General features: G+C 39.6%; 1 protein-coding gene across 1 annotated transcript; it reads right to left on the reverse strand.

Annotated features, from left to right (window-relative positions):
• Positions 1-10,352: 10,352 nt before the first annotated feature.
• Positions 10,353-40,923, reverse strand: VEGFD (vascular endothelial growth factor D). Its single transcript, XM_021532353.4, has 7 exons — positions 40,209-40,923; positions 23,049-23,259; positions 18,916-19,106; positions 16,376-16,524; positions 15,057-15,154; positions 12,502-12,697; positions 10,353-11,024 (listed from the first exon to the last, which is right to left on the reverse strand). The coding sequence occupies exons 1-7, from the start codon at positions 40,296-40,298 to the stop codon at positions 10,898-10,900; spliced, it is 1,062 nt and encodes a 353-aa protein (XP_021388028.1). The 5' UTR covers positions 40,299-40,923; the 3' UTR covers positions 10,353-10,897.
• Between the last annotated feature and the right edge of the window lie 31,166 nt (positions 40,924-72,089).

A 72,089-nucleotide genomic window follows, 5' to 3' on the forward strand; every position in this document is an offset into this window, starting at 1 on the left:
AGATTTCTGATATGAATTTTGTCAGATTTGAGTCTGTCGTGACTCCTATGCAAATGTGCTTGTTGTGAGTGACAGTACAAGCTGACCTAGGCTGGAGTGCTGGCTGGATTCCTGTTAGATTGAAGCTTGGACAGATGTGGTTTGGAGGCACTGATCCCAGGAAGGACTACGGAGGAAATCAGGCATGTCATTCTTGGGACTGAATGATGTGAAAACCTCTACTGTGTTGACTAAGAAAGGCATTGCTCATTAATTGAATTTTCCTCATGTGTTCAGAAAGATGGGACCAGCACTGGCAAATCTGATTTCATCATCAGGTGGTTCTCTGGAGTGTAAAGAACCTGAATTTCAGGATGAGAAGCTGAGTGTGAGGCCAGAAGAGGGGAAACTTCTCACCAGCAGCTGCAGGGTGTGAAAGAAGAGTTGGAGAAGCAGGAGTTTGTAGGCATCCTAGTTCTCAGAAGAAGCTATAGCCTCAGTGTAAAGCTGTGGCCTTCAATTACATCTAGGAAAAAGGCACCAAAGTAGTGCCAGGAGAAGGAGGAATTCACCTGGGGGCTCTCCAGTGCAGCACCCCATGGTAGTGGTGATCTCCCTTGCTGTCACACTGCCCTGAAGAATCAAGCTGTCAAGTCACTCCAATTTTAGCTGTCAGGAAAACAATGCTAATGGTTTTAACTATTTTAAAATAATTTTGTTTAGATTAGTTCTTCATGTGTATTCTCTAGAGAAGTTGTAATTCTTGCTATGCAAACTTTAAAAATCTGAAGAGAAATTGTAATTGGTACATGACATAGCAGCTTCTTCCTTTACTTTCCCAGCAGTTGGTCATTGGCTCTGGATGTCTTTCTGAAGGAAATCAGGGATTGGGGCCAACCTTCATGCCTTTGGCCTGGCATGTTGGCTTTGGTGGTCTGACATGTGTGTTCTTCATTAAATGTGTCTGGTTGAGCTTAATGTCATTCCTGTCAGAGGTCCAGTAAATCCCCCTGTATCAGCAACCTTCTCCTGTTGACATATTCAAAAGAACTTGAATAATTTGTCTTCCAAGTAGCCTAGGACAAACCTTAATAGAAAGGAATCTTTGCCACTGCCAAGTTGAAAAAGGTGCTGCTAAATTTTGTCTCCACAGCTGGTTCACAAGGATGGGATAATATTCATTTTACACTGACTGTGGTGTGGTGTTGTGTATTCATAAAAGGGTCACAGATCCTGATCATATCCAGACTCTCTCCTGGCCTGATATGAGGTGAAGCCCATAATGAAGAGACCAACACCTGAAGAAAGAGTCAAATTTTCTTACTTTCTAAATCCTGCACTCAATGTATTCAGTCCCTCAGAGCACATACAAGGTCAGAGTGAGGCTGTAGGATAAAGTGTAGTGAGTAAAGATGTAAAACCTGTCACAGCAGAGTAATTGCCACTTCCAATCCTGGTCCTTGAATGCTCTCTAAAACATCTCATAAATTGAGTTAATGGAGAGAGAAGATGGAGGACACTCCAAAACTCCTGTGTCTTTGTTCAGGTAGCAGATGTCATCATGCCTCAAGGAGACCTCTTCAGTGTACTTGAAAATACAGGAAAACTCTGCCAAGTACTCTGCACTTGCAACTCCCACTCAGTCTCCTCTCAGGCTGAATTTGCCACTCTATCCCCCAGCCTGTTGCATGACATTGCTCTTATTCCCTGTCTTTATGGGGCAAAGACTATCACTATTTGGTGAAGTGGCTAAGCTGGTGTATTAAATTAATGCATTTATTTAAACTCAATAAGCCTAAAGCTTATTTATTATTAATACATTTATTATTAAAAACAGTAATAATTGACAAAAACAAGCTATCAGTTCTTCACAGAGTACTTCACAAAAGAGCTGTGAAGCAGTGCTGCTCTAGAGCCTGATGCCATGACAAGGGAGCCACAGTTCTCCTGGAAAAGAAATCTTATGACATGGAACAGTGGTGTGAGACAGCACAACTAGCTTGAAGTGAAGAACATTTCCTTTTCATGGTCCAGGAAAGCAGAAACTGTTGGAAACCACAAATTAAGTGCATGAGTGAAAAATAGTAGTACTGCTGAATGGAGAACTGTGGGCTGTAGATGTATCATAAACAGAGACTGGTTAGTGAAACCAAGCATGACAGCCAGAGACAGCCCAACACCTTGCTCAAGAAATGACAGTGTTTGCAGTTTTTGGTCCTGCTGGAATTAAATAGAGCCCAGAACAGAGAAGAAAGCAGTATTTGGAATTATTTCTCTGAAGAAAGAGGACTAATTGTCCTTCCATTTAGTTTACTTGTACAGGGTAAGGCTGAAGAGCCTGTCACTTCTAAGATTCCTGCATAGAGGGAGTGAGTGTCTCCCTCAGCAGTTGTTTTTTGCTGCTAGGAAATAGCAACAGGATCTAATAGATTCCATAATACCATAGAAAAGTTGGTTTTGCCTGGTTTCTACCACATACAGCCAATCTTATTACCTGGCTGGAATACCTCCCATAAAGCAGCCAGGAAAAATCATGGTTTTCTCATTCAAGCACCTGGGTTTTCCTATTCATGGAATCCCACAGAAGCTTGCTGAAATTACATGTTAATGTACTTCTAAAATACAGGTTTCAAGTTGAAAGCTTAACAAACCACAGTGCTGTCTGCGAAGGAAATTACCACTAAACTCAAACTGAAGAAAGGGCTTCTTTTCTGAAGCCAGATTTCTCTCTTAGATGCCAGAAAATAAGTTGATTTTCCATTTTACAGACACTTCTCCCTTCCAAGCAGTTTGGAATTGATCTGTGGGACATGAATTTGCTAGCAGAAGGGAGAAGTTGATTGGCAAGGCTGAAGGCTGTGTGTGTTAGCTCTCAGGTGTGTGATCTGTGTGCCTCTCATGCGTGCCCTGAGGTCTCAATCTCTTGGTCATACTCTGCATGTTACAGTGCTCTTCCACCCCAGTGCCCAAAGCATTCCCTTCCCTGTCAAATCAGGTCAGTGAAAGTGAAGAAGAGCATGAGGGCTCAGGAGCAAAGATGTACACCAGGAGCAGCTTCCAGTCCTCTGGGCTAATAAACAACTTACATCTCCTAGCAGGACACAGGACAGGACAGCTGTTGGCAGTGCATTTGCAGTGTTCTCAGTAATCCTGAGAATACTGAGAATGTCTGAGAAGAATTCTCTTTTACACCACCTGCCAGTGAGTCATTCACCACTGCCATGCAGGATCCATTCCAGCTCCTGGACCCTTGGTCTCTGCTCCTTCCTGGTCCCTAGCAGAGCAGTCATGGCAAACAAACCTGGATGGTGCCTGTCTTCTGCCTTCCCAGAAGTTCCAGCTTAAGTACTCATCAAATAGGGCACAAAAAGATTCCTGAGCCCACAATGCAAAGTTGTGTCTGTGCTTATCCTGACATTTTAAGTCTGTCAGAAGTTGGTTTTTTGCTGGCAGACCCAGGGGATTTCTGTCCTTCAGCCAGCATACCACTACTATCAACTCTCTAACAAGCCATCTGATTAATTTGACAGAAATACAGTTCTGCCTGTGTCTGATTTAGATCAAGTGATTTACAGCAGCACGTAGGCCTGGTGTCAGTTATGAAGCCACAGCATATTGACCACACTAGACTTGGTTCTTTTTTTTTTTTCTTTTTTTTGTCAGTTTTACAAGATTTTACTGTCTATTTAGTTGCAGATCTGTTTCTGCTTTTGCAGCCTTGGGGCCACCACATCAGAGTACTTTAATACTGAAGTATCATCTGTGGTAGAAGAGAAAGCCTGTCCTAGAGGTCTTTTGTTTGTATCTTTAAAATTGTACTTGACAGAGTCTTAAAATCTCATGCCAATTTATGTAGAGTTCTATGAGTTGGCAGAAACTGGAGTGGCATAGCTGTTGGGTGGGTTTCAGCTTTAAAATGGGTTTAACTGAAAGTTGAGTGTGTTGGTGGAGGAGAAAAAAAGGTGCAGTGACAACACTAGATGGAGCCATTGGAAACTTAAAATGTGTTCGTCCTTGTGGTGCTGCAGAATATCTCTGTGCAAAGCTAAAGAACCTTAACCTGGTATGTTTTATTTCCTACTACTAGTGCCCCTACCCACAAATGCTCCGGAACATTTTTAGCGTTGTTCTCTGTAGTCATTATACCAAATCGAGTAGTACCTGCCTGCATTCTACAGTTTGAATTTAAAGGAAACTGAGTTTCTTATAAAAAAGAAGCATGAACTATCTGTAGTTTATATATTGATACTATAATTAATTCTATATTGATAGTTTGAATCCAGATTTAAACTGTAAGGCAAGAATAATTAACTTCAATTTTACTTTAAAATCCATTAAATGAGATAAGGGTTTCTTTAAATTGATACTATTACTGTAGCCTTGAATATCTAGAGATAAAAACAAGGTAAGGTCTATGGAGGAAGAAGTAATTTTTATTTGATTGTTAGAATTGAGAAGACTCAGAGAAGAATGCAAACCATTCTCAAGGTGTGAAACAGAAGCCACAGAGTTCAAGCTTTATGGGGCTGGAAGGTGCTGCTCTGAGTTAAATTTAATTGATGTGGAGCAGGGCAAGGTGAAAGTTGACTGTACTCCAGGGGACAGGTAGAGAAGTGTAGGCATCCTTAGCTCTGAAAACTTTTAGGAGTGAGCTGTGGGTAGATTTAAAATGGGATGCATAGAGAAATGGAGGAACAGAGAGATTGGATGGCTTTCAAGGGATTTTCATGATACACCTTCATAACTCAGCTACATGAAAATATTGATGTTTATTGCAAAGACAATATTGATAAGCATTGCACAGCTCTTGTGGATGTGTTAAGCTCTTCCTTGTGTTTCATCACTTGTGTTGGTGATTTCATTCAGAGGACTGAATCAAAATAACCACTGTGTGACTGTATTTGAATGTTTAAGCACAATTCTGAAAAGTTAGTCCATTAATAGGAATTAAGATATACTTTCCCAAGAAAAAGATCAAAGGACACACATGAGTGTGCATAAACAGTGGGATCTGGGGTCAGGGGAAAGTTTTGGATAAATGCCAATGAGTCACCTAACAGACACTGATGGGTTAGTCTGGGTATCTTGCATTCCCTTTTCAGATGGACCTGTGATCCTAAGCCACACATAAGAGATAGTCTTCACCAATTGAAAATACCACATAACATAAGAAAGTGGGGCAAAAAGGCTAAGTGAAATGCTTCCTACTTTGTCACCTTATTTTTTTGGCACTTAATTTGTAATCACACTCCATAGCTAGATATTTTTTGTAATACAACTACTGTTGTATTTTTAAATCTATAACATATACCAATGCAGACTAGAATTAAATAGTTGATTATTCAACCATAAACATTTTAAAAGAACCTTTAAATATTTAAAAGAGTAAACAGTTCACGTTAAATTATGGATTCTCCACTGACTGCTCTCAGCCTGGAATGACCTTTCACATTGAGTAGTGTAAAGTATGATAAAAGTGGAAACAAAGAGGAGTGTTAATGGCCTTGAAGTCAAAATGCAGACCAAGTCCTGACACATCATTTTGTGTACCCATTTTTTTTTATTAGCCTAAGGAGCACTTTCCTTTTATGTTAATTTAAAACAGATTTTTTTTATCCCTGAGTTAAAAGTCTTTTGTGAGGTTTTTAAGTAACTGCTGATGTAGGAGTTTGATAAGTAAAATGAATGGCAGTACATCACTTATAACCCCTGCTTGTTTGTTTCTTTTAATGTAGACATTAATAAATGAGAACATAGATTTACTTGGCCTGGTATCCACCTTGTAATTCCTTGCAGAAAGAACAATTCACTCCACAAGTCCAGAATTAGAAGATGACAACCTCTTTGGTATTTGAAAATTGAAATGCATTTACCAGTTATTTAGAAAATATAAAGGAAACAGGAAGCTGAAGGAGCTTTCTCAGATTCAGTTCTGGGTTCTCAAGATTTTTCTTTCCTTTTTTTTGCACTACTATAAAGCAAAATAACTTTGATCGCATAAATCCTTACTTGCAGTGGTACAAGAAAACAAAAAATAAACCTAAGCAGATTCACATTTGTTTTCACTGGAATACAGGAAGGGACCTTATGAGTCAGCTGGAGTTGATGCCCAAAGGATTCATACAGATTTATATGTTTGCAGTGCATATGAGTATGACAGGATTTATATGTGCTCTCTCAACCCTCCGATGAATAATTCTTGCTATGAGCAATGTCACCGCATGTGACCTGTGGTAGCTTTTGAAGTAAATGAGAGCAGTGCTTTCAGGATGTGCTTGAATTTCTTCCATGTCACCAGCATTTGGTAAGATCACATGTACCTCTGTTCTTCTGGAAGTATGGTTTTTGCAAGTAGGTAAATAATTCCTGACTCTTTCAAGCGGTGTGCATATTTAGCTATTTTTCTGATTCATATTATTCCTGTCCCCTTCCTGAAGAAAGCACATATAACTAATAAAAATTGATGGCTTGAGAAACATCATGTATGTTTATTTTGAATTAAAAATTATTATTTAAGTACTGTCATTCCTATTACATACATAGCACAAATATCACATTAAAGACATCTTTCACTATATAAAAATTAATACACATTGCAACAGGAATTTTTACACTATTATTCTGCCTATGAAACCTGTAAATCATATCCATATGCCTAAATAACAAGTCATGCTGAACACAGTAATAAAAGGCCTTTCAAACTTCAAAGAGAACATTCCACTGCTCAATAACCTTCTCTCTCTGAGGGTCATTTAGTCATAGGTTAAGAGTTAATGACAGCAGTCAAAAAACAGATCTGCCATGAATTTTACATACCTCATTTAATTCTTCTGAATTGTTATATTAACTATCCTAATTATAAGTCAATCTGATGTATCAATATGAAAAATAACATAAAGCATTTCTATTTTAAAGTTTGTTGAATATTCTTCAATGAAAAATCCAGAATTTCACCAACAAAATAGCATTGAACTTTTATAGATACTCACCAAAGTCTAATTATCTGCATTTTCACCCAGAGCCTCCTTTTAGTCCTGGTCTTCCACATAGAGGATTTATGGCTGCACCATAAGAGTTAGTGACATCCAAATATTCTTGGGGCTGTGACAGTGAAGACCATCACACAGGGCTGTCATTTCACAGCACTGTGCTTTAATTCTTGAGCTTTTCCACACAGTGTTTCAATGAATGTTACAGATATGCACTACATGCTCTAGGGTTTGTAATTTGCTAATTAGGAGAACAGGGTAGCAAAGAGCAGTGTTCCACACAGTGTTTCAATGAATGTTACAGATATGCACTACATGCTCTAGGGTTTGTAATTTGCTAATTAGGAGAACAGGGTAGCAAAGAGCAGCACAATACAGTCTGGCACAGGGCCCTAGGAGCAGATGATCCTCAGGGGTAGGAATTTATTGTAAAAGAAATAGGATGCAAGATGCCTGTAGGTTGCACCAGAGATGACAATCCTGCGTGAAGCATGCAGAAGTGCATTCATAAGGCTTCTAGAAACTAGGGCTGAGAACCCCTAAGGAGAATCTAAGTTATAAACTAGATAAAAGCTTCTGTGTTGGCTGCTTAGGTCATGCTTTCTAGTGAACACAAGCAGTTTCCTTTTCTGTCTTCACAGTAAGCCTAAGAGCCACTCTTAACCCACAAGCTTTCAGGCACATTGCTTCTGCAAAACAGAAACCCCTCACAGGTAGAAGAATCTGTACGGGGGTAAATTCAGAGAAAATAACACTGAATTTTACATTGACCAGGTGTGGGTTTTTTTGATGATCACACATTCTCTGTTTTTTGAGCATGTCTGTATCTATCCTGGTTTGGGCTGGGATAGAGTTAACTTTCTTCTGAGTAGCTGGTACAGTGCTGTGTCTTTAGTATGAGAATATTGATAGCACACTGATGTTTTGGCTATTGCTAAGTAGTGCTTTTCAATTTCCCATGCTCTGACAGAGAGCAGATGCACGGGAAGCTGTAAGGAAGCACAGTCAGGATGGCTGACCTCAACAGGACAAAGTGATATCCCATTCCATAGAACATCATGCCCAGTACATAACCTGGGGGAGTTAGGGAAGGGGAGTCCCATCACCACTGGGATGGACTGGGCATTGTTCAGTGGGTTCTGAGCAATTCTGTTGTACATCATTTGTGTTTCTTGGGGTTTATTCCTCTCTCTCCCCTTTCCATTACAACTACTACTAGTAGTAACATTATTATTGTTGTAGCTGCTATATTTAATTTTGTTTCAATTATCAAATTGTTCTTACTTCAACCCATTAGGTTTACCTTTTCTTTCCAAATGTCCCCACTAGGGTGGTGGTAGGGCAAGTGAGTTGTGGGGTACTAAACCACAACACTATAAAAAAATATTTGCCTAAGTGTTTAACAAAGTGATCCACAAGATCTAAAAGCAAAATTTTGAAGTTAAAGGTTAAACTTACCCAGAGGCTTAGACTGAAAGAAGCCTATGGATATAGCAAGATCTCATCTCACTCCATCCCACTGGGATCTTCAGTCCTGCATTGGACATCCAGGCACTGGTCCCTTTTTCAGTGGAATGGGGAAATGTGAAAAGCTCAGAGCAGGGTTCACAGTGGTGGTCAGTGATGGTACCTTTCCAGCCTAGGTATTCTAATGTCCATTGTAATCTCCTGGAGGTTAGGTGTTCATGTTGAAATCCCTCTCTATCTCTGTAAGAAAATCTTTGGAACATGGTTTTTATCCCCTCAGTGACTGCTTTATCTAAGAGCCTTCTGGGGTTGAAGCAGACTTACTTGTCTCTCTGGCAAGAGCGTTCCATTCTGGAAAATGAAGTTGATATATTCACTGGTCTGGACAGGAAACCAAAAAAGCCTCTACAGATCAACACTGACATGACACAGATGTAATTAATATAGCAGTCCAGTTGCTAAACTCCAGGATAAGCTAGGAAATTTAAAAGCTTGTTTTCTTTTCACAGAATTTAGCTTTACAAACACTTTTGTGTGGTTTCACATAAAGGTGTATTTTTACTCCATATACCTCTGGTGCTACCAGTTAAGTGTCAGGTTTGCCACTGCAGCTCCCTGGCTTTCTGAAGAGTGTGCTACAGGTGCAACTTATTGGCAACACAGCCATTTGGTCAGGGTGCCCCCAGATGAGATAGAAGTGATGGGGAAGTTCACTCACTCCTTTCACTCCCCTGTGGAGCTCAGGGACCTCACCATCACACAGATGTTTGAATTTAGAGCCTCTTGGAGGAGCAGGAGAGATGTAAGGCTGTGCTTGTGCTGCCAGGCTGCTTCACCTGGTGTTGCACTGGGATCACCTTCCCCTTCTTGTCCATGCAGAGTTCATGCTGGTGGGATGTGTCCTTCTCTCTGGAGGAGCACCCACAGGCAGGAGCCCAGTGCAGCCCAGGGTAGCCCTGCTGCAGGGGCTCCACCAGGGTGCTCACAGGTCAGACTGTGCTCACAGGTCAGAGGATCTCAGGCCAGCTCACTGAATAGATAGCACAAATAGCCTGCAGGTATGTTTGCCAGACCTAGGTCCCAGCTGGTTTAGGAAACACTCCCAACACTCAGGATCAAATCCTAAATGCCTTACTGAGACTAAAGGCATGGTTAATTGTTTGGTGCTTTTTCCAGCCATTCAATCAATCTTACAGGATTTGGCTCTATTTTTATTATAAAGCAATCTATTTTTCTTATAGTAATAAAAAAATAAATCTTAGTTGCACATCAGAAATCCATTTCCTGTTCCCTGTGTTGTGTCAAATGTTCCATCTCTGTAGCATTTGTTTCATATACTCTATTCCCTTTGTTCACAGTGCAGTGTAGAATTGGAGAATTCAGCAACTGGGAAAAAAATCATACAGATGTCAAGACTATCACTTCCAGTTCAGGATTATTGCTCATAATATTTTCTCTGGACTAACTCACAACAGACTTCAGTGGCTTAGAAAATAAAACTGCCCTACTCTGATCTGGTTAAAGCACTGTTACTCAGGCCTCACACTGGGGAGAGGAATTTCAGTGCAAAGGAGATATTTTCATTGTGTGGTAGACTAAGAGGAAAACCATCTTCTAGTGCTTTTCAAAAAAGTCACTGAATAGTTAGTACTAGTGTGCTGTTATCCCCTTAAAAAGATTAACACACTACACCAGGAGCAAATAAATAAATCACACAAGCTGTCAGGCAGACACGGGGGAAAAAAAGCTTCTTTTTTACTGAAACTATTGGGTCAAGTGACCTTGTTTTGACCTGGGTTTGGACAGGAGCCAGTCCCTGTGGAACAAATGTAAGAAAACTGTACTTGAAATGGCTTTGGGGTTTTTCTTACTTTCTTTTTGTTGGGCAGAGTTTTAAAATAACAGAGAAAAATCAAATCCATTTGAATAACTGATGTATTTATTTTCTTATATACACTTAAATATGGCACATCTGACAGTAGTTGTACAATAAACACAAAATTATAATCAAAGCTGAACAGTAGATCAAATAACTCAGTGCTGAACCTATTAGAAGCCAAATCCTGTACACTGAATTTCTGAAGAAAGTTTTACCCAGGAGCTGCATTAGCTAAGGATTCAGAGGCTAAGATTATCAAGTCTCAATTTCTGAATGACTGGCTGGAGACTGTGACTCTATTTCCATTACACAGTTTCATCTTCCATAATGTAACATTGAACTGGTACTTTCCAATCTTTCTTCCATGCAGCCAGAAATTCATCAGCTGTTGTTACCTCTTAGAGAACAATTACCAATGTCCCAGAGGATTCACTTGCAATTAGTGATTACTCTAATAAATAAATGCAGACTGTATTAATTCTTCTGCTATTAATGTGGAAGATGTTCATGTTTACTATTGTTTGAAAGTCAGTGGCAGCTACTTTGCAAAGCAGTGGATTTTCAAAGAAAAGGGGAAGTTCAGTCAAGGAGTTTCTCTGCTTTGGGACCCATGAGAACCTCTCTTCTCTTTTGGACAACGACAATGCCTGGAACACACTGGTTTGGCAGTTGGGCATGTTCTGGGTTGGGATGGACATCTGTCTTCACAACTGTTTGATAAAGGAGAAAGAACACAAAAGAGAAAAGCATTTTTATATGAAAATTCTTCGCTGTCACATTTCTCAACTTTTTCATCATTGAACACTGCAATGCTCCCTACACACTGTTTGGGAAAGTGTTGACATTCTACAGCACAGGGAGACAAGAATTTACTGCCTCACAGTTTCTGACTACAGCAGCATGTCTGGCAGTGGTCCGTTTGTCCAGATTCACAACTTCAGTGATATTTTCCTTTCCTGAGACCAGTGAAGTCCTGAGGGTTAGCACTGGATACTGCTGCCCTTGGACTCTGCAAAGTAGCTGATCTCACTTCATGATTAAGCTTTGATCCTCCAGAAATACTGCATGGAAATCTGGCACTGAGGTCCTGCATCCAGATTACAGGAATTTCTAGATGCCAAATTCATGTAAACCAATTATTACATTGCTCCCCTCCCACCTGTCTGAAACATATAAATAACCAATTCCTTCATGCTCATTTTTAGCTCTGCTCTTTTAGCTATTTTTATACTTGCCAACTATTATGTGTTTGTTTTTCTTTTCAAAGCTGAACCTCATGATGCAAATGTTAATTCTTCCACAGCATCTTCTCTGTGAATGAATCTATGAAGCCACTGGGAGTGGACCCTGTGGGTGACCACTCAGAGAGCTACAGCTCTGCCAAGTTGCCCAGGGGAACTGGATGCTGACTATCCTTTCATAAACTTCAAGACTAAACTACTGCATGCTCCTGGGTCTCTACACAGAATCAAAGCTTTCTGAAAAATTTAAAAAATTAACTTATCCATGAGGGCATTTTCTATCTGAGATTTGACACTGAAATCTCAAAACTAATAATACAAACAGATTAGGAAAATTCATGGAGTATAGTAGCCCCAGAACAATTTTCCTGCTTCTCAGTGGGGTCAGAGCTGGTTGAGTAGATTTATATGTGTACAAAATTGCATTAGGTTTAGAAAATTACTTGTTCTGAGGACAAACTGGATAAGGAATGCGTTGTGTGGTCTGTGTGCAAATTTAGGGAGCCTTTGTCCCTAACCATCCATGACATTGCCTTCAGCTGGCACAGAGAACAGCTGGCACAGGATGGGTTCTGCCTACCTACAAGACTCAGTATCTCATTGCAAAACTAACACCAGTTGTACAATTTTAATCACCATTCCCTAAAGATCAGCAAAAAAAAAAGGTGGTAAGTATTGACACTTGAATAGTGGCCTTGTCCCGATTTCTTAAAAATACAAACAAACCTTAGGTTCCTTTTATATGGTAAGTGCTGTTGTTGTTGTTGTTGTTGTTGTTGTTGCTATTATTATTATTATTATTATTATTATTATTATTATTATTATTATTATTATATCCCTAGCTTCAGCAAGGTATTTTATCCCAAGTGGACTCCCAGCCAATTAAGCACTTGCACCTCTAATTCAGCTCTTGCAATGGAGACACTGAATGGCAAGGATCACTTACCTGCAGGTTTCAGCATGAAATATCTTGTGCTTTAGAGCACAGCTCTCCTGGCTCTCCCTACACAAATAGCAGCTGCAGTTCTCTTTACTTTGAAAGAAATCTGTGGGACACTTATGTCTACAGATGCATTCACAGTTTTCTTCATCAAATTCCATATGTTGTCCACACATAGCCAGCTCAGCAAGAGGAGGGAGTCCTGCAATAGCACATTTATATTTTTGCAGTAAGCTTTACATGACTAAATTCTGCTTTTGAAGAGACTTTATATGTTCTATATTCATTAGGACTCACACATGTACTTTCTGATACATTCTAGACTTCACAATTTCTGTTGCAACTTCCTGTGCAGAAAAGGACTCGAGGGGATTGTGCTGATCATTTCACTTTATTCTAATACTGCTATTTCTTGTGGGTTGAACTTAGCACAAAAAAAATAGGGGGATGTATATTGCAAGAGCCTACTTTTATGCTTTGGAATGCACAAATATTTACTGGACAGCAAGTTTTAAAAAGATAATCTCAAAAAGGATTTAGTCTGCACCCGTGACAAAAAGGCACATCCATGCAAAGTACCACACCCACCACATGTGTACTTCACTACACAGTCACTGCAGAAATTTTTAAGCAGTAATACTATGTCTATTAGGGGCAAACTGGCCTAGCACTTGAACAAGGAGCACATTCATATTTGTCAAAGATGAAAGAAAATACTTTGTTTCAGAAAAAAAGCCACAACAGCCAAGGGAACTCACTGTCTAGTATCTTCCCTGAAAATGCACATCTGGAGTACAATATGAAGCTAATCCTAGCAAAAAGGGAACACATTTTGTGAAAGCTTTATTAAAATGCAAGCAGCACATCCCTGGTTAAAGGTCATGGCATATAAGGTGTCATTGGGAAGGTAATTTCCTGTGGCTTTACAATTAGCTCTTGTATGTAACCTATGGAATGTGAAATGTAACTTCACCTCTGCCATCTGATCCCTGATCTCAGTGGGCAGAAAAGGCTTGCACCTTACTTGAAAGAAACTTTCATTATTATTTACTCAATGATGAAAAACTAGTATCTCAACGGAATAAAACCTGAGGCCTATTGAAAGTAAGGAAGGAGTCAGCCCAAAATTCTTGGAAGACAAACCCTTTCCTTGGGGTGATACAGCTTGGCATGTGTGAAGTGGTGTTGAGTGTTTCAATCTCACTTTGTTTCAACATCAAAGACAGATTTTAAGTTATTTTGTCCCAGCCACTTGCCAAACACAATGTACTTCAGAGAATGATATTTCTTCTGAGGAAGTATTGAGTCTATGTCAACAAAGGCCATAATTACACAAGCCACAGATTTTAATGCTCCAAGCTGACTTTTCAAAAGCCTCGGAGGTAGAAGGGCTCTGGCTATTCTCAGTCCTTCAGGCTCAGTCTAAAACAGAGTACTAATCTTTTCTGGACGGAAAAGTCTAACTTGTTTGACTGCCTAACCTGATAGAGTGAAACCACTATGCAAATTATTTCTTGCTTATTAACATTAGGAGATTGCAATCAGTAGACCAGCTTATGAGGTTATTTAGCTTTATTTTAGTTTGCTAGTCTAGGAATTGCTTGCCAAATTGATGTACTGTTGCTTTGAATGGTTTATTCTTTCTCTCGCTGAATGCAGCTTAAAGCACAAAGGCATGGTTTCCTTCTCTGTTTCCTCTAGTGCTATGATCATGTTATTTTGACCAATACAATTTCCTGAGAAAAACAATTTTTAAAAACCTTACACAGGACTTGGAGAAAATTGTATTTCTCTTAGTGTTTATTGCTAGTAAGTATATTTAGACTTGCACAATCACTACCCAGAATAATTCCTGCAATTTTCCTTGAGAAATTAAAATTTTACAGGAGAAGCAGGGGAAGAAAGGCAGTTGCTATTCTTCTGCAATTTTTATCCTTTTCCATTTCCTTCTACAATCCTGAAGAAGTATGCATACATGCTCCTGCATATGTAGAGAATATCAGTTTGAAAGATTCCTAAATAACTTAAGATTACCATTAACGGTACTGAAATATTTTGAAAGATCATATAATTTTTTGCACTGACTACAGCTAACATGCAGGCCTGGTTTTGCCTATCTTATTGCTTATTAATTATTTTCTTAAGAACTAAAAATAAAATTAAGAATTAAATTAGTACCTGCCCCATGCAATGTATTCTAGGGCATTTTTTTCTACAGTTAAGTTTCCCTAATGCAAATCATACAATTTAAGGTGCATGTGAAATAAAAATTTGTACAGGGTACCTACTTCACAAAGTCTTATAAATACTTTCCTATGTCCTGCTCAGATTGCTGATACAGAGAGACTAAAACATCCAAGCAAAAAAACATGAGATGGGGCTAAGAACATATGTGTGTTTATTTTCAGGTAAGTTTCCAAACCATAATCCAAGTCTACCTAGGGATATGGAATAAAAACTTTAACTCTCTTAATGTAAAAAAAGTGAGAAGAAGACCAGAATGAGAGACAGAGAGCTTGGAGATAATATGCAAAAGTGTCTCTTTGTCATTCCATCTTTACCTTCTCGTCTGTTGGAGTGCTGTGTGTCTATAACACATTCACATTTGTCACTATCCCAGATCCATCCATTATGACAAAATTTGTTGGTAAAGGGGCATCTAGAAGAAAAAGAGATTGAGATAGGAATTTAAAAAAATATATTTAGGAGTATCAGAGTAGGCATTTGGCAAAATGAGCTGCTGGTGTGCTGGGTCTGCCACCTGTCCCACGTGAAGGCCTGGCACCTGTGTGCATTACTGCTGCAAAAAGAAGAAAGGCTGGTTCTGATGACAGTGGGGAACACTCTGGCTTAGGAAAAAGCTACAGTTTTTCAGCTCCACTTTTCTCTATAAAACAGCTTTACCCCAGGCAGGGTGGTCTTTGTCCTGCAGTATTCATGTTGTGTAAGTTTACTGAATTTTGCCTTGCTGCCAGAAGGGTCAGTTCCAGTTTAATTTGCCCATGTTCGTGGATGCACAGGGGACTATTTCAGTGTTAGAAGAACAGATTGACTTTCAAGCCCTTTGCTCTGGGAAGAAAACTCACAAACTGAAAAAAGACTGAGGTTCTTATGTATTTGTTAAGAAAGAGGATTCAGAGTGACCAGCAGGCTGAGGGAGGGCTGGAGTGAAATTTGCTGAAATGACACCTCTCACCACCCCATGTCCAACTGAAGGGCAGTGATGGGGATAAGCCAAATGTAGGGCTTGACAGAGATTTTTGAGCTGACTTCCAGTGAGTCATGCAAGCTATTTCATTTTCTAGAGCCTTTGTTTAATTTATGTAGCCTTTCCTTACCAGGAGTACTAGTATTTTATGCCACATTTTGGAGTGAGATGTGAAGTGACTTTTCTCCCATCCATGAGCCTGACAGATGTAAACCAAGACTGGATCAAAAAGTGAAAAGCCAAGATTCACATTGATTCTGACCCAAGGTGCCATAAAGTGTGACAGAGGGCTTTAGCCTGAGCACAGAACTCAGTGTGCACTGGCTAAATAATGCACAAGCAGAGTAACTGTGTCAGGCTGAAAACATCTATGCACACATTCTCAAATAGCTGCAGTGGAACATAGTGCCAATAGGAGCATTTTGAGTCCCTGCTAAAGAACCTAAATATCCTAGTGACTCCATATGCTGCTAAACTAGCCTACAGTTTGTTGGATTCTGATGACCATTCACTTAAAATTCACATGGTTTGGGTGAACTTTCTAATGCTGAGTGATAACCAAGTTATTCAGAAAAACTGTTGGGCTAACAGAAAGAGAATAGGCCATTATAACATGCATATCAGGACAAAAAAATTTCAACATGTCTAGAAGTTTGCAAATGAGGGACTTACCCATCTTCTTCTGGGTACTGGACAGATCTTCGTATGATGGTGTACTGGTGGCGCTGGGTGTTTGATGTACACTTACAGGCTGTGTGATTGGCAATTTTGATGGGCACAGGCTCAGGAACACTTGTCAAGGGAACCGAGATTTCAAACAGCTAGATGGCACAAATAGCATTTATTTTTCAGTTTCCATTCTACAGTTAATAGTTATTAATAATTACAATTTTAAAGAAAAATCTTGTATTCTTTTCCACCATTTCCCCCACCCTTGTTCTTATCTAGAGATAGTTACCATAAATATAAATGAGCAGAAGTGCACTGAGGTTTTTGAAGAGTAAGCAATGCCCATCAAGGTAGGGACTTGCCAAAATGGGCATTCTAGTGTTGTATTACAGCTATTAAACACCCAAGACTACTCAGAATTATTTGCAAGCAAACACAAAAACCTATTTTGGATTCTAGGGACAAATGGGAAAGAGGTAGGTGTAGAGAACTTTGTTTTTGGTTGTACCATCAGATGAGTCTCTACTACTTACAGAGACAGCTACTTAACTGTCCTTGGGTATAATCACAGTATGCATCTTTAGGGACCTAACTTAACCCCCACAGCCTCCTCAGAGAAGGAAGATACAGGAGTAAATAGAGGAAAGTTCATTCTGCTTCAGCTGGGTTTCTGCAGGGAATTATCCTGGAAATGTCTCTCTGTTGACTACAGCAGGAGCTTGAGTCAACAGAGAGTCAAAGCAGCCCAATTTCAGTGCATCCGGATTGTTGAGTGAGCTCTGAATAGGCCTGAGGAGGCTCTGGTTCCTTGGGCAGCTCCTGTAGGAACTGTTGAAGGGATCCACACCCCCTCTGCCTCTCAAACCAGCTTCTTTCCCATGGAAATCAAAGCATTGAGCACGTCTTGGTGTCCCAGCATGTCTCGGCTTAAAGCTGCATCCACCTGCAGGGGCTGAGTATTCCTAAGCAGACTGCTTAGGCATTAAAACTTGCATGTTGCAGTCTAACTTCAGGTGGCATCAATATCCTCCACTCAATATTTTATACCAAGGGAAAAGAATCCTCTCACTAATATGGGAATATGAAAATAATTCCATTAGGTGAATAAATCTGAATTAATGGTGGTATATCCAGAAATTGAACTTATCTGGGGATTTTGAGAGAATGATTATTTTGAAGGATGCTAAAGGAATATTACACGCTGCAAAAGTGCAGTTTTTCAACAAACTTATGAACTGCTGCTCAAAAAACACAAAAATAAATAAATACTTCTTAGCCTGACCTAGCTCCCTGAGCTGATCAGATGTGTTCTGTGTGTGGCCATCAGCTCATAACAGCTTTCTCCTTCTGGTGTGGAATGAAAGCAACTAATGAGCATTGACGCAAGAAGGACAGGCCCTGATTTATTTTACTCCAGCTATATTCCAGTACAACCAGACACAGTGGAATTACATTCCAACAAACACAAAATAAATACAGAAGTGAATTGGACCTGTTCCCCATAAGGGCTTCAGTTTTCTTTTTGAAACAATTGCCCTTGATCTTTATTATGATTTAAAGAAAAGGTTTTTTTCACAAGTAGAGTTTCATTTATTATGCCAAGTGAAATAGGAATGCACAAGATGAAGGTTTATCAAAGAGTGTCCCGTGCTTCATCTGTGGGTATGAACCATAGAATCATAGAAAGGCTTGTTGGAAGGGACCTTAAAGATCAGTTCCAACCCCTTACCCCCTCCCATGGGCAGGGGTGCACTAGACCAGACTGCTGATGAACAATGGATGGTTTCATCCACAGAGTGGACTGAAAATACTAAACCTGGAGCTCTGCTCAGTCACCCACTGGAGCAAGATATCTCTGTACATAGCCTCTAGCGGAAGTCTACAGAAAAAAGCTGTCTGACTACTCTATGCTCAGTTTTTGGGACTGGTCATTAAAACCTGGGTATTGCCTGTTGCACCTATTTAGTAATTGACAACTGGTTTATGCCTTTCTTTCCCTAAGAAGTGTGTGATTTGGGACATTCAGATACTGGGGCATGCTAATTAAGAGCATCTGGTCTCTCCTGATGAATATGTCTCTTTTTTTGGCTTGCAAAATTACGCATCCAAAATTATTAGCCAGGCCTCTTGGCACAGATGATAATGTTGAAATACAGCAGCCCAACACAACAAAATTTCCTGGGGTTAAACCTTGGATACAGAGGATTCCTAGGAGACAATGCTCTCAAGGAGTCCCCAGTCCAAGTAACAATAATTTAAAGAAGGATCTAACTTCTGATCATCATGAGCCTGCAGTCACTTTCTCAGGACCTAATTTTCCATCTTTGCACATATATAAACAACTTCTAATAATGCAACATGAACGTAAAATGCTATTGCACACTCCTGCATTCACTCCACATGGATAAAAAATTAATTCTTCTGTTTGTTATGATAGTGGAGACAGATCTTTCATAACAGGATCTCAGAAACCAAACATCCTCCTTCCCCTCCCTTTTTGGTGAGCCAGGGTAAAAAGAAAACAGATGAATAGCCTCATTTACCGTTTTCGACACGTAAGTTGTACTTGTATTCATGCAGCTGAGACTCTCCTCGTTGCAGCAGCCTCCACATCTGAACACATTCACACAGGGAGGCTTGAAAAATTTGTTGGTTGTTGTACCCAGCTCTTTGGCAACTTCCACACAGGTTTCCCTCGGCACACACTGAGTCTTTTGCCATTCTTCATCTATGACTGGAGAAAAGAGCATTTTTATGAACAATCATGGCAAAGTTAAACCTCTTGATTAGTGAAGCAAAAGCATTATATAAATAAAAATGAAGTGCTGGCAGGCCATTTGCACTTACTTGGATCAATTTGCACTTATTTGGATCAATCTAAGGACCAGAGGGAGTCTAAGTGCAAAATTATCCCAGTAACTTACACCAGCTGCACTGCAGAGTTGTTGCATTTATCTGCCTTTAGCTTTTAATGCAAATGACCAAAATCTCTGTTCATTCCAGAAGATCAGGTGGAGCTGCATTGATTTCCCTTAGCTGAGACTCCCTCAGTGTCTATCTGACCTCGCTGCCCCACGCTCTGCTCCCCTTTGCTGCAGGGTAGCCTTCCTTACTGTCACTTTATCCTCTCTCTGAGTGCACCCCAGCACAGACCCAGCAGGGCCTGGGCCTTGGTGCAAAAGCACATTAATGATTACCAGATTCTGGTCAGAGGGTTTGAGTACTCCTGGTGGATGTCAGCCAGAGAGCACAGCTTCCAAAATGCCCAGTGACTCCAAGACAAACAGTCTCACACCTCAGTACCACCAGGGGGTTCAAGGCTGAATAACAGGAATATGAATTCAAGCGTGAGTCGTCTATTCAAAACACCAGGGCATCTCTCAAATTCTGAATTGCTGTAGACTAGTAGACCAGGCTTGACTGATTTGTCAAATTCTGACTGTGAAAAGGAATAATGCATTAACTGCCTGAACCAGACAGAGAAAAAAGTGACATTTACCTAATAACCATAATACAGTATGGAGTTCTGTCAAGAGGTGGCTCTCCTTTTTTTGCCTTTTGCTTACTTGATTCAAGTTATAGAATTTCTCATGAGTCATCAATGCTTATGCTTTATGTTATTCTTAAAATTATGAAAAACATTTTTCTTCTTTACCCCCTACATCAGGTTTGTGAAAGACGAAAAGCAACTTTTATACTATTAAAAAAATTCTCTATCTTCCAGTGCAGCCCAGCTCCCTACTATTGTAAAAGCAGTGCCTACATTTACAGTGAAGATCTGAGAAAAAAGAAATCTTGGAATACTTTTAACCTACATGCTATACCTTGGCTTGAGGTGAAGATCTATTTTTATCATTCCTGATTTTCCCTTTGTTATCTTTAACTTTTTTTCAATTGACAAATAATTTTGTTTACTCCTGCCAAGTCCTTCAATATGGTTAATTTGCTCCATTTTTCAGTCATGCAAAGAGTACAAGAAATAAGTTTGATGTCTGAATTGTGAAGAACAGGCATAAATTAAGAGAAGAATAATCATTACAATTAATATAATTTTCTAGAGTAATGCTAGTTCTATCAAAACACCAATCTTATCCTAACATTAAAATAGAAAATAAAGTGTTTGCCAGACTCACTAATGTATGTGCAAGTAATCACTTCAGATGTCACTTGAATGAGCATAAGCAGCTATGACCTTTCCAGCTGCACACGTCCTCACTTTATTAACCACTTCTTTAGTAGAAGGGCTGTTACAGGAACTGGCTGCCAAGCAACTGAGTGTCACATTTTGTTCAGAAGCCCTGTTGTCACCCTGGTCATTTCTGAGACCAAGCACAGAGCAGTTTCTGAGAAATTTGTTTGCGATGCAGTCTCCAGCTTGACAGTGCGGCAGTCCTTAGTGATTGAGCAGCTCAGGGGAAACTGTGGTTAGATGAAGTGACACAAAATTTCAGTGAATTCATCGTTAATGCTTTAGAAAGGAGGAACAAAGTCCTGAATTTTCCCTGATGGAGTTTGGAGTGCCATGGAAGATACTCTAGTGAAACAATGATAAGTCTTGACCCAGCCTTCTCATCAAAACATTTTATTAAAACAAAACAGATGCACTTGGCAGAAAGGTCACTGTTTAATGACTGGAAGGGGTGTGGGAAAGAAGTACATGTTTATGGGCTTTTGTTTTTTCAAAAGGAGCTTTAGTAGTTTGAACATATTAATATATTAGAACAAAAGTATTTTCTGTCCTGAGATAACTCCACTTTGAATGGAAGAATGGCCAGCCCAATGGGCTTTTTTAAACTTGAATTTCAGCACCTTGACTTTTAATGAGAAAGCTGACATCTCTGTGTCTAAATTTAGATTTCATAGGGAAAATAGGAAGCAAGCTAATAGCTGTTCCAAGCAGAAAACTCTATCAATATGACCACAGTAAAATAGAACCACAAAACAGTTTAGCTGGGAAGGGACCTTATAGATCATCTAATTCCAACCCCTCTGCTGTGGGCAGGAACACCTTCCTCTAGACTAGGATGCTTAGTATTCAATCCAGCCAGGTCCTGAACACCTCCAGGAATGTGTCATCCACAGCTTCTCTGGGCAACCTGTTCCAGTGTCTTCCTAATATCTAATCTAAACTTTTAGCTTCACTACATGCCCTTGGGAAAAGTCCCTCTCCAGCTGTCTTGCAGCTCCCTCTTAGGTACTGGAAGGCTGCAATTAGATCTCTGTGGAGCCTTCTCTTCTCCAAGCTGGACAGCCCCAACTCTCTTAGCCTGACTTCATAGGAGAGGTGCTCCAGCCTTGTGACCATCTCAAATAATTCACAGCACACTAAATGTCATAGTGACCTTATTATCTGAACATTATTTATGTTATAAATATTGAGTTACATTATTCTGCCATTGAAAAATGGCCATTTCAATGTTCTCTGCCTCAGTAACATTTAATAACATCCCCTTTTGTCATGCTGTTTTGACAAAAGAGATGTTTTAGTTTTGCAGAAATGTTGGTGTTCACTAAACAAGCAACAGTGAGTAGAGGATTACACCACTTGCCTCTGGGTACTCCTAATAAATCTATGGATTTTTAATGTTTTTGAATTACAGAGCTATATAAGCAAAATGTTTATCACTATTAAAATCTTTCTCAATTGTTCTTCATGTGTGTATTTGTTTTAACTTTTTTTCTGTATAAAATTTCTGTGGAAAGCATAAAGCTATGCCTGTGATATGAAAATCCTCTTCAGACAGGCACTTGTATACACATTTCTGTGTTGTGGCTCAGGGAAGCAATTTAAGACCTTTGTTCAGACATCATTTAGCTGAGTAATAGTGTGTGAATGAGGCTGGAGTTGTTGTAAAAGTGGTATTGGAACAGGATCAGTAATATCTGATTTCCCAAAAGGAAAGTGATATGATAATATCACAGCAGGATAAAAACAAAGATTATCTCAGCCTGTCCTTCATTAGGCTACAGTTTAGCTTTGCTGTAGGATGCCCATTTGCTGGACCAAAATGTAGTAACTGATCCTTTGTTTTACATCCATGAATATATAATGTCTCTTGAGCATCACAGCTACAAGGAACACTATTCATACTTGCTCCAGATGGAAGGAGTAGGTTGTGATTCTCCACTTTTAGTTGTTGGTTGGTTGCCTCGAGGTCTTCTTTTCTCTGGAGAAACTTCCTCAAACAGATCGAGGTTAGGGCAACACCTTTTTCCTCTCAATTCCCACACAGACACTGCTGCTGGTGCAGTGCCTTGTATCAGAGCACACCTAATAAAAAGGGGATTTCTATGCCTGCAGTAAAGTTTATTCATTTCTGCCTGCAAGCAAGTTCTGAGATGTAGCACAAAGCTGCCCTTCAGCCCATCATCCAGTCATTCTGACCTGGTTTTTGTACATTGACTTCTCTTTCTTTTGTGCACTGACAAATCCCTGAACAGTACATCTTCCCTTTGGAGAGTATGCAGAGAAAATAAGCCTGATTTGGCCACAAAACAGGGAGGTATACTCAGGCTGTTGTCTGACATGATTTCATACAAAGTCATTTTTCAGAAACACCCTGTTGTTTCTAGTATGGGTATATTCTAGGAAACCCCTTACTTCACAGTTTACTGCACAAGAATCAAGGAGGGGCCTTGAAGCTGAGATCAGATTTGGCCACAAACCTGCACCTACCTTTCAGTGTGTCAATATCATAGAAAGCAGCAGCAAATCTGGTAGAGCGATGTGAAGCAGAGCGAGAGTCTAAGTTGGCCAGGCTCTTGAGTTTTAGCCTGCATTTCCACAGCTTCCAGTCCTCAGAGTGGGTGATGTGAAGCAGCTCCTCCAGGCTGGATGCTCTCCTAATCTGCTGCTCTGACCGCTCCAATGCTGACAGAGATGTCCTCTGGAAGGGAAGGGGGAAGTCAGAGAGGCAGTGCTTTGCAGTCAGGGCAGCACATGGAGCACTTGTACCAAAGGGCTGCACGTTGCTGAGGATACCTGGGTGTGCCTGGGGCAACAGCAGCACACAGAGCTGTCCCAGGCTATGAGAGTACCCTGCACCAGACTTATCTGCAGGATTTGTGCCCACATAGATTGGGAAGGGGAGATGCCCACTTCTTCACCCTCTTCTTCACAGACCTCAGAACTCCTTGATAAGTGCAGACTTTACTGTGTCCCTGGTAGAACTGGTCACATCACTGCTGTGCCTGAGCTGGCTAGTTGTGCCAAAGTGAATCCCAGGTCACCCTACAGGTAACTTGAATCAGTTCAGCTGGTGAGCCCAGCCACCAGCCACCTCGGGTGCCAACACTCTGGTTTGAGCCAAGAGACAGCACCTGGGGTCAGGTGATACAGCTGGGAGCTGCACTAAATACAAGGACCCATCCATACAGCCCCCAAGCACATCACTCGACATGCTGCAAAGTGCAGGATGCATCTGCCATCTCCCATTGTGGCTACACTGGGGTCCTGCCCATGTCCAGCCTCAGAGCTGTGGCTGTGCAGCAGCATTAGCACAGTCATTGCATTTTCCACCTGTGTGATGCTCATGACCACTCTGCTTCCATTGGAGAAAGCTTCCTATAAAGACCTCTACCATCACTTTGAAGTTAATATTCACTTTAAAAATAGCTGTTTAACACTTAATATTGCACAGCATCCCGTAACAATACTGCTTTCTTTGGCTGCTGCTTTCTGACATCTGTGTTGGTGCCCTTATCAAAGCACTGAGTATTTACTTCCACTGACTCACCAGATCTGCTGAAAACATTGTCTCCAGCACAAGTAAGAGGTTATCTTTGTAAATGTCTCTGTTGCACTGAGCTGGTGCTCTCTCAGTTGTACTCTGGTTGTACAGTGAACTGGTTTTTTTGACTTGCAAACAAAAGGTTGCAGTGCCAGCTGTCATAAATAAAATTACAGCTCTTTCATGCAAAGCTGTAGTACAAGAGGCTGCCAATGAGCTGTGTAGCAGACAGCAGTCTAAACCAGTAACAAGTGAGTGCTCTGTGTAGGGCTGGGGAAGATGTGAGGGGAAGGACCACCTATAACAGAAAGATTTTTAGGTGGCATCTGAAATCCAAGCACTGAGTGCATCTGTTACTTTTTATATAGACATCTGTGGCATTTACTTTGCAACTTTGCAATACAGATGTTAGCCTGTACACATGGGCCAAGTTAATTTTTGGGTAATTACCTTCCATTGACCTAAAATTCCTTAAGTAGTTAACTCAGAAAAAGTTGTTTGGTCTCCTTTTATGCCTTCAGAATATTATATTGTGCTCTAGAAAGTTGCCATATTTCATTATAGAGATGGCTGCTTCATAGGTGAATGATTTCTCATGTATTTCACATGTGGTAAAAACTAGAAACCCCATCTCAATACTTATGAACAAATAGTTCAAAAGGAATGTGAATACTTAGCACCAGTAACTGAATTTCTAGACAGTTTTACAAACAAGATACCCAGAATTTTGCTGATCCAGGAAAGCTGAAATTCAGCTTGAGGTCAATGTGTCAAGACTTATTTGTTCTGATAACCACAGCTTATGTTCACTCCCATTCACAAACTGTCTCCTTGGTCTTGCAAAATATGTGAGTGTAGGACCAGAACTGGCATGGTAATGGGACCAAAGACATCAAAACTGAACTCTATTAAGCATCAACTTTTTTCCTCTTTCTTTGTGGTACAAAAGAATGTTCTAGCTGAATCAACATCCAAGACTTCTAAACTAGACTTAATTTACAGAGAACCCGTAAAATGAGATTATAGCATTCTGGAACTTGGAAGATATATCCCTGCACTTCTTGTAAGAGTCAGCAGTTTGGGATGAGTAGCTTCTCAATTTCTCTTACTCCTATATCAAGAGCTTTTCTTAATCATAGAATCATAGAATTGTTAAGGTTGGAAAAGACCTCTAAGATCATCAAGTCCAACCATCAATCAAACACCACCGTTGTGTTCATCACTAAACCAAACCCCGATTATTATATGAGCAAAATAATCTTTAAACCTTAGATGAAAGAATACAGAAAAAGTAGCAATGCCTCCTCATGGTAAGCAAAGATCACTGATTTTATCTAAAGCAAGATTTTTTACTGTTTTAAGGACTTTTTAATTTTTAAAGATATACAAATTCCATAATGTGAACACAATACCCTGAAATTAACAAACTATGCCATCACAAGTGTATAAGGGTCATTAGTAGAGGTCATTTCTACACCAAAAATGCATCTCCAATAGGATTTGAATTCTGGCAATTAAAAAAAAATCACCTCTGATATTGATGCATAATAGTGGTACTAACAAAATCTGCCTATGTATTCAGGTTGTTTCTTCTCTTACTGTTCTTCATATTTTGCAAATTGGAGTCTATGGTCAAAGGAAATGGAAGGAGCAGTGCTCATTTTAGAATTGTCATCAGAAATGTATCCTAATTAACCTAACCACGATCATCCAAAACTCACACAAGGTTAGCACTTCTCTGACTTCTCTGTCAGATCCAACTCTGCTCAAGCCATCCAATTGCCCAAGCTATTCAACCCTGAAGTGAAACCCCCTTCTCTCATCATGTGTCCTAACAGCTATCCAAGCTCTGCAGCTTGATGGGATTGCCTGTTGCCTTCCATGATAACACAAGGATAATTGTATTCCTGCTTCTTATATTTGACTTCTTCCCAGAGGGAACACATTTCACAGCTGACTTTTTAACTTCTTCACAGGATTCTCTATCCAGTACAGAATTTCCTGGTGCCCTTTCCAACAGCACTGAGATAAATATGGTCTTTGCCTCTGAACATTGCTGACTCTAGGCAAGATGGTGAGCTGAAGGCACTGCTGGCATCCAAGGGAGAACTAAATCTCAAGTAGTTATAGGATTTTACAGTGGGGACATTTATTTTTTTTGTGAGCTGGTTGCCCTGAGCTCCTTCTGTAGCAAAGACAGAGAAATATAGACGCTTTTAGAGCATGATTCATTTGAAATCACACTGAAAGTCTTTTTTCTGAGTGACCAGGAGGGCCGAGCTCACCAGATCACAAGAGGTATCAGTATGGTAGATCTTTGGTCAAACATATCTCCACACCGCTATCTGGGGTATAAAACATCTGAAGAGAAACACTGAACTTTGTTCCAATCTTGCAAAGTGTCAAAACAGGAACAGTGAAAAGCCCCTTATGTGTTTCTTTTGATTCATTTGAGACTACTACAATGGTCTTATCTAAAACCTTGTTATAAATGCTTGCTAGAGCACACAGCAGACAGTTAAGCCATCAGAAGGACATCCTCATCCTCACTTTGACCACAGAGGTGGCCTCCCACAACTTAAAAGCATTCAAAAGTAAAAGCTTAAAAAATGAAAAGTGTAGAAGGTGCATAAGCTCCATCAACATCACAAAACCCTACAGCCTGAACTGCTTCTGCCATCCTCTTCCTACAGCACAGCTGCACCAAATAGGTAATTGCCATGAAATATTTCAAAAGCATTCCTTTCTGGTCATACTATTTTGAAAAGGACAGCACCACATACAAACACAAGAACCTCTTACAGTCTCAGATAATACCATGGATGAAGTGCCATAGGGCACCACACAGGTCTGGAGACTTCTTTCAAATGCTGCTGTTTAAATTCAAGCTCTGTTGACATATAGACATACTCTGGCTGACTGAAAAGACTTACTTAAAAGAATGCAGCTTTGGACAGAAATGTGAATAAATCTTTCAACATGTGAAAATGGAGGAGGGTGTTAGATTAAATAGTCCCAAACTTTCCTGTTATTTGATTTAGGACTTTATGCCCTCTCACCTTGATAGCAGGTGGAAAGCTCATAAAACTAGCATTTGAACAGGAGAGGAGCTCTTCACTCAGCCACAGAGCAGAGGAAAGATACACAGATGTCACACTGACATTTCACTGACTTTCCTGGGAGATCCAGCTCCTCACAAAAAGCGAAAGAGGAACAGCACCACTGACTGCTTCCCCTGACTGTAGCCATCTGCACATGCTGTTTCTCATTTTGCAGATATCCCTACCTCCTTTTTTTCAGTCTTTCTCTGATGACTACATTTCTTCTTTCCAGGTTCCCTACCCATTCTCCACTCTGCTCTCAACATCTTGAACTGCTTGGATCCCACTGTGCTTTTATGTTGTTTATTTTCACTGCTTTCCCCATATTCTTCTAGGTGGGAGTCTGGTGAAACCTATCTCAGGCTGAGCTGCTCCTACTCCAGAAGAACATCCATTCTTTTCCATTCCATGCCCTCATCCAATTTTCCTTCACACTGACACAGATTTTAGTAATCATCTGAGGTGAGCTGTCACCATTGTGGAAGTTGTTGGATGTGGAGCAGATGTGGAGCAGAACTTCACTGGACTTGGCAGGGTACACTTGGGGAGCAAAAACATTAACTCTGGCCCTAGAAACCTTAGAATATGCATTAAGAGTTAAGAGAAAAAGAAATTAGACAAGGAGTCTTTGGGAAAGGACCATGGCAATGTCATTTCCATGCTCCCAAAATTAAAAAATTACCTGTCAAGCCATATTATTGGAAAGCTCCAAATGTCCTAAATTTTCAGTACCCATCAATGTACATCCCATAGTCAACCAAAGACATAATGCTATTCCCTGTGAGAAATATTTGAGTAGAATTTATCGATAACAAATATCAAAGTAGCAGGTTTAAGTAGTTCATTCTTATCTCCTCAGCTTGCTGCTGCTATTAATGTAATTTTTCTAAGGACCTTGTCTAAAAACAGATCCCATACCCCAAGATAAAAACCAGATTCAGAATTAACTGAACTCACATATTTTTCAAAACACTTACCTCTCATATGTTCCAAAATTTTTCTTCAATTCAAAGAGGAATATCTGTTTTCCTCTATTTTGGCTATGAACAATCATCAGGAAATGATAACACAAGTTAGCATTGTGATTTTTGGATAATTACAACTCTTGTCCTTCCAAAAGAAACCATAATGGGCTATCTATCTTCTTCCTAGTAATCTCAGATGCCAGGAAAACCCTAAAAGTAGTCAGCATTGGAAAGGAACAAGAGAAAAAGCAGTGATACATTCAGTGGCCTTTCCCACCTTGGACACTGACTAAAATCAGCCACTGAGTTCATTTCCCCACTGATTTATGCTAGTCCAATATTTGCTTATGTCATACGGATGCACAATCCCACAGCCAGCCTGCACTGTTCAAACTGTGCTCTTTCTTGAGCACTGACCATATCCTATCAGGGGCTGCAGCTCTGCACTTTGCACCTCTTCTCCACCCTTGACAAGCTCCTCGATTTCCTGCTTAGGAAAATAAAGAAAGCCAGCAGAACCCACCTTTGCAGAACTCCTTTTTTTTCCCTTGGCATGTGCTGCTCTTTTCAGCAGCATTAATGATGTGTTTCAAGACCTCCTGGAGGTATTTTGAATAACAGAGGAAAGATGTGGAGTACAACAGTAAAAAAAAAAGGCCTGCTAAGGTCTTAAATTTATTGAGGATCTATAGCATAAAAACATATGAGGTTGTATTTAAGCAAACAGATGCATGAATGATCTGCACTGATACAGATGATTAATACTTTGTGTGCATGGGAAAGCAAAACTAAAAATTTATAGAAATCTATATTTTGCTCAATCTGCCTGCATTTCACTCTGTACTCAAGCATGCTCATAGACCCAGGAAATATATCCTGAAAGCTGTACACATTATTATTTTCCTTAAGCCTCAGCCTCACAGTCTTTTTCCACAGTAGGGCATAAACCTCTGCTTAAAACTAAACATGTGTAAGAATTCTTCTGATAAGGAAAGTTTTTCTGCGTTAGAGTCACAGACACTGTCATGGCAAGTGCTGCATAAATACCAATGGAAGTTTTCATCATTACCACTGTGTCTAGGGCCAGGACAAATGATAAGGAAACTCTCAATAACCTTGCACTATTTTATGATCCATCCTCTCAGCAGCTAAGCAATCGAAAGAAGGTAACAGATTTATCTTGCCAGAAAAAGCAGATTGTAGCTGCATAGCACAGTGATGATTCTCTTAATGCCATTGTATCACAAACTTGGACAAACAGGCTTTAGATAAGGTCAGACTAAAGCTTTCAAAATTAACCAATCTGTGGGGTGGAAGTTTTGTCTCTAAATGAGGGCACCTTAACACAAAGGGTACTGGCAGCACGTGAGGACAATTTGAACCTTTATGCCAGCATTGTGTGCTTAATGCAGCTGCTGCAACTGCATTCAGTTCAAGAGAAGTTATGTAGAAGACAAAGACTTGATGCAACCAGAAGGTGAATTCCCTGTTCTAGTGCTGCCTGAAGGCTAATCTCAGAACTAGATTCAAACCAGCTTAAATACTAGGTAGGTAATTCACACCACAAGAAAATACCAAGGATTTTGGCTTCTGTGTACGCTACATCTGTATGCTACAACCTCCTTTTCTCTTCCACGATGCATTCCCCAAGGTGATTTTACCACAGTGTATAAACTGATTATAGTTGCAGGCTCATCTTGTGGACATAGAGTGCTTACAGCTCCCTGCACCTCACAATTATAAAAAATAAAAATTAATTTGATTCTGTGATTCTATTCATCTGAATGAATATGAACTATTTACCTGAGACTCCTTTCACAGATGGAGAAAAATAGGGCCACTGGGTGAACATTCATCCCATTCTAAGGCCTGTTTAATTAACTCTGCCTCCAAAATGCCTCTTCCTCTCCACTGATGCTGAAGGATGAATTGGCAGATCATCAGTTTAGCTGTGGTGAGGAGACCTGAGTCCCACTCTGCTGAGAGTATTCAAATGAGATTAAATAACCTCTCCTAATCTAAAGCACAAATAATTTATGAGGTACACAAATACAGCCATCCAGGAAGAGCAACTGCACCAGGGTCAGAAGGACTTGGGACTGCCTGAAGGCCAGCACTGGCAGAAAAAAGCTCTCCATTCCCTGCCCCAAAGCCATGGTGCATGCTGTGCCAAAGCCATGGAGCCATGCTGTGGCTCCCAGAACACAGATTGTGAGTTGATGTGGCCAAGGAACTGCAAGGGAGTTCCTGTGGAAAAGTTCGGCTCTCTCTCAGCAGGAGAATGAAGCAGCTCCTGCCTTTATGACAGCAACAAAAAAAAAAAGCATTTTCCTGGTAAGAATAACAAGCTTGTATGGAGTTTTTGCAGTAAGAAAAACTATTTTGAGGGCATTAATCATGATTTTTAGCATTATTGTGTCTCCTATCATTTTGGAGTCAGGTAAAAACATGAAATGAAGAGATGATACCTAACCTGGTGTCTATAGCCAAAGCAAAATATATGAGAAAAGAGAAGAAGGCATTCATCTGAAGAGAGTACCAAGGAAACACAGAAGATATTTCTCAGAGTGATGGGCCATGATTTTTAGGTAGCAGGGGCTCAACCATTGCCAAATTTTATCATAACAAATATTGTCTGTAATACAACATCTTGTATCCTTGGGATGTTGCATAACAGGTAATAAAATAGTGAGAGAATCTTCTGCAGTTTGAAAACATGAGGCTTGAAGGAGTGACTTACTGCCCTATCAACAAGCAACTGCAGCACCCCATAAATATCTATCATGAGGCATCTAACTCTGCCACGTCTGACACATATTAGCATGTAGTAATTTTATCATCACTTTGTATTTCATTTCCAAGGAGAGAAAGAGCATTACTTTTCAACAGTTCCAGAAAAATCGTACTTTTGATTCTCTGTCAGCTATGAAATTCTAATTTATTAAGTTACATCCCTAACTATATTCACTCTGGAAGCATCATTGCACATTATTAGTGCACAAACAAGCTATTTTTAATTATAGTGAACATGACCATAGAGAGACAAAACAATTAGATATTTTAACTTCCTATAAAATTATTCTCTGAAACATGATGAGCTTGTCATGGGATTTTTAAATGCCTATTACAATCTTTGTAATCTCAGAAGCATGGATGAAATTTCAGAAGCATGCAGTATTTCACCTTCAAAATTATGTAAACAAACATTCAAATCTCTTCTAAAAATGTTTCACCTCTCAGTGCACTGCCTTGTCCAGACTGAACATTCATTTGATCATCACAGTTACAACACTAATAACCTGAGGGGGCATTCTGTTTATAGTGGGAATAAGTTCGGGCCCTGTGGGACAAATTTCCAGCTGTCACTTTTTTTAAAGGGTTTTTTTCTCCAGTGAGAGTTGTATGGAAAGCATACAGCTATATTGTCCCAGTATATAGCAAAAAAATACACAAAGGCATGGAACTTATTCCCTGAAATAGCTCAAGGACCGAAGAACAGGCACAGAAAAATTTTGCTTCCCTCACCCACAATCAGTGCAAATCCTTTCTGCACTCTGCCTTGAGAATGAGAGAGGGTTGGCCTTGGCTGTGCATCCTCTCAGGAAAGGGTGACTGTGATCCCAGCAGTCCATCCTGAAGTCCTGTGTGCCACAGCTGCTGGAAGAGAAACTGCACAGAGCCCTGGCTGGTGAGAGGAGCAGCGCAGAGCTCTACACTGTGCCAGAGCACACAAAGGACTCACAGATACATCACTTGTGGGTTTGGAAGGAACAAAAAATGGTAAAAATTATAGTCTGGCCAGGTGTTGTATGAGGTGGCAGAGGGCTGACAGGGGGGCATTGACCTGAGCTGCCACATTTCTCACTGATACATTTGTGATGTTTGAGGGCCTCTTCTGCTAAAACCATGCCAGTTCATCATCAGACTGAGACACAAAACCAGAGGAGGAAGAGGAAGCTCTGGACTCCTCTGACCTCATGTTCAATGAGGAAAAAACTTCCTCCAGACACTCCTTCTTGAGAGTCTGTCTTCTTGGTCTCCAGTTTAACTTCCACTGAAGAAGGATTCCTAATTACCCGTTTTCTAAACTTGGTGGTCAAGGTGGTGATAAAACAGCTTCTACTTTAGCTGAAGATTATATGTTTTCACAAGTAAATCATATTAACTTCTTTGGGGCTTCAAGAGAACAGCTGGTTTATATTTCGAATGGCCTTTTGAACTAGAATAGATCTTTTGTGGAGCTACAGCAAACAAATCAGACTTCTTGCACTTTAGAACCATGCTTACATTATAAAAATCCTTGGAGATTAGATATTTTGGTTGCTGTATTCTCTCTTGAATAAACAAAAATACTGAAAGCAAATAACTGAAAACATCAGAATTGGACATGGTTTGGTCAGAGTATTTAATATAATTTTTTATGTCCAAACCAGAGACTGATATTTTATCAAAATACCTCTCAGAAATATATACTTTTAGCCAGTTAGGTCTTTACACCAAAATGAAGCAGAAAACATTTTGAGTATCAGCTACAACTCTCTTTAAACAAATGCTTCTTCCCACATACAGGTCTTTTGGCTCTCATAGGAAACATCCTCCAATTGTGATTTTGAAGGTAGCAACATCCACTGTGCATCAGTGTGCTGGTAGTAATAGAAAAGCTGGAGTGGTATATAAAAGAAAAGAGTTGTTTTGCTAAGGTATGGATTTTCTTTCTGTTCAGGTCTAGTCAACTACATTTGAGAGTTTACCTTTAGGTCCCTCCTACAGTGATCACACAAAGAACATTTATTTGGTAAATATAAATATAAATGGAAAAAACACAGGTGATTTGTCATAAATGTCCAGTGTGTTAACTCACTGCTATATCCTAAATTCTAAATTCTACTGACAACTTTTGGAGTCTTACAGTACATTTTCTGAGCTTCTGCTTATAACCTTGTTCCCATGGTCTTGTATTGCTGCAATGTGTTGAGGCAGATGTGCTGCTCAAGACAGAGCTCAGCTAGAACATTATCACTTCACTGTACACCAGGTTAGGTGCTGGCCCAACACTGTGACAGGATGCACACATCAAAAATAGCATATTAAATGCATTTGCAAAGAGCATGTCAAGGCTATAGTCGCTGTCTCTTGATATTTGTCCATTCTGAGGTTTGTAGAGTGAGTTTGGAATGGCTCAGTAATAGAGAAGACCTGCATGAAATCAGATGACTATGTAGTCTTCTAATATTTGAAAATATTTTTTAATGAAGGGTCCTTCAGTTAGCACTTTCATTGGTTTTTGGGTTTTCCCCAAGACTCTTTAATAAATGTTTTGGAGGTATGACTAGCCAATTGGACAGCTGGGTCTCAAAATGTCACTCACAAAGCAAAGCCATTGCCAACAATGAATGAACTTATGTTACCCCAATCACACGCACACATTTTCCTGGAATTGTAGTTTTTATTGAGTAATATTTCCCTAGCAATTCAGAAAAGTATCCTAACATGGTTTCTGAGTCATGCTGCTAATTAAAGTGAAAAGTTTTGCCTGGCTTTGTGGCACATTCTCTGTGCGCAAAGTGACACACGATATGGTAACATGATGCAACTTTTTTGCATTTCATCGTGACTCAAATAGAATTCCCTCCCCAGCTGCACTCTCACCGTGACCACACGGCAGGCAGTGACCATGAATTGTCAAACCCAACTCCGCCTGCTTCCCCTGAAAGCACGGCTCAGGCAAACCCATCCCGGCATCCCGAGGGCGAGGAAGGCGCTCACCCCTTTCTGAACCCATTCATGTGGTCCCACACTGGACTGCCAAATCCCACCAGTCCAACCCCACCTTGTTTGTGCTCCTTGTGGAAGCAGAAGAACCCTAGATGGCGTCCTACCACCAGCTGAGTGGTGGCACGCCTTAAATCACATTTGGGTGAAAAATATAAAAAAATGCTCAGCTGTCCTTCATAAAGAAAGGAAGCTGAATTTTCATTAATGAAAGAAAGCTAAAATAGCCGGTGCAGTTGTTCTGCTGTTCACTGGTACAGAAGCCCATATATCACACTTCTGCCAGGATGTTAAAAAAAATTCTTTTAGGTCTTCCCATGGGCAAAGTGGGTCTGTGCAGCTGTAGTGGGGGCACTCAGCATTTTGTTTGCATTCCTCAAATCCCAGCGAGATGTATGATGATTTGCAAAGCATGCTGGGGAGGTAGGAAGCAGGTGGAGAAGTAGATAAGGGAATGGCACATATTGAGAGGAATAAGGAATTTCTCAGGAATAGGTGTTTCTGTAGGAAAGTTACCCTATCAGATTTACTTCCCTGCAGCACCATAGCTCAGGTCATTTTTCCCCCTCAGCAATATGGTTTCAAAGCCAAGTTCAAGAAAGGGTAAAAGCCAGTTTTGTAACTGGACTTACTTGCCTTGAGAGACAGGCCTAAAAGACTTACAGATCCCACTGTGTGATAACTATAAAAAGTATGGTACAAGGGTTTTTTAGTGGGGATTAGAATAAATGAGTTATCACCTACAACAACTGCACCTTATTTATTTTTCCCAAATGCCAGGATGGTGTCCCCAGGAGATAAGACACAAATAAACCTTGTCTGGAATAGCAGCAGTGTTGATCAGAACAAAAACTGCAGACACCATGGCAGAGGTCTCACAAGTCAGAGTTTGCACCAGGTTGGTTTTTTTTCCTGTTCTCAGGAAGTTCTTTTCTCTGCTTGCCTCCTGTGGGAGCCTACATTGATACCACTACACCATTGGTTATAAACAACACGAATGCCTGTGGGAAAAAAGTACCAGTAGGCTGCAGAAAACAGAAACAAGCAACATTTGCTGAGCCTGAGCTGAAGGCTTGTTTTGGTTGCTTTCAGACCACTGATTATCAAAAAAGATGGCCCACTGCCCTCTGAACCTGCCTTCTTGCCTCCTCTTGGTTTCACAGACTTTCAGATGTGAGCTACTACTGATGGCAAAGTTTAATTAGTGCTTAATTTTAAACCACTGATAAGTGGATTTGTCAAATGCTGCATCTGAATAATCTACACAGCCTGGTGTACTTTTCCAAGCTCTGCTCTATCCTCAGACATTAAAATCCTAGCTGGGATGGACTGGATTGGATCAGTAGCTGGGAGGGATTTTTTTGCTCTTTCTCATGAGCAAGAACTGCTCTTGATAAAGTAGCAGCATGTTAGTAGTTGCCTTTCCAAATTGATAAGAGCCAAGGACAGACGCTCTGTGGCATAACAACAAAACAGGATTGTTCTGTTTGCCTTCAGTGCACCTTGTCAAGACAGTAGCAGATAAGTCAGAACAAATTGGCCTTCCTCATAGCTTCCCTGATAGCTTCTGACTTCTGAAGGAAAAACACAAACAATCATTTCTGCAGGAACACTGTAAGTATATTTTCACACATTTTTGGCTCATTGAGCCTATCAGATATGGTAATCACAGAGAATCAAAAGCAGTAGACGAAACTGGAAGAATGAAATAGTTCTGAAAACCACAATCTCATAATATTTGTTTAGAAGTGTTTCCTAACTTTGAAAGGAAGCTGGATTTGAAGATGAAAAACCTAGTTTAAACAGAGAAATTGTTCCCAGTGACATTTCAAGTTGATTTTTCTAGCAGTTGAGCACTTTGCTGGAACTTTAGGAGTTGCACTTGAGGAAGAGATCCCATGACATGGAAGATTTTTAGAATTTAACTTTTCTAGAAACCAAGAAACATGGCTGGCTCTCCAGTATTTCCATGCCTTCCCAAGGGCAAGGCTCTTTCCACTTAGGTGGTCCAGGGCCTCAGGAGAGTGGGGAAGTGCTGCTTCCCTCTCACCAGTGGACAAGGACCATGTACAGCTGTGTTTGGGAAGTGGCTTCCCACTCTGTGCAGCTCACAGGGACAGCAGGAGATTAAGAAGATCTGTTTGAGCAAGAGCGACTGCTGGAGGCTTTAACAATGTTTAGTGCAGAAGCAGGAAATATTTAGCTGTGGGAAAGGAGTGCATGTAACAGACAGCAGGCATGTTTACCTCCTAGCTTAGCCCACCTGACCCTTGGTCTTTTGATCAGAAAGCAGCTTTAGAGTTCAGGGACTCCTCAGGCCTATCCACTGTAGTTTTCTCTTGGACAAAACCAAAGGAGGTTTCAACATGGGGAGAACACCTCTGCAAAAGGAAAAGGCTGTGAGTCTGTTTAACTTGGAAGTGACCAGTTGTTCCTTTCTCTTGCCTGTCCCCCAACAATCTATCAATAATGTGAAGCAGAAGGATTGAGAAGAAAAGCAATGAGATTTTAATTCTCCAAGATCAAATCTTGCTGCCTCATTAGAGAGGCAGTTTTAGGGTTGGAAGGCAGAAGCAGCTCAGATGGATCATTGGCTTTTCTTGGCAAAATATTTGCCTCAGCTCTGATGAATATAGGACATAGCTCTTCACATCTAATTTTAAAATTCTGGAAAAAGTATTTTATGTCTGTTGCTGCCCTAGGTGAGGAAAAATTTGAGGGGGAGAGACAGAAAGAGAGACAGTGAAATTTGCGGTTCTCTAGCTGAGAGGTTCCAAAACATAAGAGACTGTTGGGACAAGAACTTCAATAAGGAATTTTTAAAGCATTTCCTGATTAAAAAAAAAAAAACCTTAAAAATAATTCTCAGTATTCAGAAAACTCATGTGGAAATCTAATTATTCCATGAGGACTTTATATATTAGGTTGGCATCCTGAACCAAGCCACCGGAAGGCAAGGGCTGCCCTTGACATCAGTTCAGCTCTGGAGCCAAGTCCTGTTGGACATGTGTGGCTGTGCTGCCCCTGTCTGAGGCTGCCCACTGCTTCCCACCATGAGCCTGTGCTCCTGTTGTGTTCTGACTGGCAGACATTCGCTGTTCAGGCTGAAACTTTCCATACCAGATGTCTGCCTCAAAATTATTATAATAATTTTTTTGCTTTCTCTGTCAAAATGGTTTGATCACAGCAGAGGATGAAGCTCCTCCTTTATCCTCCACTGCAGTCAAACCATTTTGACAGAGAAAGCAAAAAAATATCATTTATCTGCACAAATTTTTTTTTCTGTTTCCCTACCGTGAATCACAGATGAGAATTTTTGACACCTGAGGAGCCTTTTTTTTTTGCCTCAGATGTGTACACTGATATCTTTGATAAAAGCCCACACAGCCCTCCCAGGGCTTTGCAGCAGTCAGGTCCTGTGCTGGTTGCTGTCCATCTGGGAGCAGAGCAGGAGCTGGGTGCAGGCCACCCATGGATGCAGGTCCAGCCTGTGGGGCTGAGAGCACAGGACCTGCCCTTTGTGCCCCTCTGGCCACAGGGGTCTGGCATCCAGGGACAGGAAACCAAGGGATTTGCCTGTGGGAGGGGAAGGAAATGAATACTCATGGAGCAGGGCAAGGCCTGGCCAAGGAGGCTGAGGACATCTTTGGAGATCAGAACAAGAAATGGGTCAGGAAAAGGAAAATTTGGGCAGTTAAAACCACAGGGCCAAAGAAGGGAGCTATGGTTGGAGAAGGGAAGGGGAAACTGTGGTCAGAAATGACTGGAAAAGTGTCCATTAGGGCTGTCTCTGAGGAAAATGGACAAAACTCCTGAGAGTCTGTGACAGAAGAAGGATGTCTGCATCCAGGAGGAAGCAAGTGGGAAGGAGGGTGACAGTTGGCTAGCACAAAAAAGAGACCAATTGGAAAACTGAGTCCCTGTGTCCTGGAGGTGAGGGAACACAGGTCAAGTGCTGGGAGTAGAACAGGGAATGGAGAGAGGAAGGAAGAGCTCTGACAGGTGAGGAATACATGCACATGGTGGGGAAAAGGGATTCATGTGCTCAGAAGAGGATGGAGTTTTTAAAGTTTTTGAAGGGTTAGGAAAAGCCAGCTGCCATGGAGATGCTGGATCACAGCAGTTTGTACATAAGCTTTTTAATATTCATGCATGATTAAATCAGGATATTTGAAGGGGAAAAAGAGAGAATTTAAACACTTAGCCCCCTGAAACTCTTGCATGATACCACACTGAGGCCACCTGATGGTTTGAAGCATAAACAGTTTTAAAATTTCAGGTGTCCTGGGCAGAGCTCACCTAACCTGGATTCATATAACAGGGGGCAGAGCAGGTTGCTGGTGCTTGACCCTTCCTAGGTCTCATCAGTTGTGTATTAGCTGCATCCTGACCTTGTGTGTTTTATCCAGGCAGTCCTGCTGTTGATCTTAAAGAACTCTAAAACAACAAGGTAGGGTAAGTGAATGCAATACATAATTTCTGTGTACTGCAAATTCAATTTGAGGGGAAAATGGTAAGAATAATCATAACCCTGTGTGCCATCCAACGCTGTAAAATGAAGCACGTTTTGTGGTGTATTTCCACATGTGTACACATACAGAAGCCCACAGGTCATACAGGAGAAAACAACCCAGAGAGCTAACACTCTATGTAAGACATTAAAAGAAAAACAACAGATTAGCCAAAAGCCTCCATCTATACCAAAAGAGCCAGAACAAGCAATCTTTTCCTTTTGGCAATCAGCAAGTGAAATACAGCATTTAAGTGTGATACCTTTTTGCGTGTGACCTATAAGATTCCTTTAAGATAGTCTTGGAAACTCTCCGTGAGTTGTTTCAAGAACAGTAGCCTGGGGCTAAGCTGGCCTCTTGACAGTGGTAACCAAATTTCAGTGAAAATAATCACAATTGCATGTGATTATATGGATGGACAATCTTATCACAGTGAATGAATATAAGCTAATATAAGCTAGCAAGGAGAGCTCTTGCATTTACTCTAGGCAAAGTGAGTATGGATTCAAAGTTTACAATTACAGGGCTTTCTAGTGGTTTTACTTCTGCGCTGAATAAACTTGCGTCCCACATGTGGCTAGAATTATCACCCCTGCCAATTATGAAATGGTTACTATTCTGTATTAGAAAGCATGCTCTGGTTTAAATGAAGTGATTCCTGCAAGTACAAAACCAGTGATTTGTCATGCAGTGCACAAAGTTAATGTATTAAACAAGGCTTATTACTCTGGTCCTAATGCCTTCAAAGAATTGATTGCTGAGGTTGTAAATTAAAAGCTTGTGAGCAGTCATCAGGCATCAGTCATCCTGAGGCACACACTGCTCACCACTGCTGACTTACTGGGCTGGCAACAGCAGTCTGCAATTAGGCACACAACTGAGCATTTCTTTCCTAAAGCACAGGTCAGCATGCAGAAGGCTCACAGACTGGTGTGTGGTCATTGCTTACAAGTAGGAGGTTTTCTGAAGTGGAAAAAAATAATATTAGCTTGTTTTGCTCTGCCAGTGAAAAACAAATAATTTGTTCTGGACCACACATTGAATTAATCAATCTTGGACAGACTGCACGTGTAGAAACTTGTTCCGGTTTTTGTTCTGATTTTTCTAAATGATTGCCCTGGATGTTCTCACATTGTCTCAAAGCCAAAAAATCCTACTCTCATGGTGAGGCTTAAATTTTGTTTCATGTACTATATTCAGAAGAAAAGTTAATTTCCAGGCAATGTGCTCTATTATTACTAGTTGCTGTTTATTTCAAAATGCTATATAACTTTTTCTAATGAAGGAAAAGAGAAATGTTCCTCTGATATCTGCCAAACAAGTGAACAACTGATGAACACGTGTTTTTACAGGGAAAATTTCAATGCCAGCATACTAATTCCTGCAATTATAAATACCTGAAATAAAAAAAAGTGAATTTACCAAATATTCAAAATACTCTGACTCATGCTTCTTTTTCAGATTTTTCTTTTATTTTCAATGACTGAAACTAAAATTTTAACTCAAGAACAAAGTATACAACAAGTACTTAATAACTAGTAAAAGAAGTAATAAAATATTAAACAGAGAATATGGATTTAAATTCCTTGTAGATTCATTTTCCTCTATGGCTGCTAAACACCTCTGCAACTAAACCATCACCAAACAAAAAAATAACGATTCATTACAAAAACAAGAAACCTACTACCTTGCACATTAAATGGAGCTAATTCTGGAATTTGTATTATTAAGAATCAAAGTAAATAAAGTTCACTTACCTTCACAGAGCCGTTCTCATAGTCAGATCCTTGCAGCAGATGTAGAAAAGAAATTATGAAGATATTCACAGTTGCCCACGGTTTGTACATTCTGATGTTTAAAATCCACAGGTTACTACGCAGTCGTTGTACAGCTGGATGTGTCTGTTTCAAAAGGCATTTCTCTACCACCAACACAGCAAGGCTTCCAGAATTTCTCTCATAAACTCACAAAGGATTCCAACATCTGAGAGTAAATATCTGTCTCTTTGCTACTCAAAACAATTGTAAGCTCCTCTAGAGAATGTAATTTCTTAGAGCAGATCTTAGATACACTTGAAATAAAATCATGATAAGGTTTTAAATAGATATATATCTGTATGTGTACACATACACACTCACAAGCAATCAGGTATGGATTCCAGTTAATGAAGTTAATATATCTTCCATCAAGACACAAGGAGACATTCAAAATCCATCTGTGGTCCAGAAAATGAAGGAAAGCTGCTCGATTCTGTGCTCGGTGTTACAGCAGGCTTTTAAGATGGGAGTGTAATGGCCAGTGTTTTGAGCCGAGAGCTGTAATCCAACTCTGTATGAAAACTTTTTTCACAACCTTCGTGGAAGCTTGCAGAAGCATGTGTCTTAAATCTGATACAGACTTTGGCAGTAACACAGGCAAGTTTTGGCTCAAATCCCATTTTCTTCCTACCAATAGCATAGCAGTTTTTAAACTAACTGATGCAATCTAGACTCCCATTATTTTAAAGGAGATTACCTGAAACATGAAACTTTAGCACGCGTTCTTACACCACACACATATTTTATGTTACTGCACTGAAAGAAAAAAAAAAAAAGAGGGAGGGAAAGGAAAAAAGAAAGACTTTCATGTGTTCTATCTCATGTGTCACAGGGGCTTCTGAATAAAATTTTAAAAGCAAAGTTAAGAACTATTTCTGACAACAAACAAGATTTTTATTTTTCAGAAGAAAGTTCATGAAGCTGGACTATAAAAGGACAAAATCTCTTTTTATTGCAACAAAACTCAACGAGCATTTCTGCTCCAAGATAAGTATGTATTTTCTTTATATATTCCTGTAGTTTAAAACAGAGATTTAAAAACAAAGATCAATAATTTAAAATTATAGCAGAGACAAAGACTCCAATACTTATATATGTTAAATCCATATTGCTGTACTCATATATATTGTATTCAGGAGAACAGTTCCACTCTCACAGGTTTTAGTGTTTGCAGAATCAGACTCCACAGCTGTTAAAAACAGTCAAGTACATAATACTTCAGAGTCCTGGTTTCCTACCTCTGATGTCCAAGCAAGTGCTGTCTTAAATACAAGTTACACTTCTCTACCTACCATTAGGTTAAATAATTTCTTCTTAAGTATTGACCACAAATGGATCTTAGCAAGAAAATTATTTTAATCCAGTCTTTCAAGTTGTTGTCTGTTAATTGTCATTAGGTTTTAAAAAAATATATGTAACACTATAATTTTTTAGCTTTGTATTTTCCCACTTGATTTGTGAAAGCAATCTATTTATTTTTTTTTTTCTTTTTTCTTCCTCCTCCACCACCCCACACTGGTTAGTACGAGGACAGCAGGAATTTCACCTCTTCAAAACGAGAGTGAAAAAGCTGCTTTGTCAGTGTACCTGCTGCTCCCCCTCATACCTCCCTGCATCCAGTGCCAGAGACATTCACACAGTTTTGCACAGCCCACACTACAAGGGTCATCCCATGTCTGTACTGTAGGTTATAATTAACATTCTTTAAACTATTTCATTCATCATTTTAAATTACTGTGTTATCTAACACTTATGTAGGGTGACCTTGACCTCATTTAATGTCTCTGGTTGGCTTCTGATATTAATATCCATCCCCTTGCAGGAGCTGAAGGCCTGCTAAAAGGAATGGCTATGCCTCTGCTGCGGATGCACAGCTTCCGAGTAAGGGATCAAACCAAAAATAACCTCTGTGGGCTCAGGACTACATGAAAATAACTCTCAATTGACCTGCATTAACTGGAGGGAGTGTCTGGCCATACTCACCTCTCACTTATGGGATCACCTGGAGCACAGACCTGGAACCACGAGAGAGTCAGGAAGCAATATGTGCCTGCACACCTTAAAGCCTGGGAGTGGGATCCTTACACAGCCTGTCTGTTCAGGGATGAGCTGCTCTGTTCCCTGGTAGGGCTGGTGCCAAATGCCCACAGACTGCCCTTCAGGGACTCTAAGCAATCTAGGATTAGAAAATTAAAGCTATTTGGTTTGGAAATGTTGGAGAGAAACACCTCTGTAGTATTTTCTGTATGTTGTATTTCATCGCTGTTACTTACCAAATTCACCTCTGAATTACAAATACATTTGGAAAGACCAGGCCTGTATCTTTCTCAAAGCAAACCATTCATCAGAAAAGGTCACCCACCTCTGGCTTCAGGGGGCTTTTTGGCAGGAAGACTGAACTGACCCTCAGGCACTGAATCAAACCCGTTTGTAAGTTAGATGCTGCAGGCAGAACACAAAATGTACCTAGTCCCTCCCTTAGGACTCAGACACAAAGACTAGCAAATAAAGAAAAACCCTTTTGTTAACTGCAGAGGACTCTAAAGCTGGCTCAAAGCTGTTAGTGAAAGCAAAGGCAAAGCAAGAGAAACCAGCTGGTAGGACAGCAGAGAAACTCGTAATGAATTTCTGGGAAACTCTTTTCACCATCTGTATCACAGTGCTCATCCCATTCCCTATAGTTCTTGTTTCTCTCCTTAATTCCAGATAAGAATTGGTTCTCTCTTCAGCACCACCTCAGCTCTGGTCCTGACACAGCTTTCTTATGATTTTTCCTGCCTAGTGTTTGAGAACACTTTAAATACTTTTGTGTTGGAGCTCGAATCTCAGAAGTATGATGAGATTATATTGCAGACTGCCTGCAACAGCAGTGAACAGACTTGTTGTCCGGCCAGAATCTTCTGTTTTCATTTAATTTATGAACATAAGTTAACAATACACACACTCTAGTTTCATCTTTTATCTCAGTCAGCTGTTGTAGAACCACCTGCTGAGATTTGTGCAGGGTTTGGGGTTTGTACTTTTGAAATCTAGCACTGTCTAAAAAGAAGCTTAAATAAAATTTATATGACTATTTAAATTACTTTTGTACCTGAATAATCAGCTCCACAGACATCATCAATGCTAAATACTGCACAATGAACTGAAATTTCAAGCATTTATGCCACCTTTGGGTAAGCAGCTAATACATTAATATTTTGGCAATGAGTCAGCTCTTTACAAGAAGAGATTAAAATTTTGTTTAGTTAAATCTGTTTCTAATGTTCATCAACACTGATATCTGAAATGGATGAACAATACATATTAAAACTTTAAAACTATTCATCTACAGGCATTATATATGATTTTTTTTCAATAACAGTTGAATTATGAGTCTTTCTTCCAAAGTAATAGTCTCACATTGCACAGAAACCTGGAATCACTGATTCCTACTGTCTGTTTTTGTGATGGAAGAGAACATATAAATGATCCAGAACTTGGTAAATGAATGGATTAATCATCATTTCTTGGTACTTTTATGATAGGATAGGCAGACCACGTGCACTATATTTACTAGCACTCCTCACCATGATGCATTGGGGGCTCTATAGTTGGCCTTCATGGCACATAAAGAGGAATAAGGCCAGTACAGATGACTTAAACTAAAAAACAGCACCATATTTAACTCATACATTTCTTGCATGTGTGCACACCCAAGGAACAGAAGAATTTCCTAACAGTGCTGAACCACTCATGTTCTTCAAGCTGAAATCTTTTCAGATGAGACAGTAAATTCCTTCAGTAATCTGAAAATAACTTAGACCTGCAGAAAGGCTCGTACTAGTGTCATTATTAGCCAGAAAAAATTAAAAGGGAACACCTTAAACAAACAAACAAAAAAAAATATCTTCATTTGGAAAAATGTAACAAAGCACCAAAGGAAGATATTTCAGGCTTTTAACACAAGAGTAATCCATAAATCAATAGGACTATTTAGATCAAGGAAGGTTTGTGAGGATATGCCCTAAATAAACTCCAATTAAATTGATCAGTTTGTAAAGTTGAAATTGGAGCTAAAGAAAGGAAGTTCATAATCTTTACTTCAAAGAAAGTATTGTTTCACCAGCTACTTCAGACTTGAAAACTGTATGGCACAATGTCCAGAATAACACAATTCCCAATGAAGGTTATTAAGTATTTTCAAGATGATTCTATAAGTAGGTCTGCCCATTCCCTCTAACTAATCTATACACAGGGGGACTTGTCTTCTTGAAAACTACATAGAAAAAAAAATAAAACTGAGAGAGTTTATAAAATATTGCAAACAAGGATCTAATTTACATTTAATAAACACTCATGACATAGCAGTTATATGGCAATCCGGTCACTTAGCACACATTATTAAACTAATTATCAAGTAATCATTACATTAAAATCTTCTTTTGAAATAAAGCAACATTTATTAAAATTGATACTGGCATCATAAATTTCAGTGAAATAGCAGAATTCTTGAAACATCACACTAATACTAAGCTGGATTGATAGAATTGAGGGGGAAAAAAGAAAAATCCCATGCACAGAATCTCAAATTCAGAGCACCAGAAGATTCTGCCAAAGCCAGGCTAGCGGAGTGATGGGGACAGCACCAGAGAGCCAGATCCAGAGCCATCCCCCTCACCAGCCCCAACAGTGCTTCATCTCCTCAGGTTATTCTTTAGCTGCCCTTAAATTAGATCATTTAATTGTCTGCTTGCTGCAGCAAACCTGGAGCTCACAGCAGGATGCAAAACCGGCCAGGGAAGAGGGGAAATCCCACCGGGTGCCTCTGCTGCGCCCCAGGCTGCAGTGGCTCAACCGCTATCCACAGCTTCATCTAGCTGGCTGAAAGTTCGCCTGGGAATGTCTGCACAGGCTACAGGCACAGCCCTGGCTGAAGGGCTGGCATACTCCCAGCTCTCCACAGCATCCCCTGGCTCAGTCCTCCCCTGCAAAAGGCAGATACAAATCACAAACAAACACTTTTTGTTGAGCCTTTGAGAGATGCAAACACCGTGTAGCTGCTCTGGTTTTGAACAGGCTCTGCCTCAACCTCATGGAGAGCCCAGCTGCCTTGTTACCTTTCACTAGTTCACATTTGTGACATCTAATGCATGGAAAGACAGAAAGACTCTCTGGGGATGCGTGCTGTGCTGAGCAACAGCTTTATATCAAGTACGAAGAAATTTGTGCTTCTTTTGTTTCAGTGCTTCTTTTGTGTCTGTTTGGGTAACTCAACTTCTAAGTCTAACCTACACAGAGATACCTGATCCAGGGAGCAAGACCTCTCTCTGGATTCCTGTTATTCATATTTATCTTCAATAATGGGAGCTCTGTGTCTGCTTGTCTTCATATCCATCTGTGTTTACATACCTGTTAATGAGGGCGCAACTGAAACAATAATCAAACTTTAATTACAAAGGTGTGTAGTAGCCTTCAGGAGCCTTTATTTCACTTGTTATTTTATAAGTTCTCATTTCTTTCTACATAAAAGTGGGAGAAGCTGAACATAAAGATAAAACAGGTCTTGCAGTTAGGTAGAAGAAAGGGAAAGGGAAAGGTGGGGAGGCAGGGGATTGGTGAAACAGAAAAGAGAGGAGGAAGGAGAGGAGGAACTCTGACTGGATGATATCCTTCACATCTTCCCCTGCCCCTCCAGACTGACTGTGAAGCAGTGGCTGGTGTTCAGGTGCATCTGAGGATCACTACTTGTTCAAGTCAGGTTTGAAGCAGTTCAGAAAGCCAAGGCAGGAAGCTGTTACCAAGAAGATGGATTCAACATCCAGTTCAATGGCTATATTCAGTCTGAGTAAGTGCACAACACAGTGAGTATTCAGACTACTGAATCCTGAAGATGTTGCAAGCAAAGCAGTTGAAATCACGGGTTCTTGTAATGTAGAGAATAATAATATGTTCTCATTTTCTCCAGCATATGTGGCACGGTTGCTAAATTACTCTGGGAATTGAGGTATGCACAGCTTGCACCAACTTGTGTAACTGAACAGACATTTGCTGCACTGTGCACATCAAGCCCAGAATTTCTCAAGAGAAAGATGTGACTGCAGGTGATATCAACATCCTTAACCTTGCAGGCTCTAGTGATGTCTTGAGCAAGTGCACATAGCAGAGCAACAATACAGCTTGTACTTCAGACATTTACTTTCTTCTCATCCAGCAGAGTCTCACAGCCATCTAATTCAAGTGATCGTAGAGTGGATGGTGCCAGAAGAGCAGCTACAAGACATCAAGGAAACATCTTTTACATGAGAAAATCTTCATTTATTCTAGTGGTTGTTGCATTCTCAGAGGTCAAGAAGCAACTATGTGTTATGGGACAAGAGAGTTAAAGCAAATTTGTGCAAGAACATTTTTCTGAAGCAGTCTTTACCACACAATCACCTTCAAGTGCTTCTGGAGAGCTCCACCCATCTCATCGCAACACTCCTTGAGGTAAGGCAGACTTTGTGACAGGAGTGGAAAATGTAAGGTTAGTTTAATCTTAGTACTTCACACACCAGGCTAGAATTTGCCACAGGCTCCCATAAGCAGCTGGTGGAACCATAGGTATAAGTATCTTCTGATAGAACAGAACTCTGTTCTGTCTATCAGAGCAGAACATGAATAGTCTCACAGTCACATCTACTCACAATTAGCTTTCTGGCCTTTTTCTGGACTTTATAATCATATCCAATCTACTTTAAAAAAAGTTATTGGTTAAAGGCAACACGGAATACCTCAAGTTCAAGTGCCTGGCCAAGTTCCAGGGGTCAGATTTTTTTTACTTCCTAGTTCTTCCCAGGGAGATGTGGCCATGAAATAAGAAGAAACATGGAAATGGTTTCCATACCAGAGCCCCAGACTCTTGACCCATGGGTACAGCTAGAAGATGCTGAGAAAACATCCTGCCTCTCAAGACCAGCAAGAAACTCCTCACACAAGACAGCTTAAAGATACCTATATTCACTCTCCCTGCCTCTTTCTGTCTTCATTGAACGCAAAGCAGCTTTTTGTAGGAACTTTCAGCATTAAAACGTCATAGAAACAACGGCCTTTGCCCAGTCATATAGCTATTTTTGCAAATAAAAGCTACTAAGTGATCAGGCAGAGAAGTAGAAGTTAAAACATTCAGAGGCAGAAAATTTTTTTACATGTCCAAGGATAACTGAAACAACATTGTGCTAAGTAGGACAGCAAGGAGGTGGTAAGGAAGGGATTTATACCTTTATTTTCTACAGGTGATTTCCCTACTTAATTCTGTAGCATCCTGAAGTGACATCCTTGGAGCAATATGTACACACATAGCAGAAGGTCAGAGAACCAGTAGAGGGTTTATCATAATTCTCCTTGCAGCGAACATCCCAAAACTGTGCACACAGCTATTGCAAAGCACTGAAAGTTAATTTCAGGATTTACACATATGTGAGGACATTTTAGGGTAACAACCAGTAATATGAAAATAAAACACTTCTGGTGCAATTTAGAGTTTGAGTATGAAATGGGTATTATTTACATTTTGTTTTTCTACTTTGACCCTCTCAGATACTAGGCCAATAAAAGGACAAATCAGCTCCCTGACATCAGCAGGGGAGAATAGATGAGATGTCTGTTGAATGTTTAGATAAGAAAATGTATGCTTCAAAGTGTGTATATTGCAAAGTTAATCTCTAGCTTTAATAGGAGAATTTTTTGGCACTTAAAACACAAAAGCAGTTCTGTGTTTTTACAAGAAACCCACCATTTCCTGGTTCTATTACATCCTATTGCTATCAATAATGGCTAAACATAAACACAGTTTGTCAATCTCACCCTCTATACTTCCCATTGAAGACAAAATAAAAGATGGTTTGGCTAACTGACCCTTCTACAGAGTTTTTTCATCCCCACATTGTTTGTGCTGCTCCAGCCCTGCCTGCAAACGAGATCCAATGAACATTTCAGATCCGTCATCATCTGGCCAGTCACCTGTGCGAAATGCCCATCCACTGCAACACCAGGCTTCAGGTGCCCTCAAGGTTTCTCAAAGGACAGGAGGTGCCCTCAAGCAGCTCAGAGGGTGACCTGGCATTCATTCATTCATCTTGGAGCCTGCTGGTCTCACACCCAATGCAAACTTGTTTTTCTGTGGGTGAGACTGCTGCCCCACATCTGCTGACAAGTGTAGGAGTCTGCACTTCTGCTCAGGTAGCACAGAAAGCTGGATGGATCCCCCACCAGGAGTGGTGGTGTAGAGAAGAGTTCACTTGGCCACAAAAAAGCTGTAAGGTTTTTAACTAGAGTGCTTTATAATGTCACAAGAGCTCTGAGAGACCTCCTTATCCATCTGGGAATCACCCTCTTGTTGGTATTTGATGAATATACCATGAACTTAAGCCTCCAGCACTGCCTTTTGGCCAAGGTTTTCATAACAAAATCCTCCAAGTTCAGGAGGGCAGCCAGAGAACAGAAAGCAAACCTACACTGCTTAAAAGAAAAGGGGAAAGACAAGAACGAAGTGAAATAATGAGATATTTATTCTTAAGTCCATATCAATCTCTGTATTATTCTTTAAACACAGTTGAGAAATTTTATATAAAAATTTCCAATTAAAAAAAGAGAATACTATTTAGATACTTTAAACAGAAGTTACTTATTTAAAGAAAAAATTTAAAAATAAATAAATAAGCAAAGAAAATGAGCAGACATGAGTCCAAAGGAAATTAAACCTTAATTACTCAAAAGCTGTCTGGGAATAGATCACTGCTGTAACATGTTGAAAAACAGTAATAGCTAACTTAATATCAAACTTTCAACAAGCTTTAGTACACTGAAAAAAAAAGCCCCATAATGTGCTCCACCTAAATGTACCTCCACCTTCAATTCTAGCTGTTCTGATCCCTTCAGTTTGACAGAAAATCTTCAGTAACCATCTTCAAGCAGGCAAGATTTTAAAGAGCCGAAGATGTTGCAAAATCTTTTCAGGCTCCATGAAAGACACTAAAAAGCAGATTTTAATCCAATAAGCAGGGTTTAATCAATTTATTTTTTCAGTATTGACTGGGAACCAAGAATATCTGTAGACTTAGATATTAAAGAGGCAGTGATAGAGGGTTGAGTATTGGATCTCTGCTCCTCTGCCATAAGTCACAGTTACCTTGCTCCATGGTCCTGCTTTGGACCACTGTAGTTAGCTCAGTCCAAGGCAACACCCAAGGATGGTTCTGGCAATAGATCATTCCAGAGATCTCTTTCCAAGGCTGAAGCAAGGGGATTCCCCTCATACAGAGCTTTACAGTCAGGCTTTGCTTCTTCAAACATGCACAAGTGTCTTCCTGCCATGCCCCAAGGCATGGTACATGTATAATGATGATCTAATAATTAAGTCATTAAGAATAATAATGTTTAAAAAGTCTTTTAAAAGGGATAATTATTTCTTAAAGCCACAGGAACATCAAATGGAGCTTAGAGGAGAAGTCTGGCCAAATGCTCCATAACCAGATTCAGACAAGTTGCTGTCAATCCTGAAAGGGTGGCCTGAAGCACTCTGGACACAAATGTCTTGTCTCGGAGAGATCCTGTCCTTCTTTTACCCAAAATTCTACAAATAGTCCAAGGGACTACCTGAGGCTTATCAAATATGTGCTATTAAGAATGTTCTGGGCAGATCTGAATCTTCACTGGCCTTTGATACAAGCAATCTTAACTGGTGATACTTCCCTGATTTTAATTATCTTCTGCCATTGAGGGACAAAAGCAAATACACTAAACATATTTCAAAAGATAATTATTTAGGAATCTTTCTGCCAAGCTGGACTTCACAGTCAGAATATTTCTCTGACATGCCATCCACCATTTTTCTGCCTACAATAAAGAGCACTCAGCATAAAAGGAAGCAGAGCACAGCAAAAGATCAGATGAGACAGATTGTGAGAGGATCTCATCATGATGTAGATTCATGAAAAATAAAAATGACTGACTGAGGCTGTCTACTTTGCTTCCCCAAAGAGACACTATTTCCCTGTTACAGCCTTACAGAAGATTCTTAAGGCTGGAAAAGTAGGCCAGACACAAAAGAATCTTATCTGCAGAATAGTTAGCATGTTAAGTTCAACTACAGACCTATTATTGTTGTCCTTTTGTCCTATTTTTGGGAAAAGGGACTTTGTTCTGGGATAGCTAAATTTCTATAATGGCAAAAGCCATTGAAAAGAAATTATCTGTCCAGGTGAATCTAATCCTGGTGATGTCGAAGAAAAGGTCCCCTTACAATTACAACTTCAAAATTAATGCAGAGGCTGAAGGATTGATGTGTATCATAAAAATTAAGAAAAATGTGACCAATTAATGAAAGACACAACCATTATGAAATGTTTAGGAGTAGGTTTGTAAATTTATACTTCAAAGGCTGCAAGGAGGTGTCAAGAGGTGTCAGGAAGATGAACCAACAGTTATGGCTTATGGCAACAATGTCAGCAGCCCTCATCTTAAATCTTATTCAGAAATGTCCTTCAGACCACAATCATTAGGGCAGAAATACCTTGTCCTCCAATTGAGCAGTATTGTCAGTCAATACACTGGTGAAGTTCAAGTTTTGTTTAGCATCATCAGGATCTTTGAATAAAAAAGACATTTAAGTAAAAAAGTAAAGGCAGGAATCAGGCTGTATGTTCTTTCTAAACACTTCTGATTTTTTTTTTTTCTCAGAAATATTTATGTTATTCTTACAATCCATTTAAAATCCTTACAAGATGGATTTTTCCCTTGAACATATCCAGATTTGCTCTTTCTTAGTGTTGGCTGGAAGAAGGTTTTTTTTTCTCTACTTTTAAGACAGATATGTGCAACCAGTGTTTTCTCAAACACCAGATATAAAGGATGGCCCCAAATCTTTTGTTATTGCATAGACTACTGGTCTTCACTGTCACTCTATCTCAATTTAAGAATTAAATACCATTTTTCAAAGCCACATATAGGATTCTTTATGTAGTAATCTGAAATTTGAATATATCAATAGTGCCTTTTTAATAAAGGGCAATACACTCCTTGGAGAATTTATCTTCTCCTGTCCTTTCTGAGAATTCTAAGTTGCACATCGTTAGTACAACTTTGCCAAAATATTGAACTTCTGACTTTATATGAGATCATTTTTCCTTTCCTCACTTTTCAAAGGGATGGCTGGAAACAGCAATGTTGTGATATGAAAGATCATTTCTGATTACACATAAATGTAGTTTCTATGGCCTATTGCTGGACTGTCAATTGCTGTCTTCACGGTTAAATGACAGAGCTTTGTCTATAGTCCCAGACACTGAAGTCAGTTTATAAAAATGGGGAAAGCTAGCTATACAAAGATAGATTACATATGTAAAATATGTTGCTTTTTATACATAAATTGCTTACAAAAGATTTGCAGAATAGCATCAAAGAATTACATAAATGTTCACAGGCAATTTCTTTTATACATTATGAACACTGTTATTTTTTGTAAATCAAAATGTTTCAAAAGACAAAATACATATTACATGTCTTTCACTTATAAATACAGCCAAATCAGATAAGAAATATTTTCCAGTGCTAACCTGGGCCAAGAATGCTAACTAACAGCACAGTTCACAAGGGTCTCTCTGAAAATAGCTGTTCTAAATATGTGGTTAGATTAGGCTGTCTAAACATTTGTAAGAGCTCAAGGAAAGCTATCTGGAAAGGCTATCTTTCATTTCTAATTGTAATATTTTCATAGAGTATGCCTTTTATTGGCTACCACATTTAATCCCCATTGACTCTGCTTCCCTTCTTCTAGTACTGAGGATTAAACAATAATTCCCACCATCTCAAGATACACAGACCAGACCAATTAAACTGTAACACACATATTGAAATTCTAATTACTGCTTCATGTTTTGGTTGGAAGCATTGAGCAGGCTTACAGATTGCCCTAAATCTCATAGCAAGGGAATAAGAACTGCAGGCATGAACATGGAAAAACTGCCCCTGTGCTCTGATCATCCTCTTCATCCATTTTTGAAGAGAGCACAGGAGAGCTGAGCAGTCAGATGCTGCAATACACCATCTAGGTCACTCTGCTGGGTCGGGTACTGGCAGGGGCACATTTTCCCTCTGGGTTGCTCTCTGTGGGTGGCCCCTGCCTTCCCCAACAATGTGCAGGCACGCAGCCCCACGGAGATAAACGGGTGGAGACACAGGGTCCTACATCAGTTCCAGCAGGTGGGAAAACAGATCTGATAGATAATATTGAGCATGTAAATAATCTCATAATACAAACCCCTTCTGTGGGCATTTTTCTTTAAAGCACAGTGGTGTCAACAGTGCTCAGACACTGAAGAGGAAATGAAAGCAGTAAGCTGTCAAAACACCAGCACGTTGTTCTGCTCAGCCACAGACTTTTGTTGTTTTTATTAAGTGCAGCATCTCACATACTTGCAAATCTTGTCATCTTGCCATTTGCCACAAATCTTGTCATCTTGGTGTGCGCCAGAGTGCTGCTTTTGGAGAGTTGCACAGAGGCTTCCAGGAGAGTTGAATACAGATTACCAACCATACATAGTGCCAGGCATGGTATGAATAAAGGTTATCAACACTGGAGTACAATGAGACACAAAACCTATGTTTAATATACAGGGTTTTAGGAAACAGATAGAAAGGACATCACTGAACTGAACAAAGGGGTTTCACAGACCTGGTCAGTGAGCTGTTTATGCACAGATGGCTCTGTGGTTAAAGTCTGTATGCCTTAGGTACCATTGCCACAAGAATAGATTTAGAAAAGTGTCTTTTCTCCTTGTTTCCAGCCTCACAGACAAGGCAGTGTAACAGACTGGGAGTATTCTTGATGTTGCCTTATAGCTCACTTGCAGTCAGCAAGGTAATTTTGGACAATGGTTGAGTTCCATAGGAGAGTTTAGCACTCCTTTGAAGGCTAAGTGTACATTTGTGCATGTGTGTCAGCCCTACCAGACAGCTGCAGCTCTGTGCTACTTCTTGGCTTTGTGCATACAGAACCTTGCACAAATGTGCTCTGAACAAGGACCAGGGTAAATATCAACACAGACTTTCCAGCTTTGGCTGTGGGAGCCTAACAGTCCTGTGCACTGAAAATCTGAAGCCTAACTTAGTCTCAGTGGCTTGCACTGAGCCAAATCAATATATTTGAGGAACTTATTGGTATCTATAACTGGATTCAATTCCTCTAACTCTGGATTTTTATAAACAAGTGTATGGGTTTATCAGACCAAGTGCATGCACGTGCTTTGAAATGAAGATGGTGCTGTAGTGAGTTTGCTTGCCTCCACTGTAGTGGAGCTCGGGGTGACTGACTTGGGTGCAGGTGGATTCAGTCTTCACAGTCACAAGCAACTCCTTCAGCTGTTCAGCCATGTAATAAAATCACAGTGTTTTCCAGATGCATTTTTCTTCTGCTTCTCATATACTGCCTGGAAAATGTCAATTTCCTAGAAACATTTTAAATTATTATGCCACAAGCTAATAACTTACTGCTTGTGGAATTCACAACTTATCCCATCTGGGGTTGTTGCTTCATGCAAATTGAAATATTTGTGTCCTTCTTTTCTCAAGGTGAAATGAGGTCTTTCCAAATTTTCTGCAGGTCCCTTAAGCTTGCTGACATTCTGTCAATTTCTTAAATAACTTTGGACTAATGGCTCTTTATGCCTTAGTTGCTAACCTGTAACATTTACCTCAAGCAAAAGATTTCCCTTTAGATCACTTTACTCCCTATTTTATTCAATCTCTTTGTTTTGGTATAACATTGTTTTCACCTTTGAAAGCTTCCCTCCATTATTATTACCACTTTTTTTTTCAAGGTATGCAGGACACAACAGAGATTCTTTAAAAGTAAAGAACAGCTTTTGTTCTGTATTGAACAACGCTGCACTACTGCTGTAAGCAATGATTACATTCAGTAGAAGACATGGTTTACTATCTGAGATGTAGAGAAGTCTTACTGGAGATGCTATTCCAAATATTATAAATTGGTTAAATTCCAATACTCCACAACTGGAGTATCTTTTCTAGTATCAGAACACTCTAAAAGTAGCTTATTTTCAAATATTAAACAAATTCTTAAGCTGAGTGTCCTTTGCACATTTTTCCGTGCTTTGATCACCAATTCAGGTGATTTAATATTGCAATCAAATTATAACTTAGCACTAAAAGGATTTTTGATGTGTCAAATTTTTAATTAATACCACAGTTAGAAACATTCCTATGTCAATAATGCACACACATTCATTAACTATTCAACAAGCCAACAAATAATCCAGTTCCATTTTGGAATACATTTGCTATCAGGAATATATCTGCAGTAAATCAGCTGATGGGAATCCCACTATATTACACTGACCACATTTTCTACATTCCTCTCACGTGCTGTATGCAAGGAATCACTTTTCTTGGTGATCACCTCTGACAGCAGGGAGAGGTGTAATCCTGAGGTGCTGAAGTTCTCAAAAATGTAATCTCACACTTTTTACACCCCTATTTTTTCCCATTCCATCAATTTTTTTTATGAGTAGAGTTCATCATTGAAATAATTAAGGCTATACCTCAGTAATTTTGTCCCCAGCTCACATAATTTTAAGGCTAGAAATAGATAATCTCCATGACCATTTAAAAACTACTTCTCTCCATCTGCAGTTAACTCCTAAGTCAAGGCCTGGTTCCCAAATAGCCCTACAGACTGTAAATCCCTCATTTGTGAACATCTGCTGACACCAGGTCTAACATGCTCCTTTCATGCTTGCCTTACACACTGACTGGGTGCCACACCATCTGCACCTGGAGCCAGACTGCAGACTTGGCTCCATGCATTTGGCTGACACCGTTCTCCAGAGTCACTGGAGAATGTTACAGCAACCCACATCTCCAAGGATAACATAACCCTACAGCAGAGTACTGCATCCTCCCAGATTATTTATTCTTAGAAAGGTACTTCAGGATAAAGAAATATCCTCCACCTTCTCTATCAGATGAACTGTTGATTGGGAAAACTGAAAGGACTTGACCTATTTGTTTTGTATTTTATTGCTTAATTTTACTTTTCTCTCACCTAGAGCAATGACAATATATCAGCCTTATCTGGTTTGCCTTCTATTTGTGTTCTTATCTGTAATTCTGAATTATCATAATTTAAACTATTACATTTTGGCTGCAAAGAGGTAGGAAAATCATCCTACCATAATTTCTAAAGTTTATGGGATCATGTTCTGTGCTTTTAAATATTTAAAGAAGTTATTTTTAAAATCACTCAAATCCTGGAATTAAATTTTACATTACATTGTTCACTGAAGAGTGCTTGTGGCAAACAGAATGCAAAATGCTTCTTATCAATGTATCATGTCCACCATCAAATTAACAAATCTGACAGAAGTAGTGATAAAACACCTGGTGAAAAATTATACCAAAAGTAACAAAAAAACAGAAACCTTGCTGTGAAGCTGCAATATCAAGAACATTGGGATGTCACTTCTTTTAAGACATTTTAGCTAAAATAACTATATTTAGCTAGAATATACACAGGAGTCTCATAAAAATTGTCAACCAAATCAAACCTTACCCTATTTTGGGTTTCATTAAGGTAAGACACTATACCAATTCTTACTCAGCATTTTAAAAGCAATTATCTCTTGTGGATATGGTAAATATGCAGAGACAGAATACAAGATGACTCTTTTTAAAAGGATGAGGTGTATATACATGTTATTAAATTCAAAATCCCCATGATATTGAACTTACCTGAAAAACAACAGGTCAAAAGTGACTTTTTTTATGGCAACTAGAATACTACTGAGCTACCTCTACTTACTGCATTCATGCATTCACAGAGGGCTGGGTTAGAAACTCTCTGTTTACAAATATGCATGGAGCTGTTGTCATGCAAGAAGTGATAAGTAAGTGTATTGTGATTAAAGTGATCTGCCAAATCACAGCCACCATCTCCTAACCCATTCCCAGCTTGAGATCATTCATGGATCACCTTGTTAACCTGACCCTTTGCTAATGTAAAGTGTTTGCTCACTAGGTTCCTGTTATTCATGTGCCATGACCGTCTCCAGTCATTCTTCTTGCAATCCAGTGCCAAGATCCAGCATGCTGATTACAGCAACGGAACACAATCCTGACCACTCATCTACAGGCCTATTCATACACACCTGTATGATGCATTTGATGTACAATTTGAGGTGATTCACTATGCCCAGCTTCCCATCTTTATTGCCCTTCTAATATGTAAGCAATTTGTAACCTATGACCATAAAGACAAAAGAATTCTTTGCATGTGCTACATGCTCATAATTAATATTATTCCTCATCTGACCTTTTTATTTGAAAGCAGCTAAAGTCTCTTTTGTGCTGCAAATGAAATTGATTTCTGGTGCAAACCAAATCCACTGCCTGCCATAGATAGTAAGGAATTCCCTTTCATACAGCTAGCAGGAAGAAATGTGTTACAAATGTGAAGGAATTATGCAATGCTGAGATTCTGCTAATCCTGAGGGCAACCACTGACTACCAAGACTGGTGTGGGGAACTGCTCCCAAGAGGAAGGCTTATCAGATGGGTGCAGGCTGCAGGATGTGGCCTTGGGTTCTCTCCAGGCCACCAGAATGTGCTGCTTTCCACCCCCAGCCTGCCTTCTGCTGCTCTCGTGCTGTGCTAAAACATCTGTTTTCTATGAGACCAAAGTCACTGACCAGCTGTTTAACTCTTAGATGTGCTAGTTTAAAGGAATCATCCAGGCAATTAAAACAATTAGTTCCCTAAAAATTAATCTCTAATGGATGTGTGTCAACTTTTATTTACTTTTTCCTTTCACTGCTATGTGGATTCTCAGCAGATGTTGATGAAGTGCAGATTACAAGTGTTGTTTTCCCTGTGGTTCTGGGATACCTGCAACACCCTGTCTCATGGGGTCAGTAAGAATGGAGTCCAACTGCTGCCTTCCTCAGAACAGAGCTCTTAATGGAACCTCCTGCCCTCCTATTTGAGGTAAATTTGCATTATCACTTGAATAATCATTAATGAACAATCTCCTCTTTTGAACTGACAGACACCAAAGGTACATTCACATAGTAAGGTCTTCACTTGCTACCTAAAAAAACATGTAAAGATGTTGTCTGTCATACATTGTTTGTATATATTCTTAGTACTCCAGACTGAAGTAAATAGACATTGCAATCCCACTCTGTTTCCCTTTCAAAGTCTGTGTGTTGTAGATTAATACATGAAAACATCTGATTACCATTAGCGTCTATAGTTAATCCTCCAGTTGAAGTCTGACAATTAGGAAATCTACAGGAGCCAAAAAATGAAGGAACAATGAAACAACACACTTGAAATACCACATGAAAAATGTTATTGTTTGAGCTGTCTGTGTTTAAATCTTTTTCCCAAATGCCTACTCTTCATCTCTTCTCACATTAATACAGCCAGTATGCATGAAGGCGTTTGGAATGCCTCCTCACAAGTTTGTAGAGCTGACAACTGCACCTTTGTTTCTTTTTTTTTTTTTAATTCACACCAAGTGAAACTATTGAACTGATTAATCAGCATGAATTAAGCAGTTTTCATTCACTAAAGGCATCACAAGTCCACACTCTCACTTGAGGGTGTTTCGAACCATCAAATGCAGGCTTTTCTACACAGAAGACAAAGTTTCTTCTCTCATCCAATCCATCATTGGCTGAGACAAAGAAATTCAGTCTTGCTGGTGAGCTTTGACCTTTCATTATCCAGAAAGCAATGAACATCTGACAAAATCAGCTTTGGTGTTAATCCATATTTATCCTTCCAGGGAAACAAGCTCTTTTCAAACAAACCACCTCTGGATTATGAAAAGTCTGTTCCTATGCTCCAGTCCAACACCTCAAGTCACATTTAGTATGCAAGGATTACATCTTTCAGTTCTTGCTGATTTTCTGTCAGTAGAATTTGAGCTGCTCTTGAGTGCAGTTTTAGATCAATAGAGATATTCTACCCCCATACAGAGGAGCCCAGCTCCAATCAAACACTGTGCTGCTCCGTCCCAAAAGCAGAATTTGGGAACAGGTAACTGCCTTTTCCAATGTTACCAAACACTCAGAATGCAGAACACTGCAAAATTAACATGCTTTTTACCCTATAAAGGTGAAATATTTTATCTCATTATGAACCACACCCAGTTCACTATATTCTTCTTCTCCCACTTTCCTCCTCCCACAAAACAAATAACATCCATGCCTGTAAGAAAGTGGTGTGTGCCTGATTTCTTTGTCCAGCTTGAAGCCCAGGTACCTGTATGTGGTTAAGGATAAAGCAAACAGGGAAAGAAAATGTCTATAGACTTAGAAGCTAGTTTGTAATTTCTAAGATATCTAGGGCCACTATTCAAAACCAGTTTATTTTGTTCTTTGGAAGTCAGCTGTAAAATCCTAGGCAAATGGAGTAGGAATTGAGGAAGATTTTTGCATTTTTAGCACTATGGCTATAGTAATAGAAGCTGTAATGGCAGCTGTATAAACATAATGTGGAAACAGAAAAAAAATTGTAAAAGGCAAAGCCAAAGTAGCAAATGAGGGAAAAAAAGAGGAAATCTGGCTGAGGTTAATATTCAATATGCTTCTTCAGGTACACTAAACACAAGTGTATCTTGTCCATTATGAAGGAATGACTTCATACACAGTAGTTTTATCTTCTTTCAGCTTGACAGCTCCTGCATGACATGATTTTTCTCTGTATTCTTGAAGTATTTATATAACTATGAACTCCTCGGAAGAAAACAGGGACTTTGAAATTAGTGAAATTAATACTGTTTATGAAGAAATTACTTATTGCTATCACCAATGAGTCAGTGAAGCAAATTAAGGGAACCTTAGAAAAATGAAAATTCTAACCAATATTACCCTTCACTGAAAATGTCATGCTTGTCTTTAGAGATTACTGGCAAACTAGAAGAATCACCACCCTTGGATTGATATTCACTGGCAAAAATATTCAAAGTGTTACATCACGCAGTTTTATAACAAAAAAATTTCTTTATAGAAATCAATAGCAATTGTGAAATCTCATCCATGCAAGTGTTATGGCCAGAACCTGAATACATAAATCAATTAAAATATCCATTAGGAATAGCAATGAAGTAATTTTTTTTCCAGTGCATGTTTAATTGGCTTACCATTATTTAGAAATATTTCTGGTTAAGAGACAAATCCAGATGTGCAAAAAAAGAGAAAACCCTTCTATTTCCCTCCCTGCGCCAAATAGACAGTGTAAGCACATTGCAGTTAGGCATTGATGTTTTCCAAAATATACACCAGCCCTCCCCAAAAGAAAAGCAGCAGTAATTGTTAGGAATGTCCTGCAGTGTTGTATAACAGCCCCAAGGCTGTCCTCTCCTCTGCAGCTGAAGGAAAGAAGCCCAGGTAGTTGTTGGGAGGGGCTGTGGCAGCATTGGTCCACTCAGCTCTAATGAACAGGGATAGGAGGTCAGCAGAAGTCTGCCTAGGTTTAAATGATGACAGACATGTCTGTTACCTTTTCCTCAGTGGAATGCTCCTGCACTTGATCACCTTCTAATTCTTGTAGAGCTTTCTTCTTTTCAAAGGTAACAATTTAAGGATAATTCCTGGAAACACTGCTGAGATCATGTCCTTTTCTGAAGGCCTATTGAATCTAACATGCAAAGCAAAACCAAGAATAAATCCCTGAGAAAAGTTGAAGTATCTTAATAGACAATTAAATTTCTTCTGAATATTTCTAGAAAAAAGCTGAAAGCTACTCGAAGCTCAAGAAGATTTTCAGGGAGCCTCCAAGGCATTGTTTCATCCCCACACTATCCCAACATAAATTTTCCTCATAACTCCTCATGGACTGCAGGAGGCTTCACAAGACAGTATTCTGCCCGTCCACAGCCACAATGAAAAGCAGATATTGAACTGACCAGAATTGTCTGGATAACAGTAAAACAGGAGCACAGACTTCCTCTGTGCTCACAGAGATTATTGAAATACATATTGCATAGTCACAGGCATGACTTTCCTGGTCTCTGATGACTGATTTCAGCTGCTGATATGTCTGTTTAACAGGAAAGTCAGCTGCCAACAAACAAACAAAAAAACTGGATCTGTGTGGGTGCCAGGCTGCACAGCAGTTACAGAAAGTGGGCAAGAAATCATCTTTCAGCATCTGTGTTCTGCCCAGACAAGACAGGTGGAACACTAACCAGACTGGCAAATTCCTGAGCTAAGTTATATGCTTGGTCATATCACAGTTGCTTTAAATTGCCTTTTCATCCACTATTCCATCAAAATATTGAGTTTATAATTTCAATGAAATCACAAAACCAAAATAACATAGTACTTACTGTATATAATTTCTTGTAGACCTAGTCTGCAGCATTTTTATTTATATGCATTGAATAAAAATGAAGTAAATTGAGTTCAGAATTCACAGTGGCAATTCTCTGTGAAACTTAGACTTAATCTACAGCTGCAACCATATAATAAATGTATGCAATGGATTCCAGTGATCTTAGGTAGGGTTTGTTATATTTCAAAATATATAAACAAATGCTTAATGTCTGTCTATTTTTGCCACTAAAAAAAAGTGCCCACAAAACCCAGAGATTTCAGAAAAATTCTAGGTGTCAAAGCCTCAGAAGATGAGTTATTGCTAAAAAATAACACAGTGCTTGTAGATCATTGAAATAACAAAATGGTGCTTTACCCTCACCTGGCTCATTCAGCACATGAAATTTGGATACTAATGGCAAGGAGAAATCATAGCTGGAACTTTGGAAAAAGACAATGGGGAAAAAACCCTCAACAAATCAATGCAAAATGTTCCAATAGCTTGAATTGTCTGAGATTGGGATGCCTTTCTGGCTGGAGAGAAACAGAGATTTCAAAGTGTAATTCATCTTCTCTTAAACAACAAAAATACTCCTGTGAACATAATCCAAATAATCTCTCACATACTTTAAGGAGCATCTATGGCAACCAACTCTGCAGTAGATGCTCCACTATGGACTTCTTAAATTTGGGAAGAGAAATACAATCCTTGTTTTACTGGATATGTTACATGTAAGCATAATCTACATATGTTTAAATGGAAGTTTGACAATGGAAATCATCAAAGAAAACAGGAAAAAAACTGAAGAGAAATGAGATTAAGCATCTGCTTTACAGCACAGGATAGATCACGGAGTCTTTGAGGTTGGAAGACAGCTTTGAAGACTGCCCAGGTGGGGACAGCTACAGCAGCATTCAAGCCACATCCAGTAAGATTCTGAGTACCTCCAAGGATGCAGGCTCCAGCACATCTCCAGGTAGCCTGTGCAGTTCATACAATGGTTACTCCTACTGTCCACGTCTCCAGCAAAGATGTTGAATAGTGCCAGTCCCAGTACTGACCCCTGAGGAACGCAAATCATCACTGATTTCCACACTGACATCAAGACATTGACCACAACTCTCATTGGATGTGACCATCCAGCAGGTTCCTTATCCACTGAGTGGTCCACCTGTCAAATCCATGTCTCTCTCCAGTTTTGAGACAAGGATATCATGTGAGAGAGTCCCAAATACTTCAGGTGGGTCATGTTATTCATTCTTCCCTCTAACCACCTCATCATACAAGGCCACCAAATTTGTCAGTCACAATTTGCTGTTAGTGAAGCCCTGTTGGCTGTCACCAATCACTTCATTCCCCATGTGTCTTAGCATAGCTTCCAGGAGAATCTGCTTTATGATCTTGCCAGGCACCAAGGCAAGATTGACCTGCCTGTATTTCCCACTTTTTGTTACACACCCTAAGACTTAATTATATGTGCAGACCAAGTAAAGACAGACTTACATTTTTTAAGAGTGAAAACACCAGAAGACTAGGCTGTAGTCCTAGAGATCACCTTTCAGGCAAAGAGGTTTTTCCTTCTCCTGTGATTCATAGACTTCCCAGAACATTTATTCTGGGGGATGAGGATTATAGATGGACTTTCCATTGCTGACAAATTCCCTGGTTTGTCTTGGTCTTGGGTCACCATTCAAAACCAGAGAGTCTGCTGAGGAACAGAAAAGGCCACAGAATGCCCTGGGTGCAGGCAGATGGTGAGCTCCCTACCTCCTAATAAAGTGTTAAATGGTGTTAAAAAATTAAAGCTCTTTGATGTTCTTTTCCTTCCTGCAATTTTGCCAATATAATCTCTGTCACCACCACTGCATAGCTCCCTAATCAAGGAACTGGCCTTTAGCAAGTAGTCTCACATTGTAACCAAATGCACTGTCTTGGTGCAGAAAACATACAAATCAGGACTTAACTGAATTTATAAATTCCCCTTCTGAAATGAAGAATTTCCTATATTGCGTGTCCTTCAAAGAGTTTCCACTCAGAACTCTTTAATTTTATCACTCCTAACATTCTTTCCTTACTTTCCTGGGTTTTATTTGTAAATGTGTTCTTAATTATAAGAAAAAAACATTGCCACACAAGCTATGCAGCCTATTGAAATCACAGCTGCTCCAACAGCAAGGCACTGGAGTTTCTAGCACAAGTACAACAGGCAGGAGTTTGTATGTCCACACCAAATTCCCCTCCTGCAAATTAGAAATGATTTATGAACCTTTTTTAATATGTTCTTTTTATTGCCAAAGTGAACCAAATTATAAAACATGAAATCAATGAGAGGCTGAAACAGAGTGGGGTCTGCATACCAGAGCAGTCATAAATTTTTCAACATGTGGCTATATTTTAAAGGTATTTTTGTTTAATATTTTCTTCAAGCTTGATCAATTTTTTTTAATTCTACAGAGTATTGTATTTAATTTCCTGCCCCAAGTATAATTTGCAACAGAGGTATGAAACACTATGTCTTAAGACACTATAAAAATGAATTAGTCTTCCTCCCTGGATTTTTTCCTTTTATTCTAGTAATATTTTCCTAACAGAACAAAGAAAGCAAATAGCTTGCTTACAGAGTCTGTATTACAACCATGGACTCCTATAATGGTTTGGGTTGGAAGAATCAGTTATTCATAATTCCAGGAACACTATAAGCTGTGCTTTGCATGGGAATCAGCCAAGATTTTGTCCAGTTTTTGCTTCTTAAAATGCTATGTATTGGATATACCCACTCTGTGAACAGCTGTTCTGTGGCACTCAGATCACTGCACCTTCTAGAATAATTGCTTCTTGTTACAATCTGTGTTTTGTTTTTATTCATATATTGTAGCATTAACTTCTTTCTACCCGACACCTTGCTTCACCTACCTTTGTTTTTGACTTGTACATTTCATCCATTTGGCCTTTCCCTTTGTCCTCTTCTCCTTCCTTCAGCATCAATGAATCATGACCCAAATGTGCCATTCCATAACGATCCTCTCTTTTTAGTTCCTCTCTGCTCTCTCCCTAAATCCTTTAGTCTTGGCCCCAACTTTACTCAAGCAGCTTTGCAGTATTTTACCACCATGTCTCTCAGGCATCCCACATACCACTCTGCCATGCCATGTACAAACACAAAAAGACTTCAAGTCCTAGAGAACTTAAGGATGATCTCTACAACAGTGATCATCACAGACAAATGGGGGACAGAGACAGCCAGTAAGGCAATCTGGTGATGATAGGAAGTGGGATCAGCACAAAATCAAGTTATTATTAAGCTTGATATAGGCAGCATGGTCAAGCTTGTTCTTATGGAGAGATTTAGAAATGTAGATTTCACTAAATGACTACTATATTTAACAAACATAAATTTTTAAATGGTACAAAAGGTTGTATCTAAATATATAGCAAATCTAAAAAGTAGTTGAGGGGTCAAAGCAAAGATGGACAAGGCAACTCTTTTAACCATGTTAATTTTAACTTTTCTTAAGACAGATCTTTGTAACCATTTTGTTGCTATCATTCTCTTGCTGCTTTCTGGTTTCTGTTCTTGCAACAGATATCCTTTCTGCCCAAATCTTGGTATCTATCAGGTTTATATAAATTTCATCTGAAAGATCAAAACCATTTTTTGCACATAGAACTCCCTTGAGCTAAACATAATTTCACACCAGTTCAAGATTCTCCCTATGTAGATAAAAATGCAAAATAGTAGCTCCACATTATAGATTGTTGCAGATAGGGAACACATTTGTGAGACTCTGTGAAGTGCAGAAAACACTTTGGACAGCTTAAAAATGTCTGCAGTCAAGAAAAGAACCGCCACTGAAGACAGTAATAAGGACTGCAAGCAGGATGGTAGGGAGAGTGAGAAGGAAAAAATTATTTCATTTTTAAGAGCAATAGCAACCTCCAAGTCAATAATTTCCTGTCAGTTAATGACCAGACAGATCAAGATCTCCTCCAGATGGCCATTAGCTGCCAGGAAATAGTCAACTTGTTGGCCATTAGTGCTTAAAACACCATTAGGGTACTGCTCTTCGTTAGTTATATTTGTGTGATGTTACTATTCACTAAGGATATGAATTCAGCAGAAACCTTTAATTTTAATAGACAGCAGAACAAAAACAGGGCTGAAATATATGGAGAGTTTCCCTTAGGCAGGGCTGCATTGCTGCTGGAACTGTGAGAATGTGGTGCTCGCAGAAATCACTGTCAGCAGCGTATGCTCCACACACTAATCCACTTATGTGCCTTCTCTTATGTCCTGAAGGGACCACCCCAAGGGGTGAAAGGTTAGTCTCCATGCCAAATCAACTAATGGTTTCCCTGCTAAAATGCCCAAAAAGTATGTGACTGTTGAGATTAGGTTACTTTACCAGTAATAAGAGGACTAAGAGAAAAATTCCAAGTGTAGAAAGTACAACTGTCTTGTTTTATGGTGTAAACACACACATATGTTTCTTCCAAGTAATCTCCAAACACTGTCATTTCTTACAGTTTATATATAGTTTACTATATAGACCATACTATACTATAGTTTATGTATTCTATGTTATATGTAATTTACTATGATTTACACTATGTACAGTTTCTTATAGATCCATAGGTCACAGAATCATGTGCTGTATATACACATAACTACTCTGGCTATTTACAGAGCTGTGTAGTAAGTTTAACTGATGAACCCACAAATAAATAGAGCCCTCTTTGTGATAAAATCTCCAAAGTTAAAGCTGGATTAATCGATCTTTGAAAATATTTTTATGAGCCTTTATAGGTATATGAACACATGTATGAACATCTATGAACTGAAAAACTAGTTATTTGTGAAGTTATTAAATAATTATAGGAAAAAAACCTGCTAATGTCCCTAGTCCAAAATAACTAATGGGGAGCAGGATTAAGGTTATCTCTCTTCAAGAACACCCAGTGAACATACCTGGAGGTGTTTTAGCTTTACTAGTTTAACAACAAACACAAATATTCCTTAGTCATCAGCCAATCCTTTTCTGAAAAAGATAGGAAAAACAGTCTCACCCCATCTTTGCCAAGTTTAATTAGTATTTTTGCAACACATTTTACACAAAAGGCATATTAAACCTTAACTTGGAAAGAGAAAGCTAGTGAAGCACTGGTGGGATTTTCTGCAAAATAAGACATTGCTGATTGCTCATTTGGTGCTGGTGCTACAAGGCCTTCTCCCTATAACCAATAAGGTTGATAATGCAGCCAAGTTTACCCATTTTGAGGGTTCTGCTAGATAACACTGTGAGAGATAACATTTATCATAACACTCAGTTATGCTCTAGATGACTTGCCATGAAGTTTTCTTACCTGCATACCATGAATGGCATTTTCCCTGAGCTTCCTATCCTGAATATGCTAAAATACTTCCCCATGCACAGACAAGCTAAAAGTTTGGAGAGGCCTTGTTCGACTGGGTCAAAGCTGTCTTCTTGGAAAAGAGAAGGGGATTTTTTAAATTAATGTCTTCCTTTTTATTTTCCTGTATTATTTTACTGTGGTAGTTCATATTTGAAATATGTTTGCTGATGTCTTCCTAGGGAAGTGAAGCAATTAACAAAAATAAGCCAATGCATAAAAACAAACAAACAAACAGCAAAACCAAAAATAAAACCCTAAACTAAAGGTAGAAAATTTAATATCCCCAGAAATGCCAAAGATTCCTAGGTGCCTTCTGAAGCACAGAAAAACACAAGGAATAAATTCCCCAAAAACATATCATTCTAAACGTGCCTGAAAACAGATGGTTTATGAAACAGGAGTGAAGGACTCTGTAGTAATACAGACATGTAAATTAATAGTTCTGGATACAACTATTGTAAGGTCTTAAAATAATCCATCAATCTAAGAGCAATTGAAAGTGTGCACCAACAACTGGGGCTGGGTAATCACTAAGTCTAATCTTAACACTTTCACTTCTGTCAAGATGCCCATCTGAAAAAAAAGTGTGTCCACAGGGCACTCTTGTAGCCCAGTGGTGCATTAACACAGCACTTGGCTGAACTCACCCATCCAGGCTGAACCGTGGAATCCAGGCTGCCTCTTCTATAGGGACCTGCCCCTCAGCACAAGAGAGAAAATCATGGATAACCTTCTGGGAGCAAAATTAGTCAGCTGGAGATGAAAGGCTTTCTTTTATTCCAGGCACTCTCCATTGGTGTGCTAATATCAAAATAATTTCTAACAAGCTCAGAACAGGCTCCTGTATGTCCTATATAGGAATGACTTATCACGCCCAGATGTACAACACAAGCTTTCATTTAGCTCCCTTTTCTAGTGATTTGTATGCTTTTCTTCTGTTTGTGCCCTGCCAGGCCTGTTCTGGTGAGCAGTGAGATGGTTTTGCCATTACTTGATTATCTCACCCATTTTTAGCAAACAGTGGTGCCTGCCAGTTGCAGGGTACAGATGCTTTACAGAGTTCACTGCAAAGAATTAGAAAGAGCTCCTGCATGCACAGGCAGCAGCAATGCCAGAAACTTAATTTTTATAATTAGGAATCATGACTTAGCTTCCAACTTTTAGCAAGTTAGACACAATATAGTCATGTTGTATGTGAATGTCACCTGCCTGAAGCAGGCAGCACACACAGAACATTCTCTCCATCTGTTGATGGCAAAATATCTATTCATGTCAGAAGGAAAAGTACTTCACCCTAAAATTTTTCTGATAATCTGTGTCATTAGAAATCACAATATTAAAAAAAAAATCACAAACTAACAACAATACCTCCTCAATTAATTTTATTGACAATAATGTAAAATATTGATTTGTAGGTAGGGTTGTTGTGTTACTGAATATCCCTTTGAGAAAGCCTCCGTGAGGATATTTAACAAAATAGCAAGATGCAATATAGTGCAGTAAGAGGGCTGTTCTGAAGATAAAACTGTGGACAGCAAATCAGGACATCAGTTTCCATATTCAGCTTTTCTGCCAATTATCTGGTTGGGTAGACACTGCCTTATCATTAACATACCTAATAATTGGTGTAGTGTCCCTCATTTACCCCCTTTTTTGTGATTTTTCCAATAATTTTTTTCCCATTACTGACTGAAGATATGGAAAAGATGAGCAAATGTAAAAAAAAAAAAAAAAAAAACAAAAAAACCCCACAAAAACCCCAAAACAACAACAACAACAAAAAAAACCACCACCAACAAAAAACAGCAGAAGGTTTCCTCCCATTTTTGCTAGGGAGGAAAGAAAACCCAGGGAAAACATTCCAACCCTACCACATGGACCTACTACATTTTTGCCAGAGGGCAGTAAATGTCAACACTGTAGTATATTTCCTGTTTTGAAAATGAACCAGTTTACTTCAGAGCTATTAAATGTCCCAGCAGTGGTAACCCCTTCCTGTCTGTTATCTTTCTGTTGGGCAGATCTCTTAAATCATTCAAGGCTGCTGCCTGCTAGAGACTGAGTCCTGAGCAAACGAAACTGCCCCTGCAGTCAGATTCTGCAATAGGGCAATGCTTTGATCAGAGCCTGCCTTCTCTCCCCAAGGATGAGTTAACCTCATAAAAATGAATATCCTGCCCAAATGTTTGTTTGCTCTCATTTATTCCTTTCTTAATGCTACCAGCCAGATCGCTGAACAAACAAACTGCTGAGCCTGGGTATAAACACCCACCCTCCAGTGGCCATTTGTCAGAGGTGGTCAGGGCCATCCCACGGTTCATGCTCTAATTGTTGGCTGGGTGGCTGCTGTTTTTCTTGCATTGGTTCAAAGACACCCTTTGAGAATAAGCATCTGGCCTTGGAAAGGAAGCAGGGACAAGAACTCTTGACAGTATAAGCAGACACAAGTCTGAGGGTTTTTTAAAAATTTATCTACAAATTCTTCTGAGCTCTGCCCCAGTATATATAATTCTTACTGGAAGCAAAGTTATGAATGTAACCAGAGCTGCCTACCACTGCATGTTTTGTTAAACACCAGCTGAATTTAGAGATCTGATTGTGCAAACTCCTGCCCTTATCCGAACCCCACTCATCAACAGCAAGGGGACTGAGGAGCAAGGCATGGAAGGATCATGGTGAAACATCATAGCCTTATTCTCTATTTTACAATAAAGTGCAATAGATGAACTTGCATGGACCATGACCATCTGAGAGGTAGGCAGCCAAAGTGATTTTCCTCAAAGTCAAAACAAATTATCTGGCAGATGGTACAGGAGACAGCCCCTAAATGTTCAACACACTGTAACTGCTCACAGACACTGTCCCCTGATGAAAGACTGATGCATAACACACCTTATCACTACCTTGGGAAAAAAAAAAAAAGGACTATAAAAGAAAAGATACAAGGTGAACAGCCAAGTTAATGTTATCTTTGCAGCCTTGCCCACTATTATTTCTTCACTATTTTTACCCCAGAGGATCTCTATCACAGAATTTGTGCTTTCTCTGGTATTTAGGGGTTTAGATTTTCACTGGCTCTATCAAGAGTTCCGGTTTTTTGAGGTTTTTGTTTTTTGGGGTTTTTTTGTGGGTGAGTAAATAAAAGCAAGAAAGGAATCAACATCATCCAACCACTGTCAACTGCCAGCTTGATCACAGAGATTGAGAGGACTGAGCTGTTTCCACATCTGACCCTTCCCATAGTTCCTTTCCCATAAATAAGGACAAACATCACAGCTGCAGAACAATGAGAAGTGTGTGCTTAATCATCATATCTAAGAGAACCAATGAAAAAATAAAAGGCATCTGATTACAATGTTTGTAGTACTTATAGAAATGTTACAGCAATATACATTCACCTTCTCTTTCCCCCATAAAGGTTAATCTTAATAAAGATAATAAAATTACAGAGCCATATATCTCTGCGAAACAAATAATAATGGAGGAGCTACATAAGACTGCCTTTACGTCGAGCAGCAAGAGTGCTTGAAATGCACTTACATCAGAGGTAATGGGATGTTCAATTTTAGGGAGTTATTAATTGGGGCTGGTTAGTTAATAAGCATTGGTTCAGTTCTTTGAGACAACAGCCTAAATTTCAGCAGCCTTTTCAACTGCAAAAAATGCAAAATGTCATGAGCAGTTGAGTCAAAGCAACAATTATCTTCTGGCAATGAAAGACTCCCATGGCACTTGTGCTGAAAATCTGGCTTCATTCTGTTGGTAACAAATAGTTGACTCTTATCTTGATTTGAAGAATTCTTTGTAAGCTTCAGTCTCTGTGGCCCCCAAAATATTGGCAGAACAGTCAGAAAGCAGTTAAGATTTTGTTTTGGATGCACAAAACACCATCAGAAATTTGGCATTAAATGAATAGTCAAGTTGTCTACACTCTCATGGTAAGGCTACCCAACCTGGCAATATTTTCTGCAGAAGGGAAAGAGATAGAGAAGGCAGAGTTTCTTTAAACTAATTTTTAGTGGTGTCCAACAAATCCCTGAAGAATGTAAGTTCTTTGCCTCTTGATTTATCCATTGTCATGAGAAATATTTTAAAGTGTGTTCATAGTGGTGGCAGCTGCAGCTCCAGTTCTGTTTCCAGGACCTGTAAAAAGCCAGGGAAACAGGTTTCCAGCCCTATCTCACACTTCCATGTGAAGAAGGAGGTGACAGCCAGGCCATTAACCATTCCCTAGCACAGGAAGAATCATTTGGGGAGCACTTTGAAGTGCATCTGTAATACTGCCAACAGCTGTTCTTAATGTGGAAAGCGACCTGTGGAATGGTATGTATAAAAATGAGAGCCTGCCTTTCCTCTCTGTTTTGGTATAGTGCAGGATAACACAGCTCCCCCTCCCTAGTAACATCAGGAAACTGTTTCTTTTGATCAAAAACTGTCAAATAAAATACATTTGCATCTAAACTACTTCCTGATGTCAACAGGTCTGATTAAGACTGAGCTAAATTTAAAAGAAAATCCTTATCTTCTCTAGTGATAGCTGAGACCTTCAAAATCAGGTAAATAATTGCACTTCCTACATTTCTAAAAAAGCCATACAGCATCAAGGCCAGAGTTCTCCAATTCACCATCAATCTGTAGTCTTTAAAATTCAGTTACACCCTTTTCTTTCCCCTTTTGTAAACATGTATTTGCTCCATCTGGCAAGGAGAACCACAAATCTCCCTTAACAATAACCCTACTGGCTATTCTGGAATTTTGCAGTAGTCCACACAGATAGGGTGTATCTACACAAATGGCAGAAGGAAAACACTTCTGCACACATATAAGTGAAAGTCTCATCTACAAACAGTATTTCTTCTGTATTAGTCTGTAAATTCATGATGCTGCACATCTTGAACTCAGTTGCATCTTCTGTCTTTCAGCACTGCTTTTACTCTCTTTATGATGGCTTTCAGCCAGAAATACAAAATCAGTGGAGGAAAAAAATGCAGCAAATACCAGCATTACACCAATCTGCCTTACAAAACCTCACTTGCAAAATTCATGTGAGCCAGCTAACATGAAACAGTCACATGGACTGAAAACCTCCATGCACGTAAGCAGAGGGTAATGATAAATATCAAAGTACGTGGGTCAGGGGAGACAGCTAATGGAAGATTTAGACATCAATGTAAATCTGCTTTTATTTAAAGTATGCATTTACGATCAGGAAAACCAAGGGAATACCACATAAATGTCATTTTTAAACGTAATTAAACCAGGAGGAATGTCAACTACCAGTAAGAAGGGAGAAATCCTGCAAAGAGTGTTTCATCAAAAGCAGAGGGTGAGAGGTTTGGGAAACCACGTCTAGGAGAAATATATATCTTGGGGAAAGGAAGGAATCTGCAAAACTGATGCATACAATAAGAAGAGGGAGACACAGTGACAGTGGAGCTGAATGGCACGAATGGGTAACAGGAATAGCAAAGTAGAGAGCCCTTCCCCATTTCATTGTGATACCCAGAATAACACAAGATGCAATTTGGAGTTCCATGTGCAGAGAGGTCTCCACACTCCCCCCCCGACCCCAGTGTGCTCACTGGGACACTGCTGGGCACCAAAGAGAACCAAGGGGCAGGGAGAAGGAGGCAAGACAAAGAGATGTGGGTTTCTCCAGGTTCCTCTGGAAAGTGATCTGTGTATGCTGCATTATCTACTCCCTGGACACAGCTGAAGCAAAGGCAGAGACAGGTTGTGAGAGCCCACAGAAACAGAGCCTCTTTCAGCTTCATGGACTTTGGGACTGTAATTCACAGGATTTTCAAAGCCATAAAAATGCACAGAAGCATCTGAGGAGTAAGCCTGCACCTGAGGCTTCTGTTAGAAATTGTCGGTGTTAGAGATAAAATCAATCATTAAAGCCTTTTACACTCCCCATTAAATTGTTCTCATCACTGTTTTCATTAGTGAGAAACTGTTTCTTATAGAAGTGGGGGATCTATGAAATAGTTGGATGCATACAGTCAATAATTTCTCAGGACTTTGTTGGAAATGGAGACAGAAGAAAAGAGGGGC

Source organism: Lonchura striata, chromosome 1 (assembly GCF_050655825.1).
Source record: "Lonchura striata isolate lonStrDom1 chromosome 1, ASM5065582v1, whole genome shotgun sequence".
In the NCBI taxonomy this organism is placed as follows: Eukaryota; Metazoa; Chordata; class Aves; order Passeriformes; family Estrildidae; genus Lonchura; species Lonchura striata.

Excerpts from the sequence above, each read along its gene's own strand:
- VEGFD (XM_021532353.4), bottom strand. The coding sequence starts at position 40,298 with ATGTACAAACCGTGGGCAACTGTGAATATCTTCATAATTTCTTTTCTA. Across the intron at positions 23,260-40,208 it reads ATGAGAACGGCTCTGTGAAG|AGGACATCTCTGTCAGCATT; the intron begins GTAAGTGAACTT and ends CTTCCCTTCCAG. Across the intron at positions 15,155-16,375 it reads CAGTACCCAGAAGAAGATGG|ATGCCCCTTTACCAACAAAT; the intron begins GTAAGTCCCTCA and ends TTTTTCTTCTAG.